At 41.2% G+C, this 67,804-nt stretch overlaps 2 protein-coding genes and 1 long non-coding RNA gene across 4 annotated transcripts; 1 reads left to right on the top strand and 2 right to left on the bottom strand.

Moving 5' to 3' along the window:
• Positions 1-33,838: 33,838 nt before the first annotated feature.
• Positions 33,839-34,386, bottom strand: LOC119903029. The gene is made up of 2 exons (XR_005444395.1): positions 34,349-34,386; positions 33,839-33,987 (listed from the first exon to the last, which is right to left on the bottom strand). It is a non-coding gene; the product is annotated as an uncharacterized LOC119903029 (long non-coding RNA).
• Positions 34,387-42,839: 8,453 nt separating this feature from the next.
• On the top strand, positions 42,840-44,784 carry ptger4c (prostaglandin E receptor 4 (subtype EP4) c). Its single transcript, XM_038719399.1, has 2 exons — positions 42,840-43,913; positions 44,055-44,784. Exons 1-2 carry the CDS (start codon positions 43,053-43,055, stop codon positions 44,649-44,651), a joined length of 1,458 nt encoding a protein of 485 aa, XP_038575327.1. The 5' UTR covers positions 42,840-43,052; the 3' UTR covers positions 44,652-44,784.
• A 1,504-nt stretch (positions 44,785-46,288) lies between these two features.
• Positions 46,289-66,893, bottom strand: LOC119902259. Of its 2 annotated transcripts, none has more exons than XM_038718337.1 (5): positions 66,749-66,893; positions 63,394-63,704; positions 50,548-50,618; positions 48,410-48,623; positions 46,289-48,124 (listed from the first exon to the last, which is right to left on the bottom strand). In XM_038718337.1, the coding sequence occupies exons 2-5, from the start codon at positions 63,506-63,508 to the stop codon at positions 47,628-47,630; spliced, it is 897 nt and encodes a 298-aa protein (XP_038574265.1). In that variant the 5' UTR covers positions 63,509-63,704; positions 66,749-66,893; the 3' UTR covers positions 46,289-47,627. The 2 variants fall into 2 exon arrangements, with proteins under 2 accessions (XP_038574265.1, XP_038574263.1); XM_038718335.1 differs by lacking the exon at positions 66,749-66,893 and adding an exon at positions 64,727-64,883.
• Positions 66,894-67,804: the final 911 nt, after the last annotated feature.

Below are 67,804 nucleotides of genomic sequence, written 5' to 3'. Positions count from 1 at the left end.
TATATTAAAATATGGTAACACATAAAATAAAATTAAACAATGTATACAGTTATTTATCTACATATATACATACACATATACACCCCGAACATCCCACAGTGCATTTTTTGAATTTGCATCTGGGGTGAATGTAAACAGCAACCAGATTTGGGAAACAGAGTACACCTTGACTGCGTTTGAGCACTAAGCCATCATCGATGCAAAAACACTGTCCACTTCCTCTCATCTTGCCGGAGAAAACAGTTAATTTTAGATCCAAATTGATTATTCCCAGAGATACACCACATCCTAAAATATATGTACATATTTTATTTGGAGACATTACTGTCATCTCCTCCCTGTAAAGACACCTCAAGTAACAACTGGCTCAACTCACCCCAGTATCATTATACACTGATAGTGCAGAAAAAATACACCTTATTAAAGATCATGTGTCGGTGCAATATAGGCTAGTGATTAAAATGAATCACTAATATCTGCAATGTTTTGCAAAAACAATCAAACTCTGACATCATCAATAATCTGTGTTTTTTGTGGTGCAGTTGCAGTAAATCCTCAAAAAATGCTGAACATAAGTAAAGTAACTGTCCAGCAGCTCTTTTTTTTTCTTTCCTTTAATTAATTTTCTCACTCCAGCCAAACTTTGGATTAGTACTGATACTAAATACTAGGCCTACTTATTAAATATACATGGTGTGGGACTACAACGTTATTTTTGATGGACTGCATTAATGTACAAACTAAATAGCCTACTGTTTTTAAATTGCACAAGGTCACAACTGGAATCTGTTTTATTTTAAGTCTCAAGTCTTTAGAGACTCGAATCCAAGGTCTACAGCTCTGACCTCCCCATTCAGTTGTGTTCATCAATATTAATGATGGAGGTCATAATGAAAAAATGAGGCACAAACAAACAATCAAATGTTAGCAAGCGGGTTCTTCTTCATTACATTTCTTCATGTCACAATCCTGTTATGACTCACCATCACGCTCTCATTATAACTTAATAACACAAACACGTATCACACACAGCAGCATCCCACTTATTATTTTCACATTGCTGTGCTTTCTGTAGACTGCGTAAAGCTTCACAGAATCTGATGAGAAGACATTGTCCACAGTCGAGCAGCTGTGATTAGACAAGGTTGAATGACCACAATGCATTTTAATGTGACTAACGCCCTGATCTTTCAGCTGAGGGGCAATAAGCTGTGAGAGGCAGGGTGAGGGCGTTTGATCAGTGTGAGTCTGGAGAAATTAAGGGTCTCACCTACACATTAACCATCAGACTGGATCTAGATCATGTCTCTGGAAACCAAAAGGTGACAAGGAAGAAAAAGTGATGAGGTAGGTTGATTCATAAAGAAAAACACGACCACAACCAACCCCCAAACTTTTAAACATTTTAAAATATCATCACTGCCCTGATAATTACAAGAATCTCTGTGGCTGACATGTAGACAAACATCTTGCGCTGAACATTTTGTTTTTACGCACAAATCATCAAGTCAGGCTGCCGCTGATATTCCACAGTTTGGGCTTTTTGAGTCATTTGGTCATTAGACTCCACATCCTGAGCCTGTCACACGAGTAGGTGCATGTGGGGAGAGAAAAGTAGAAAAATGCTGTCATGTTTACAGCTGCAGTTCTTCAAAATAATAATCTATCTATCGTCTGTAATGCTTTGCATATTTTGCTATAAACTTTCAAATGCACCATGAAAATAATATCAAACTTTAAATACAGCAATATGTTTCAAATAACAGAAAAATATCTTTTAAAAACGTATCTATTCTCTTTTTGTATTGTAAAAATTGTTCAATAGCCTGAAATGACTAGAGGGCATAAAAACTACACAACAGGGTGACACACAGCCGCTGTGTACATAAAATACATTTTAAAATTCCTTTTTGGTCAATGTGTTAGCAAACATTTGTGTACATACACTGTTAGGTTTCAGTATAGTGGACCCAGGAGCAGACACAGACTTGTTGGTAGTTGTAAAGTAAAATGGTATTTTTATGAACAACACAAAAGAGGCTGGGGAGGTGAAGGGGGAGCCTGGTTGAAGATGGCAGAGGGCAGGCAGGCAGACTAAAGGGTGTAGTATGGCACAGGTAGGGACTAAAGTGAGGAGAACAAAACAGCAATCAGTTTCTGGGCCAGGAAAGTACATTGCCACAAGTAGGCAAAAACAATCTAGTGATGAGTGCTATGAGACCAGCAGAGTTGATGAGGTGGTTTGGGTCAGGTGAGGAGGAAAGCCAGTTAGAGTAGTCTGCCACACCCACTTGCAGACACACACACACACACACACACACACACACACAAGCACGGCAGGAAAGGGGAACAAATGGGAAACAGGAAAGTTCTAAACTTATGGGCCCAATCCCAATCTCCACCATAAAGCCTAAGACCTGAACCCGCACAGACTTAGAAGACACCTACGGACAAGATGGATTCAGCCATGGTGAACCGTGATGTACACACCTTGACAGAGCAACATTATCATCCCACAGGAGTTTCTTCACCAAGTGATCATTAAATTTGTCTGTCTGTGACCCCCTTTGACATTAGGCTAACTGTAGCCTTGATTCAGTGTTAAAGCTGGGGTCCGCAATTCTAATCCGATATGTCTTTTTGTCAAATTCAGCAAATAGCTCCTCATGGTCTGCTAGCTGATGTCAGGTAATGTGAAATACTTTGCCCCTGGACCTTCAGCTTACTTTCTAGTTTCCGTCTTGTCCTCTTTGCATGTTAGCTTTGCAGCAGCAACTGTAGCGACAGTTTGCTAACCCACAATATAGCTAACGTTAGTTACATTACTTGTTGTGTCATTGTTCGCTCTATATCATGGTCACATACCCCACCTTTAACCAATGAAGGTTAAAATCAAGGGCAACTGGACTTGGTTGAAGATACTGGAAGACATTTCGTCCCTCATCCAAAGGACTTCTTCAGTTCTGACTGACTGGCAGGGAAACTCAGCCAATTAACCTCAGTGGGGTCGTTTGCCAGGGTCACCGATACTGCTGGTTCGTTAGTGTTCCTGGTTGCTGTGACGACAGTCGTTACAGTCATTAGGACTACCTATGGCCAAGACTGAACGACCATCGTTGGTATCTTCACCTGAGGCCAAGAGGTTACGTTTGTTGAGTTTCCTGGGAAGTGATGAAAGGACAGCATTGTAGACGTAGACCCCCTCCCCTGTTCAATGACGGCTTCTCAACCCTGGTGTAGATGGCTTCCTTGACACCTCTTTCAAACCATCCATCTTCTCTGTCTAAAATGTGCACCTGGTGGTCCTCAAACGAGTGTCCTCTGTCCTTCAGATGTAAGTAGACTGCAGAGTCTTGACCTGAGGAGTTGGCCCTTCTGTGTTGAGCCATGCGTTTGTGTAGTGGTTGTTTAGTCTCCCCAATATACAGGTCTGTGCATTCCTCACTGCATTGGACCGCATACACTAGATTGCTTTTCTTGTGTTTGGGTGTGCGGTCTTTAGGGTGTACCAGCATCTGTCTTAGTGTGTTCTTGGGTTTAAAAAACACAGGGATGTTATGTTTGTTGAAAATCCTCCTGAGTTTCTCTGATACTCCAGACACGTATGGAATCACAATGTTGTTGCGTTTGACCTTCTTTTCCTCCTCCCCTGTAGTTTTGTTCTTCTTGGATCTTGTGGCTGTTTTCACAAAGGTCCATTTAGGGTATCCACAGGCTGTAAGTTCAGGTGGTTCTGTTCCTTCTCTCTGGTTTAGGCGCTTGTTGGTATGTTTTCCGCTCTGTGGTGCACTGTTCTCATGACCCCTAGCTTGTGCTCCAGTGGGTGGTGGGAATCGAAGAGTAGGTATTGGTCTGTGTGTTGATTTTAACCTTCGTTGGATAACTATGACTTGGATGACTGAGAATCTTCATAGACACCCCACCTTTAATGGAACAAACATCAAGTAATGCAGCTTCAATTCATCTAATCTGTCTTCCAGTGCTGTAGATTAAAATAATCCTTATAAATCTTACATGAGGTACTCAATATTTTTTGTCTTACCCTTTTTTTTTGCATATAATTCACAACAAAATAAAAATGAATAGACTTGGCTGGAGCAGCTTTATAGATGCAGTCCGTGTACTTCCATTTTAATATAGAAATAGTAATGAAATAGTTGGCTCCAGCTTTAATAGGTTTTTGTCCTTTTGAGTACTGGAGAGGGTCTAAAGATGAGTCTATTCCCAGATGAGATTATGTCCACTGAAATGTAGCTCTGATGACCTTTCTGCAGGCAAAATGTTAATCAGTGGTCTCATAAGGCAGACCTTCAACCTTGGCTGTAAAATTTCCAGTGGATTTAAAATGGGCTCAGCAGAAGGAGAGGGCATTTTTAAAGCATTAAAACGTTTCCATCTTGGAGATTACTCATGAGGATGGAGCATTCGTGTTATGAAAAGCAACACATTCTGCTTCAGACAAACCGAATTGTAATCCGAGGTGGTTTGTTCCCCTGTGGGCTGAGGAGTCCAACATGGGGGTTTTAAGTTGACACACTAGCCTCTGATGTTAACGCAGATACTCCAGCCCACGTGGTAAGTATGAACACATGCACGGCTCTGTCAAAACCATAACAACTTTTAAAACACTGTATTCCAGATAAACAGGAAAAAACTGTGGCAGCATAGATTTTCCAGCATTACATGAAAATGCAAAGGAACAACTAATTTGCATTAGAGGCGGGGATATTTTAAAGCTTAAAGTAAAAAGTGCACAGTGTTCTTGTAAATGCATTTTGAGCTCACAGGGGCACTTTTCTTCTGCAGTAATATGCATTTTCATTAAGGTTGAGTGTGTGTGGTTGTTCTGTTTTTACACATTGAGATGAAACTGGAGGACGTATTTGCAATTTTCACCTGACCTTTAACACTCATCACTAGGTGGACAAATGGTGAATGTTGGTGTTTCTCATCTCCCACATTCCTACAGTGGCCTTTGAGAAATGTGTTGATATTACATTATGGAGCAAAAACAATTACTCACAATATAAATGCATCTTTTTCAATACAAACTTTTGTATGTGTGTACTGTATTGTGGATGCTGTGCTGTTGACACCATTTTGTGGCTGATCAAGAGCTGTTTCCCACACTGTGTAATAAATTTCTCTGCTGGGTCATTTGGCATTTAGCTAATGAAGGTCTCATCCTGGTCCTGAACACAAAAACACAGAGCAAAGGTGTTGAGATGGTGATATATGAGAGAAACATTTACATCATTTCCATATTAATTTTAGTTTTTCTCCCTTTCTTATTTCTTTTCATCCCAATGCCTCTCGCAGTCTCATTGCAATGATGCGTTTCTGTATTGTAATAGCACTACAGACAGAAAGAGAGACCTTACTTGTATCTTGCCAAAGTAAAGGGCACATTCACCCTACCTTTCACCTATCCAACCACCCACACACTTGCTCGCTGACTAGTGTATGTCCGCAGAGTCACTTGAGGATGCAGACACTCTTCTCAGTCCAGCAGCTAATTATGTTTCGCCCTTTAATACACACTAAGGTTGGAAACAGCAGCCATAAACCAAAGAACTGGTTTTAGTTTGAGGCTGTCGCTGTATGTGATTTGTGTGTGGTTGATTAACTTAATTTACTGAATTATTAATGCAGAGGGAAATTATCAGGAACACCTAGGTTTAGGCATTTCTCAGTAAACCCTTTATATTCCAGAAGAGGCTAAAGAGAAGAAAGATTTAAATTAAATCAAACAAGTCAGTCACTCTTCATACGACTCAATCTTTCTTCTCTATGGTCCTCATTCATACTCTTAAGTGGTTGCTTGAATGCAATTTAATCTTCAAGCTCTGATCACGGGAGACATCTGAGCCAAGAGGAAGAGCCCCCACCTCCCTCACTGAAAACCAACAGTGAGGATTCAACATCTCTACCCCCCCAATCCCCACCTTCAGACACACTTTCTCCCCTCTCCCCCCTGTTGGACTTCACTGATCACATGGAAGACCTGGTTAGAGCTGGGACCCTGTCTTGATAGGTAACAGAAAAAGCATGGTGAATGTGTCAGGATTGCTGGGTGCACAAAGCAGGGGAGAGCCCAAACGCATGACACTGTGAGCTGAGATTGAGTTCCAGGGTTTATTAATCCCAAGGATGACAAACAGAACTCCTAGGTACAGGAAACTGGTAACATCCAAGAGCAGCAACTTCATACAACAGGGCACACATGCGACAATGACCGGACAGGGAATGAACAAAAACACCAAACATTTATACACAAGGACTAACGAGCAGGGCAGGAGCAACACAGGTGACTGGGATCAGGGTTAACGAGGCAGAGAGAGAGCAGAGGAAGACAGAGACTTGACATGACAAGCAGATCTGGGGCAGAGTGAATAAGCGACAACACAGAAACGCACACGTTACAAAATATCAGAACACAGTACAGAGCTTAGCAGAGAACACAAGACCAGGAGTAAACACTAAAGACATGGACTAAAGTACAGGACTAAGAACATGACATGGAATCAAAGACCAACTAAATAACAGAAAATGAACTGACCAAACAATAACTCAGAGGAACTCCACAAGAGACTATATAGCAGATACTGGACACTAGACAGGACAGAACCCAAAACTCAACATACTAAGGCAGATACTAAACTCAAAAGTGCAACACAAAGAATGGCCAACCGGCAGAGCGTGACAGAATGTGTTAAGAAACAGGAAGCACTCAACAGATCCTGCAAATTTAGTATTAATTCCTCGTCAGCCGCAGCCTGTCGAAAAAAGTGGGCCAGATAATGTTTTTAACACACTAAAATTAGCTTTGAAAAACATTTTTAATCAATGATTTTATAATAACTCACAATCTTAATTTCATGTTTTTAACTGAACCTTGGTTGGACCAAGATAACAGTGCAGCTGTCCTTATTGAGTCTACCCCTCCTGACTTCAGTTTTATGAGTAAAGCTAGAGTGCATAAGAGAGGAGGTGGAGTTGCCAAATGAATGAATGAATGAATTCCTCTTCTCTAGCTATTTTTCTAAATATCTACAGGCCCCCTAAATACTGTGCCACCTTTTTTGATAACTTTGGTGAACTGCTGTCTATAATCTGTATTGACTTTGACTGTGTTGATATTGTTGGTGATTTTAACATCCATGTTGACAACCCCCAGGACAGAGGGACTAAAGAACTGTTTTGTGTTCTTGATAATTATGGACTGACTCAACATGTGACGAAGCCCACGCACAATAAGGGGCACACTTTGGACTTGGTCATCTCCAATAGTTTGGACATTTCCAAGGTTGTGGTGACTGATGTTGCTCTCTCTGATCATTCCTGTGTTTTCTTTGAGAGTGCTATCTACGTGCACACAAATGTTAAAACAGAGGTGATCACAAAACGGCATATCACTGAAAACACTAGTGAAAAATTTATTGAGGCTTTCTCCTCAACACCCGCCCTCTCACAGGTCTCAGTCAATGAGCTTGTAGATAATTTCAGTTCTAAAATCACAAATTTTATTGATGCCATTGCACCAGCCAAGGTGAAGGTGGTCTCTGGTAAGAGAAGATCTCAATGGAGAAATGCCACGCTGGTTAGAACTCAAAAAAGAGAGTGTCGAAAAGCTGAACGCAGGTGGAATCTATAAAGAAAGACTTCGCATTTATAATTTAGAGCTGAGAAATGCAAGGCGGTCCTTCTTCTCTGACATCATCACCAAAAACACTAATAATGCACGTGCCCTGTTTGCTACTGTCGACAGGCTAACCAACCCTCCTGTGTCTGTAGCCTCTGAACTTCTATCCACCAGGGCCTGCAATGAATTTGCTTCCTTCTTCACAGACAAAATTCAAACAATTAGACAAGCAATCAGTGCCTCCATGCCAGTAACAGGATATGTCTTGTCCCTGTGTCGACTTAAAAACAATTCATATAGCATGAGACAATTTGATTCTATTAACCATAAAAACCTGGAGGACATAATACAACATCTGAAGGCCCTGAAAACTGCAGTCATTAAGCCACTCTTAAAAAAGAGCAATCTAGACAGTTCACTAATGAGCAATTATAGGCCCATATCAAATCTCCCATTTTTAAGTAAAATCATTGAAAAGGCTGTTTTTCAACAGCTTAGTGCTTTCTTGGCACTAAATAACTGTTATGATGTCTTCCAGTCAGGTTTTCGACCACACCACAGCACTGAGACGGCTCTTGTTAAGGTCTTCAATGACATCCATTTAAACACTGACAGTGGCAGAATTTCAGTCTTAGTATTATTGGATCTCAGTGCTGCATTCAACACGGTCGACCATAACATATTACTAGACAGACTTGAAAACTGGGTTGGACTTTCTGGCACAGTACTAAAATGGTTTGAATCCTACTTAAAAGACAGGGACTACTTTGTGTCTATAGGTAATTACACATCTGAGCTGACAAAAATGACGTGGAGTTCCCCAAGGCTCAATTCTGGGACCTCTTTTGTTTAACATTTACATGCTTCCACTGGCTCAGATTATGAAAAACAACAAAATATGTTACCATAATTATGCAGATGACACACAGATTTACATAACCATATCTCCAGGGGACTATGATCCCATACAAGTGCTGAGTAACTGTATTGAGCAGGTCAACTGTTGGATGTGCCAGAATTTTCTTCAATTAAACAAGGATAAAACTGAAGTTATTTTTTTTGGAGCCAGGGAGGAACGATTGAAAGTCAGTGCTCGACTTCAATCTGTAATGTTAAGAACCACAAATTCAGCCTACTATCAACTGAAGAATATATCAAGGATTAAAGGACTTATGTCTCAGCAGGACCTGGAAAAGCTTATCCATGTATTTATCTTCAGCCGACTCGACTACTGTAACAATGTCCTTACAGGGCTCCCTAAGAAATCCATCAGACAGCTGCAGCTGATTCAGAACGCTGCTGCTCGAGTCCTCACTAAGACCAAAAAGGTGGAACACATCACTCCAGTTCTGAGGTCTTTACATTGGCTTCCTGTATGTCAAAGAATTGATTTCAAAATCCTGCTGTTAGTTTATAAAGCACTAAATGGTTTAGGGCCAAAATACATTTCCGATCTTCTGCTTCGTTACGAACCATCCAGACCTCTCAGGTCGTGTTGGGCAGGTCTGCTTTCTGTCCCCAGAGTCAAAACTAAACAAGGAGAAGCAGTGTTCAGTTATTATGCTCCGTATATTTGGAACAAACTCCCAGACTGAAGACTTTTCTTTTTACCATTGCTTTTAATTAAATATTTAAGATTGATAACTTACACTGCACTGTAACTTTTACTGTCCTGTTCTCTTTTTCTTTATTTTTAGCTTTTTATCATTGCTTTTAATTAAATATTTCCAACTCTTTTAACCCTGATTGTAACACTGTAACTTTTATTATATTTTATGTTGCTTTTAAACTTTTTTATATTTCCCTGTTGCTTTTATGTTTTATGTAAAGCACTTTGAATTACCTTGTTGTTAAAATGTGCTATACAAATAAACTTGCCTTGCCTTGCCTTGCCTTTATATAACAAGTAGCTTTCTTTGAGTCCCAAACTTCTATAGTGTTTGTTTGTTTTGAGACAGATGTGAGAGGAAAACACACATAAAACACACACTTTCCATACCTCAGGGAGAGAATAACTCAAAGGGGTCAAAAGTTAATTTCTCTGCTTCAGCAACATTCTATACTTTTGCTTTAGTACAGTTCAGAGGGAAATATTGTACTTTTACCTAACAGCTACAGTTACCAATTACTTTGATTTTACATACAAAACAAATGATGAACTTATTTCTATAATATTATGCATTAATACGCAATAGCGTACAGCATCTTGAACATTTATACCTGTGCGTTGGTGTCTGCGTCGCTCTGCAATTACACTGCCAAAATGGTAGTTGTTGGTGCGGTTTCTCCACTGTGTTGAGTTTCTATGCCGCTGTTTTGAGTTTGGAGCTTGGAGTGGGAGCTGATTGGAGCTTGGAGTTTGGAGTTGGAGCTGATTTAGTAGTAACTAAAATTACTAAAACGCAGAAACGAGAGAAGGTGGAGGAGGAGATGGGATGTACGGCCATTGACCCCATTAAGGCAGAAAAGAAGGACAAGTATGAAATGCGTAGGGGCAAATATGATGCTACCAAGCTGACCAATCACAGTTGTTCTGGTCTGTGTCGCTGTAACATGCAGTTACATGCATACAGTGTACCTATGGTGTAGATTCGACGCAGAAGTATAAATTTGCCTTAAGTATAGATTAGTGTTTGAAAAGGTTTTGGGAGAATTTTATTGTGTATAGACTTGACAGATGACAAAGAAGAGGAATGAATGCTCCTTGGTGTAAACCTTGCAGAACATTTCCTATGAGCTCTGTAGACAGACACAAAAATACTGAAATATAGACATGTTCTGTTATGGATTACCAGTGTTTTGTGTCTGAGAAACAATTTGTTTTATGCGTTTTAAGTATCTAAGCTTTGCTTTGCTCTATTTTTGTGCATCAGACAAAGAATATTAAATATGTTATATATATGTTATATATGTTTTTTATTGTGGGGGTGGACCATAGGTTATAAAATAACAAATATGAAGGCATTTCATTGGGCAGATTGAAAAGGAAGAGTAGAAACATGATCACACTCTTTCATGGCCTGAGCATATATCTATAAGGCATTTGCATAATGGATGTGGAGATTTGTCTACAGTAAGATTAATTCATTCAGCAAAATTGAAAACTCATTTCCCATATGTTCTACACAATCAAATTTAAATAATACAAAAATACATTTTCTTTTTCATTTCCATTTCGGAGCTTTCTATTGTCATTAAAATGTAAACCTATAATTTGCAATGTACTACATAAAACAACTACATATATACTGTACCACATAAAGTCAGCATAATGTAAAATAAAAACTTAAGAAACAAGACTGCAATTTATACATAAAGCAGAATCTGTACCTCTATGCATCCTATCGCTTTGATATAACGACCTGATCTTTAGAAGAATAGCAGCTCATTATAAGTGGAACAATGTGACTCACCTTGCTAAATCTGACTACGCAAATCCATACTGTGTCATGGAGCCCGGTGCAGTAATAACCCACTCCGTTACTTACGTCTTGGATTGTCTCTGGAAACGAGATCCTTTAAGGGAAGGGAAATGCCTTGAAAGGGATGACGGTATGTAGATTGGTATGAGTTTGACATTAGGGGTTAGAGGCCACCAGAGAGCAATTACTTCTTTGTGAGTACAAAAAATACAAGTAGCAGACTCCAAGTGATTTATTAGAAGAAGAACGGAAACCAATAGCATTCATGTGAATTTGAAAAAATAAAACAAATGATCCTTAACTTTACATTTGATATAGCCACTGTCTGTTTGAAGAAAAAGCTGTAATGGTGACCAAACTGTACAAACCTCCTTCAAATCTATATGACATGGAAAACCAACACCACTGGGAAACACTGACATGAAAAACAAAAAATCCAGTACATTTAAATGAAACTAATAAAACTCTGAAAGAGACAGAGGGGAGCAGGTAAGCAGCTGAGTCCCCTGTGCCCACAAAACACCACCGAGCTTTACAGGTATTGATATTTGCTGCTGCTGCCAAGATCTGTGGGAGGAATTTCAGTGACTTGAACAGTAGAGCTTAGTTGTCACTCACAACACTACTGAAGAAAGTTGACTAAAAATCTATGTTTAAGCTGGCAGCTCTGTCATTACAGACAGGGTAGAAATTCCTAGTGACAGCTTACTTACCTGAATACAGGAAATACTTGGCGTTAGGGAATTACATCCACTCACTAGTAGAGAGTTAGTTGAGAAGACGTTTAATATGAAGCTATCACCAGCAACCGGTTAACTTAGTTTAGCACAAAGACGAGTAACAAAATCATGCAGAGTCTGCGCAGGTAGGCCAGCCATTAGGTGCATTCCAGATTCAGCGGATTTTCACCGACTTGATTTACCCTTGACTTTATGAACCCATTTCAAATCCCTTACATTCTTCAAAATTGTTTTAACCTCAACAGTTGTATTTATTTTTCTATTTCAATGAGATACTCTTTCTCTCATGAACACTGCAGAGAAAACCCTCATGCCATTGTCATGGAAACGCTACTGTACATTGGATATGGCCTGCTCATCTGATTTAAGCTTGCAGGGCTTAGTATATATGCAGTGATACAAAATGTATGAAACAAGTGAGAAACCACCAATAGAAGGAAATACATTTTTATAATCTAAATATTGAAACTATGACTTATTTTTCTACAATTAAACAAAACACTACAGTTTGTGAATTTACACAGTTCAGTGGTATACCAGCTCTGTTCTCTCCTTTTGCATAATCAAGATATTCTGTTTGACTGACTCTTAGAGGGGAAAACAAGCCCACATAGAAAGGAAAAGTCAGTCAGTACCCAACTGCAGTGTCATCTGTGTTTTGTGTCTTGGATGTTGTGATGTGTTAAAATATTTCAATTAGTGGAGTCAAACGGCTCTTTGGCAGCATTGGTGGCGAAGATGATGGCACATGGGGATGGTGACAGATAAGCAATTTATTTTTCACTTATTAATTTTTTTTTTTTTACAATTGGTAAGCCACATTTCTCAACCTCTTTACACCCTTCTCTGTGATGCTTTAGACAGCCTGCAACATACAGCGTAAATACTCCAGAGTTAGTTGTAATTTTTTGTACCGACGGTGTACCAGTACATATAGGTTTTTCAAAGAACTGTAGTAGATATTTTTAACTACCGAGTACCTATTCTTTTGTTACAGGGTATATATGACCTACTAGGCAATAATCTGGAAGTTTGGGAGGAATTTAGAGAAAATTTCACCATAGTTACTATTTTACTAGTGAGTATGTATTCCTTTACTATTACAGAGTTACTGTTAATAACCGTTTGTGTAGCAAATACCTTTACTAAACACTGACTGACTAAATTATTGCTAGGGACAATTCCGTAGTATCAGACAAACCCCGAAACCAATACTTTCTCTCTTCTGTCATGCTCACTCTAAATGCTGACTAACTTTCGATCGTTCTGCTGCTTGGACAGAAAACCCAACAATATCATATTTTCAAGGGCTTTAAGTCATAAACTGAATGAGAGATAAAGTCACATCTCAAAAAAAGGGGAACACTTAATCATTTCATTATTACATCAGGTCAATTAAACTTCATGGATATCAATCTATCCAGTTAGAAAGCAAAAAGCGATTGGAAAGCAGTGTCACTGGAGTGGCAACAGTAAGACAACCCCCCCAAAATGAAATTGTTTTGTAAGTGACCACAGATAATTTCTCTTTCCTTATCCTTCCTGATTGTTCTCTAGTTTTGCATTTTGCTAGTGTCCTCATCACTACTGGTAGCAAGAGGCGGTATCTGCAGCCCATTCAGGTTGCGCAGGTCCATGTGTGCTGACTCAAGAAGGTTTGCTGTGTTTCCCGCACAGTCAAGATCACGGAGAGACACCAGGAGAGGGGCCATTACACGAGGAGAGCTGGAAAGAGGGCCGTAGAAGGGCATCAACCCAGCAGCAGGACTGGTGTCTGCGCCATTACACGAGGAGAGCTGGAAAGAGGGCCGTAGAAGGGCATCAACCCAGCAGCAGGACTGGTGTCTGCTCTTTTGTGCGAAGAGGAACAGGAGGAGCACTTCCAGAGCCCTAATAAATGACCTCCAGGGCCAAACAATCATTCATTTGCAACAAATTATATAATGTTGAGTAAAAATTTTTAACCCTTTGAACTATTTCGTTTATCGAGATCTGATGTGTGATTTAAGTGTTTCCTTAATTTTTTTGAGCAGTAGATCCAGGGCTATTTTTTACGTTCTTATTATTATTTTTTTTTAAATCTTTGAGATCCGGGGCTTTTCAAAAAACAATTACTCATGTTGTTGTGACAAATCTGTTTACACAGTCAAATTGTGGTCACTAGCCTTCCTTTTAGGGACAAAACGCATGTCCCAGTAATGCAAGTCATAAAATTTTAGGTGCAGACTTGGTAAAGAGGCTATATGTAGTTTATCAGAGGCCCCTAGCAGCGAGGTTTCGGATTGCAACCAATACCTTCCCAAACATGCGCTCGTTCAATAACTATTTGTGTATCTTTCAATAGAGGCTTAGCTAAATTTATTGTCTGATAACAAAAACGGTTATGGAGCTAGACTGAATTTTACAAATGAGATTGTTGCCACATTTTAGTATATAAGTTAGACTGTAGGAAGTAACATTACCACTGTATTGTACTGTGTTGTTGTCCTGCACAGTAAAATTACATTGTTGAATATTATGTCATGTAAGTTACAATGACTGAGAACTGCAAAGAAGCTGTATACCCGAGTGTGGCTATGCTGGTGGTGACGCTAAAAGAGGAATCACCACCAGAATCTAACTATCCGACAACGCCACCTGGGGACTTCCACCCCAGGAAATGCTCTTTCTACTTTGACTAAACCTTTATATAAAGGCTACACAGGTAAGGCTCCAAAAGAATAACGTATTTATTGATAATCAGTAACTTGAAGTGCCTGAAAAGAGGATGGTGAATAATACAAATAAATAATCAAATTACAATGGAATATAAAAGTTTTACAAATGTGGCAAACAAGTTACTTATTTTATTTTTAACAAAACACTCCCAGTTATTACTGATTATTGGACCAAACAAAAAGGCAGAGTGGGCCAGGACCAGCTGTGGAGAGACAGTCTAACTAAGGGTGTGCTCCAGGGGTGCAACAGCTTACCCACCCCGCATGTGCCCACTGCAATCCGGTTCACTGCAAATCGTGTCACTACCAAATCGTGCCCCAGTGCTGTTAACACTACAATCAGTGAAGGAACCCACACTAGCGTGCCTAGCCGCCACCACAAGCAGACCACTAGCACCACTGAAAAGAACAAAACAACAAGTTAAATAAAACACAATGGACACGTTGGTTATATCTAAAATACAAGCATAGTCCACTAGGAGAGTGCCGGTTGGAGGCACTACAGCCACAGTGTACCAGCAACAATGGTTAAAATCCTAATTTCACAAAGGCAAAACAGCAGCTGACCACCTACAATAAAAAACACATACATATTAACAGATTTATAAAAGTAAATAACAGTTACCTCAGGTAGTTATCATACTCTACTTGTTGCTCCTTAAGCTTCTCGTACCTTAACACAGGGTGCTCTGTGAGGAATACTACAGTACATCACGCCACTCCAGACAGGGAACCTTGGAATCAGCCAAACTACATAACAGGCAGGCAGTAGACTGCTGCAAAACATACAACCTCAGTCACTGGGAAAAGACAATGAAAACATAAGACAAGGTTTTTACCCACTCACCTACCTAGACATCACAGAGGGTTCATGTGGCAACAGACAGGCAGGGAAAAAGCAAAGAGGCAGCCATCTTCTTTTCCGGCAGTCTCGGCACTGTTTCAGTGCATTGCTGCCTCCCACCGGTATATTATTGCCATTAAAGCTTTGTTACCTAAGAGCTATATCTTGCGATATAGACCTGTGGATTTAAGGAAGTTTATTAATTCCCTATAACTCTCCTTTTGATATACCCAGTCACTTAGTGTTCTGATGGAAAATATTTCCATTCCCAGTTTGCCTAATTCTATGAATAATTCCCTCCTTTACTTGGCGTAGCGTGGGCAGTGAATTAGTAAATGTTGTATAGATTCCAAGACTCCGCAGTGTTCACAGTTGTCGTCTATATGCTTCCCCACTAGCATCAGTCCACTTGCTAGCCTGCAGTGTCTCAGTCTTAGTCTTGTTACTTTTACTTCGTCTGTCCGAGGCGTGGCCACTTTATTTCCGAGCTGTACTGCAGGTTGAATGTTGTACAGCTTTCTCCCACTTTTGTTTGCTTCCCATTCTTGTTGCCATAGATGGTTCAGTCTTTCATTGATGATGCTGCCGCATTCCATCCTACCCAGTGGGACCTGCACCTCTACACTATCCCTGCTCAAACTTGCCTTAGCTACCCGGTCTGCCTCCTCATTTCCCTTGACCCCGACATGTCCTGGAACCCAAAGAAAACCCACACTACACCCTTGCCTCTCGAGTTTAAAAATAATCATTAAAATCTCCCCAGCTATGTCTGGCCTAGCTCTACTGCCTTCGTCGCCACCCAATGCCATCAAAGCAGATAAGAAATCTGTACATAGTATAGCCTTGTCCAAGCCCACCTCCTCCACCCACCACAGTGCCCACAATAGTGCATCTAATTCTGCAGTGAATACTGAAATCCCATCTGTCATTCTTCTACACTGGGACATTTGAACATACAAGCTGAATCCCACTCTTTTACTTTCAGGGTCTCTTGACCCATCAGTATATATGCTTCTATAGTCCTTCCATGTATTTCTTAGGTGTTCCTCTACATAAACTGCAGGATTTCCCATTTCACTGGTCTGTATGGCCTCTTTAATAGACAAATCAATGTCAGCTTCTGGCCATAGCCATCGAGGGACAGCTGGCCAGCATACCGACGGCCCTACCTCTATCCAACTCAAGCCCATGTTTTCTAAATGAAAGTTTACCATTTGTATATAACTGTCCCTTTTGATCCTATCCCCCCCCCCCCTTTTCAAACTCCCAGCACTGCTCTAGCAGGGAAAATGATGGAAGAGCTTTTACAAACCCTTTTAATTTTGTCCAATAATTTAATGCTTATTTTGTCCGTCGCAGTCTCAGTAGAGCCTCACCTGTCTCAACTAGCAACGCTGGAATCGGTGTTGTCCGGAATGCCCCAGTACATATCCTCAGAGCCCTGGCCTGAACAACATCCAGCTTAGCCAGTACAGACTTAGCTGCAGAACCAAATTCCTGTTCTTTCCCTTACTTGTTTCCCACCCACATCAATGTCCTGCATTGCAGGAGCAGTGTCTAATTTATTGCACTGACTGATGTTACGCAGTTAGTTTGGTAATACCGCATGTCAAACAATTCAATCCCATAAGCCAACGGGCTCTTCTCAGCATGCAAACTCTCTCCACCATCCCTTGCCAACAGTCACACAAGAGGCAGCCATCTTCTTCTTCTTCTTCTTCTTTAGGGTTTAATGGCGGTTGGCAAACCAGTTTAACGGTGCATTACCGCCACAAGCTGGACTGGAGTGTGGAACGAGAGATTAGGCAGGAAATAAATGAAATAAACAAAACCAAAAACAAAGAAAAAAAATAAATAAAAAAAAAAATAAACATAAATTAAATTCTTTTTCCTAACTCAGTTTCTTTAAGAAACTTAATTATATGACAATATATCTGGCCTGCTGTTTTCCCCAAGAGACCCGCCAATGAGATATCATGATGTTTTGCCTTCCGTAATGACTGAAAGAGGCGTTCCCTATTGATAGTGTATCTCCTACACTGAAGGAGAACATGTTCAACCGTTTCTAGTTGGTTACAATATATACATTTCCCAGTTGGGTGCTTACCTATTTTATATAATGAAAGGTTGAGACCTGTATGTCCTATTCTCAGACGAGTGATTATATTTTCTTCCCTACGTTTCCAGCCCACCATCCTTCCGGCACCAACCTGTCTCTGTACATTATATAGGTGCCTTCCAGTTTCACTGTTGTCCCAGTGCTCCTGCCAAACTGACTGTGCATAGGTCCTGATAAATGTCTTAGCTTCATCTTTAGTTAAAGGGGTTTTTAGGTCTACATGTTTGATTTTGAGTGTTCCTTTGGCCAGAATATCCACCTGCTCATTTCCCTCCACACCAACATGAGCAGGAACCCAAAGGAAGCATGTGGATAAACCTTTTAGCTCCATCCTGTACAATATAAGGAATATGTCATTGAGGATTTTGGATCTAAATGATGATTTGCCAGATTTAATACTCATTAGAGCAGACAAGCTATCAGATGCAATGACAGTATTATTTGTTTCCCTCTCTTCTATCCACTGCAGGGCCAGTACTATTGCAGTCAACTCTGTGGTATACACTGAGACATGATCTGATATTCTTTTCTTGATATATGACTCACTTGCTGGGAAAAAGACTGCTGCACCTGCACGCCCTGTATCAGGATCTTTGGAGCCATCTGTGAATATAAACATGGAGTCTGAAAAATGTAAATCAAAGTAATTCTGTACTATACTGCATGCTGGAAGTTTCTTTGACATATCCTTCAACTCCTGCTGTATGTTTAGATCTACAATTGGTGTTGGGAATAACCAGGGAGGAATGGAAGACTGTGACACTGTAGGGCTGTAGTCTAATTGTCGTAATCCTATGACTTCTGCCTTTGCATCACCAATCCACCCAAAACTTGTGAAATTTGTCTCATTGTGTTCCCAGCAATCTATTAAGAGACTCTTGGCAGGATGAGAGTCACTTTGCCCCTGGAGATTAACCCAGTATGCCAACATTAACTTTACTCGCCTGATTCTTAACGGCATTTCTCCCATTTCCACCTGCATTGCTGACACCGGAGATGTTCTGACTGATCCACTGCAAATTCTCAAGGCCTGAGCTTGTAATACATCCAACTTCTTAAGGTTTGATTCTGCTGCTGACATGTACGCTACACATCCATAGTCAAAAACGGATCTCATGAGTGCCCAGTATATATTTTGTAGAGCTGCTCTGCTTGCTCCCCACTCTTGTCCTGACAGACAACGAAGTATATTGATGACCTTTTTACACTTGTTCTTAACTTTATCTAAATGAGTATTCCAGGTGAGCTTCTCATCAAACCAAACCCCAAGAAATTTAATTGTTTTGACTTGCTTAAGTGGTTGTTCATATAACTTCATGGAAATAGGCGTGACTTTATGCCGCCTTGAGAAACAGATCACCTGTGTTTTTGCAACAGATAACTTGAATCCCCATTTATTTGCCCATTTTTCCACAGCAGCTATTGCAGCTTGCATTTTCTTACTGACGTGCAACACATTGCGGCCTCTTACCCACAGAGCCCCGTCGTCTGCGTACAAAGATTTCCCTACGCGTTGTTCAACCTGAGAGAAGATGTCATTTATCATTATGTTGAATAGCAATGGGCTGCACACACTACCTTGCGGAGTTCCATTTTCCACCTTATATACACTGGAGTATTCTGTGCCAACTCTTACTTGTATTTCCCTGTCAAATAGAAAGTTCATAACCCAATTATATGTTCTACCACCAATACCCAATGACTTCAACTTAATAAGTAACCCTTCTTTCCAGAGCATATCATATGCTTTTTCAACGTAAAAAATACAGCTATCAGTATTTCTTTGTTGGTCTGTGCTTTCCTGATGTCTGATTCTAAGCACAGTACTGAATCCATTGTATTCCGACCTCTACGGAACCCACTCTGGTACGGGTACAGAAGAGCTTTACTCTCTAGGAAGTATGTTAAACGCTCTGTGACCATTCGTTCCATAATTTTGCACAAGTGTGAGGTTAATGCAATAGGTCTATAACTGGAAGGGTCTGACTGATCTTTTCCTGGTTTTGGAATGGGCACTATTATTGCTTGTTTCCAAGCTAAAGGAAGTTGGCCAACATCCCAAACTTTATTAAACAAACCCAACACCGTGTCTAGTGCACTATCTGTCATGTGTGCCAACATTCCATAACATACAGCGTCCTTCCCTGGAGTGGTCTGACGAGCACTCGTAATTGCTCTTCTTAGCTCAAACATATTAAACGGTAGATCTAACGGATCTCCTGACACCTCCCTTTTCTCTGTTATTTTGGGATTCTTCATTAAGATTTCCTCTCTACACTGCCTAGCCTCATCTGTGAGATTACACGAACTATGAACCCTTTCAAATGTTTGTGCAAAAAGTTCCGCCTTTTCTAAGTTGACAGCCATTTTGTTCCCAGTGTTCAACACTGGTATCTCATAATTTCTTCTAATCCCCCCCATTCTTCTAATCATGCCCCATACATCTGACAGCTGTACTTCCCTTCCAATAGTGCTACAGTACTGCCTCCAAAATGTTCGTTTTTGTGTTCTAATTGTCCTCCTTACTATTGCTTGGGCCCTTTTATACTGGATCAATGCATCCTGAGAATGATGTTTCTTGAGCTCTCTAAATGCTTTATTCCTGGCCTTTATGGCTTTACTACAGTTGTCATTCCACCAGGGTACACTCTTGGTCCGTTTAGTTCCTGTACTCTTAGGGATTGTTTCCTCAGCAGATTGAATAATCTCATTAACTATTGTACTATTGATTATGTTTACATCTGTCTGGTTCTCCTCTTTGAGTTTCTTGAATCTGTTTGTACTGATCTTTTGAAAAACATCCCAGTTAGCATTTCCCAATTTCCATCTGGGAGTTTTCTTTCCCTCATCATAAAAACCTTCAATGCCAACTTTAGTTACCACAGGGTAGTGATCACTTCCTATTGTGGTATGTTTGATCACGCTCCATGTGCTTAAACCTGCTATTTCACTAGACACCAGTGTTAAATCAAGCGCTGCCTCTGTGTTTTGCACACTATTGTATCGTGTTCCTTCCCCATTATTAATACATACCAAACAGTGATTATCTATAAATTCTTCAACTGCTAAACCATTTAAATCTGTTTTATTGCTACCCCATAGTGAGTTATGTGAATTGAAATCCCCACACCATATCACATTATCTTGCAATAGTCCTCCTACATTCTCTAGTATATCTAGACTTATTTTCCCACAAGGATTATAGTAATTAATTATGCCAATATTACCTCTATTAGTCCATACCTTAACCGCAATTGATTCATGATCTGTGCTTATACGTATAACCTTATAACTCATTCCATTTTGTATGAATGTCACAACGCCTCCACCGTTGCCAGGATTTCTGTCTCTCCTAACAGCAGTATATCCCTTTATAATAAAGTCCAACTGTGGCTTTAACCATGTCTCCTGTATACAAATTATATCAGGTTTCTCTTCCAATTTATCAATATACTTTTTGAACTCTTGGCCATTTGAAATTAAGCTTCTTGCATTCCACTGGAGTATAATTAGCACCATTAAGAGGATCCAACACATGTCTGAGATGACTGATTATCTTCATTAAGAATGTCTTTAACTGTTTCCCAGTGCAGCCCCCTCACATCAAGGTACTTCTCAGCTGATTTGACAATTATTTTGATCCTTTCATTTCGGCTTTTTGTCTGTGCTGAACAGTTGACAATATCTGCCATAAAGAATACAAAGTCATTCTTGTTCACAATCAGAGTTTCCTCCTTCACTTTATCGCACCCTACACATTTCCCTGCATCTTTATTTCTAGTGTCATTTTGCCTTGTCACCTGCGCGTCTCCTGAAACCTTCTTTGCTGCCTCTGCGTAGCTTATTCCCTGAGTAGCCTTGACTCGCTGCACCTCTGCCGCTCTCTTACTAACTTCGCATCCGCGGTAAGCTGAGCTATGTTCTCCTCCACAATTACAACACTTCAGCTTTGTCCCCTCTGCACATTTGCCATACTCGTGGTTTCCACCGCATCTACCACACGTTTGCTTTCCCTTGCACACGGATGCTACGTGTCCGAACCTCTGACATTTAAAACATCTGAGAGGTGGGGGAACATACGGCCTCACATCATAACACATATATCCAATAAAGATCTTTTCCGGGAGTCTTTCCTCATCAAATGTGATCAGTACAGAGAGACTGTCACTTTTAATCCCATTTCTGCTTGCTTTAAGACGTCTGACTTCACTCACTTTGGCATTTGTTACATTTCCTTTAACATCATCTGCTGTTACATTTACTGGAATCCCTGTAATAACTCCCCTGACCAATTTTCTGTCAGTCATCAGAGAACATTGTACTTTCTTGCCATTTATTTTATTCATTCTGACTGCTTTTCCTTGTTGTTCTCCATCCTTACATATAATTAGTAATGATCCATTTCGCAATATTTTAGCACTCCTTACCTCCCCGATTTCTTTACTTATGGATTTAGTTAGCTGTATTGGATTCCAATCGCAGAATGAAGCCCCATCTTGCACAAGTTTTACTATTGCCTTGAAATCCTCTCTCCTCCTTTCAGTTACAGTTGCTCTCCCGTCACTATCACTCCCATCCGATCTTAGGCTCTTTTTACGCTTATTTTTCCTACCTGCTATATTCCACTTTTCATAACTCCCGCCACCTTCGACCATCTCTCCTAACTCACTTCCTGAACCGTCACTTCCTTCTGCCATCTCTCGTCCACCAACCACCAGAGGCAGCCATGATACTACAGCTGCTTTAAATAAGCTCAGCTAATGAGGGGGTTTGATCTGGGTGGAGCTAATTTGATGCTCCCGAGGTGCATTCAAGAGCAAGGCTAAAAACCTATAAGCCTGCATAGAAAACACATACCACTACACCGAGTATTGGTAAAACTACAATAATTCTAAATTGAATGTCATGAAGAAAACAATGGTGGATTCATGTTAATTTAGCTCGCTGCTCCTGCCTTGCATCACTATAGGCTAGTATAACCAAATTATACCATTTTATAATGTCTTGCATGCTAAAGTCAACACTTTGACATAATAAATATGGCATATTGCTATCCTGTGATACACAGGACTGCTCGTCGTTAGCTGGCAAGCTAACGTTATCTAACTTGAGCCAACTAAAGCACAAACTCATGATATAATGCACATGCTTTGCAGTACTGTTAGTTTACCTGTCCAATGGATGAAAGCAAACTCTGGCTCAACAACGTTGATCTGAATCTTACGGGCTTTAGCACATAAAACTTTACTCTTGTTTTTTTTTTGAGTTTGTGTTGTAGTGTCTGTGTTTTGTGCTGTGAACCGATCATTTTGTGGTGTTTGCTGTGTGTACAGTTCAGAATCAGTAGGCAGAAGGCTCCAGAGCTCGCATGCAGATAATCCGACCTGATTCCTCCACATAAGAAGCAGAATAGTGGCTGTTCCAAGGGACCGTGAAAGCGACTGTGTGTGTGGTTCATTTTTATTTCAGGTTACAACCCATTGAGAGTAAAAAAGTTATTTCATTTAAACTACATATAGCCCCTTTAGGGTTAGGTAAGCAGTGGATGCTTACGGTTACGGTAAGTCTCCAGGAAATGAATGTTAAATCAATGTAGTGTCCTCTAAAATGATGGGAATACAACTGTTTGTGTGTGTTATGTGTTTTGTCTTTGGATTGTAGAGATATTTCAGCAATTATTTCCATAGTGCCGACATGCCCTCATAATATTGTTTTTCACACAATGGAAGATGTGACTGTTTCCATTAGCTATAGAGGTATGAAATCAAACACTCATCCCTCATGAGGCAGGTTTTAAAATCAGTTTCATTAAACCTTCCAGTTTCATTGAACTTCTCAATATTCTGTGGATAATGTGATTTCTTTCTCTCAGTATTCAACCAATTGTGATTGTGTGAAATCGATACTTTAAGACACCATAATGGGGTTAACATTAAACTTGTGAGCATTACAGGCTAGACTGTGGAGGTGGTATTTAATGGTAGGGTATGCAGTTCTGTTGCAATCCAATACCATGACAAATATTATGATATAGAGCAAACAATGACACAGAAAGTGTTGTTAGCTAAGTTGTGAGTTAGCAAACTGTTGTTACAGTTGCTGCTGTGAAGCTAACATGCACTGAGAACAAGAGCCAGCACACCAGCTCCAGGCAGTGATACTCACAACTCTCCTACTACTATAGCTAACATCACAACAACAACATGTCTTGGCAAACCAGAAAGTAAGCTGAGTGTCTGTGGGCAAGTGATTTGTTACCTGACATCCAAATCATGGCTGGAACGGTTGGAATAGTGTTGTGTGGTTCAGTCACTCCACTTGTTTTGTTTCCCATTTACAGAGTCAGGGCTGTGTACAAACACCAGATTTTTCTCAGCGCACACACAGAAAGCAATTAATATAGGAATTATTTGCTGAATTTGTATTGGATTAGAATTGTATACCCCACCTTTAAAAGTGTCAAAACACTTTATGTAAAACAGGAGTAGAAGATTCCTTGAAAATGTTCATGACAGTTAAAACAAAACCATATCTAACACATCTTACAGCCTGCAATTTAGGGCATAAATAATCCGGAGATAGGATCTTTTGTACTAACGATGTACCAATACGGTATGAACTAATACATATACGTAGGTGCATCTGTGTACATACCCACATATTTATATGCGTTAGATAAGTATTTCCACAGCTTACAATTTTGTTGCACTTCCAAACCAGAAATTATTACCCTAATTAGATTTGCAACTACATAGTAACATATTAAACATTTATTATTCAAAAACTTGGAACAGTTCTGTCAGTAGTGAGTGGGTGTATAGTTTTGTGTTGCCAGTATTTTCATCTGCGTGGTTGTATTTGTAGTGGCCCCCATGATGAAAATGTTTAATATCCTGCAGCCTCGTGATACATGAAGTGAAAACACAGTATGCAGGACCATTAACGCTGATGGCTACACTCTGTCAGAGCAGGCCAAACCAGTTATCATCTCTGCAGAAAGAAGAAGCGAAGAGTAGCTGCACCAAGGAAGAGCTCCTGAGTACATCTTAAACCTAAATAAGTGCATCATTTTGCAAAATAACCATCAAATACTCTTCAGAAAGGACTCTAAAGAAGAGTTAACCACAGTAAAGGGAGAGTAAGTGATTCTGCAGACTACAAATACACCCCTCCCTACAGTGCTCCCTCAGAAGCTTTGCCACCATTTTCTTTTTCTCTGAGGTTTCTCCAGCATTGAAAGTCCTTCGCCTTTGCCTGGTCAAATAATTTTCTTCCCTGTTTATACTCTGCAGACAACACATTCTTACTCCTAACTTGTCACATATGGACGCTTAGTCAAGACCCTTTGGCTGGTTAACACTCTGCGTATCCCTTTTGTGTCATTTTTGGAGGTGTAGGGCTCTGCTGTTAGTTAGCAACAATAAATATTCAACGTCCAGTCAAGTTAGTAATAATAATTAAATGTCTGGAATTTCAACTTTGTGAAACACCATGTGGTTAATGTTATGAAAGGTTGCAGTTTGGTTAGGTTTATGCACCAAAACTACTTGTTTAGGGTTAGGAAAACATCACAGTTTGGGTTAAAAATAACTATGTTACTTACATGACTTAACTTACGTAGGTTAGGTATTGCTATTTACGTAACTTATGTAACTTGATTAACCTACGTAACTTTACTAAAAACAATCAAGGTTGACATTTTGTTTCACATAGGAAACGAATATTGGTCTCCTGGGCAAAAGTTCACGTGTCCACCCTGACCACGTCCTTAACTCACACTTTTCTGTTTTCATAAACCTGCTTTTAGAGTTCATAAATGATGCTACAGGGCTTTCCTCAATGCGTTGAACTATGACACTAAGGGGCATCCCAGAGTATAACAAACTGACGCCATGGGGTCCTGACCATGCATCTGTATGTGACAGCTTGGGAGTGAGAATGAGTTGCTTCAGACTTGTTCCACTTTGTCTGTTTTTGGCCGTCTCACTGTTGAAGCTACATTAGTTTGCTTTCAGTAGTGGTAATTTGTTAATTAAATTGATTATTATTATGATTTTGTTTATATTAGAAATACGTATATATGTATACATATTTTGATAATGTTTTTTTGTTTTTTGTTTGTTTAGTTAATTGTTTTTTATATATATGTTTAGTCTTTATTTTTGGTTAGTTTAATAATTGCAATGTTTGATTTAGACACCTGAGGGCAGTAGTGGGCACAGGTGAGGGTAAATATAGGTAGGAAGTAGGAAGTGAGCGGCAGCACCTGGGTGATGGGCACATGGTTTTTTACCAGCGTGAGAGATGCTGTATTGCTTGCTCAGTTGGAACAAATAAACCAGCCACAAACCCTGAATTGGAAAACGGTTTATGAAGAGGTACGTGATCTTGAACTGCTTTAATTGGCTGTGTGTTTGTTGAATCATCAACCCTGCGGGTGGCCTATACATTAAGTGTAAAGCCAGTGCTGTGTGCACTTGTGTGGATGAAGAGGATTGTTCTATAAAACAAAGTTGTTACGATAAAGATCGCTATCCTTGCTAACCTTGTTGCCCAATTGTGAACCTTTATGGACATTATCAACAATTAAGCTACAAGTTTGCAACAAAATGACTGATGTGGAGAGGCCGGAATCAAAGCGGTCAATCAAATTGACTTTTAAAGGAATGTGCTTTTACATAAAAACGTACTGCAAAAATCAACCAGGCTAAAAAGCTTATGGATAAAATCCGTGCCCTAATGGAATTAAATGAAAATGCAGACGTGGTGAACACTCAGCTCGCTTTGTTCATTAAGTGTTATGAAGAAGCACTCGATATACATGAAACATTCATGGAATTGCCTCTACCAGAAGATGAAATACTCACCACTAAAACCAAAACCTTTGAGGAGAAGATGAAATCATGTCATGCATTTATTGAAGATGTGAAGGAGTGGCTTTTTAAAGCTGGTTGTCCATACTCACAGCCAAAAGAACTTATCGACGCAGGATGTGTTGATGATGGAATACAACCTGAAGACAGTATTTCTAATGTCACAAGTGTAAAAGCAAGTTCTGTAAAATCACGTACCACTGGCATATCAAAGACTTCTGCAACATCTGCAGCGCGCATTAATGCGGAGGCCGAGAGAGCAGCTCTTCTTAAACGCTCTGAAGCTTTAAAAAGGAAACATCATATAGAAGCGCAGGAAGAAAGGCTTCATAGAGAAAAGGAGAAATTGGCACTTGAAACGGATTTGGCAGCTACAACTGCAAGGCTTCAGGTTTTAGAAATGAACTCATCACAGTGCGGTTCAAGACGATCTGATGGAATGAACTCTTATTTGGAGAGGAGCAAAGCTCAAAGGTCCATTGGTTTAGATCCTCTTGTCAAAGCTTTTGTCCCACATGAAAATGATTTTCCTGCTGTACCTGATCCTACCACAGTTGTTAGGCCAAGACAAGGATTTGCTGACCAAATGTATGGAAGGCCGATTGTGCCAGAAGCTCCATATCAAGAAGTACAGACTACAAATGGACGTCAAATGGGACGTATATTAAACACTCAAACTCAAAGTGGTAACAACCAAAATGACATGGTGAGCATTATGCAAAAACAAAACGAAATCACTGCACTGTTGGTTCAACAAAATGTTTCCTCTGTTCTTCCTCCAAGAAATCTGCAAATTTTTGATGGAGACCCTCTTCAATATAAATCCTTCATTAGAGCCTTTGAAAATGTAGTGGAGAAGAAAACGAATAATCCCAGCGACTGTTTGAGCTTCCTTGAGCAATACACTAGGGGGCAGCCAAAGGATCTTGTGCATAGTTGTCAGCATATACCTCCAGATCACGGCTATCACAGAGCCAAGAGTCTTCTTGCTCAGCACTTTGGAGATGAACATAAAATTGCATCTGCCTATATGGAGAAAATATTCAACTGGACACCCATCAAAGGTGAAGATGTAAAAGGATTACAATCATTCTCTCTGTTTCTTCGAGGATGTTCAAACTTAACAGAACAAGTAATGTATATGAGGGAACTTACCAGCTAACATGCGGAGTATCATTTTAAAACTTCCTTACAAACTAAGAGAAAAATGGAGGAATATTGCATGTGATCTGCAAGAAAGAAGTGGACAGAGGGCTACATTCATTGATCTTGTAAATTTTATTGAGAGACAAGTGAAAATTGTTACAGATCCAGTGTTTGGAAACATTCAAGATCCTCAACATCCTTCAAGGCCTGTCAATGTCAAGGCCTCCTGTAGCAGTCAGCTACGACAAAGAAGGAAGGAGAGCAGCTACATTACGAATGTCACTTCTGTGGGAAGAAGCTATGGCACGGCCTGCAGAACATAGCACAACCTCCACTTATTGCTGTCTTTTCTGCCTGCAGAGAAACACACACTGGGTCAGTGCTCACAGTTTAAAGCCAAGGCACACCGGGAGAAGATCAACTTCATTAAGGACAAGGGTATATGTTTTGGTTGCCTGAAGGTAGGCCATACAAGCAAGGACTGTAGGAGTCGATTGGATTGCCATGTCTTCAGAAACACCCTGGGGTCCTTCATATAGAAAGACAGGATAAAGGTACATCTGTAGGACAAGCCAAACCACCTGTGAGCCTTTCAAGTGATTCAACCATAACTTTTCAGACATGTGGCCATATTGGGGCCGGTGTGGAAGATGATTCTACCTTCTCTATTGTTGCAGTAAAAGTCAGAAGCAAACTGACTAATAAGATCATGCAGACATATGCCTTTCTGGATCCTGGCAGTTCCGGCACATTCTGTACAGAAACCATGGCGAAAAGGTTAAATTTGCGAGGTAAGAAGACAAGCATTTTGTTGAGAACAATGGGCCAAAGAAAGGTGAATGCTCATGTTTTGTCAGGTCTGGAAGTATCTGGCATGGGTGCTGAAGATTTCATAGAGCTTCCTGATGTTTTGACTCAAAGAACTATACCTGTGTCAACACTTAATATTCCACGACAAGCAGATATTGATCCATGGCCATATTTGAAGGATGTAATACTCTATGACATTCATGCAAGTGTAGATCTGCTTATTGGAACTGACGCCCCTAAGGTTTTGGAGCCGTGGGAAGTTATAAATAGCCAGATGAGGGCCCATACGCTGTCAGAACCAAGGTTGGCTGGGTCATTAATGGTCCTCTTCATGGTGGAAGCTGTAGAGGTAAGAGTGGCTATTCTGCCGTAACAGCAAATCGCATTCTGTTGAACACCTGCAAGAAATGCTTGTCAAGCAGTATCACCATGACTTTAATGAGATATCATCAGAAGAGCAGATTGAAATGTCCAGAGAAGATATTAAGTTCATGGATATTGTCAGTAGCACAGCAAAGCTAATTGGAGGTCATTACTGCATTGATTTGCCATTCAGACAGGAAAATTTAACCCTGGGATAATCGTCATATAGCAGAACAGCGCTTATGTAGCCTGAAAGAAAGTTTGACAGGAATAGTGTTTTTAAGGAGGAATATACCACGTTTCTAAATGAAATAATAACACTGGGACATGCTGAGCCAGTTCCTCTTGACCAGCTGACAAAGAACATGGGAAAGTGTGGTATATCCCTCACCACGGGGTGTACCATCCTCAGAAGGGCAAGCTAAGAGTTGTTTTTGACTGTGCAGCCTCATTCAAAGGAACATCGCTCAATAGTCAGCTTTTGCAAGGCCCCGATCTCACCAACAGCCTCATTGGAGTTTTAGTCCGATTTAGGCAGGAGCCTATTGCAATAGTGGCTGATATCCAATCTATGTTTCACCAGGTTCATGTCTCAAATAAGCAAGTTGACTTTCTCCGCTTCCTCTGGTGGCCAGGTGGTGACACTGCACAGGCTCCGCAGGAATACCGCATGAAGGTACATCTATTTGGAGCTGCATCATCGCCAAGCTGTGCCAATTATGCCTTAAGGAGAACTGCAGATGACAACGCAGAACACTTCTCTCCAGAAGTTGTGAGTACAGTCAAAAACAATTTTTATGTTGATGATTGCCTCCGTTCAATGGCCTCAGAAGAGGAAGCTAGGAAAATGATCCAGGATTTAACTGCACTCTGTCAGAAGGGAGGATTCACTCTGTCAAAATGGGTCAGCAATAGTCGTGCAGTGTTGCGCTCTGTCAGTGAAGTCCACAGAGCAAAAGACATGATGGAGCTGGATTTGGATACAGATCAACTTCCTGTTGAACGTACATTAGGACTACAGTGGTACGTTGAGACTGATCAATTTGGATTTAAGGCCTCAGTACAAGAGCAACCACGGACGAGAAGAGGAATTCTTTCGGTGGTCAGCTCCCTTTATGACCCATTGGGCTTCCTTGCTCCATTCAGCATGATGGCAAAGTTGTTACTGCAGGAACTCTGTAAAAGAAACCTAGGATGGACGAAGTTATTCCCCATGTTCTCACTAAGCAATGGGCTGGCTGGTTGGAAGATCTCCACAAGGTGGCAAGGTTCAAGATTGATCGTTGCATTAAGCCTAATGACTTTGGCAACCCTCTCACTATACAGCTTCATCACTTCTCTGATGCCAGCGAGGTTGGTATGGAGCTGTCTCTTACTTAAGACTGGAAAGGGACAATAAAGTGCATGTTGCATTTATGATGGGGAAGGCCAGAGTTGCTCCACTGAAGCAGACAACAATTCCTCGCCTAGAGCTAACAGCTGCAGTCCTTGCTGTCAGAGTAGACCGCATGCTACGGAAGGAGTTGCAACTTAGGCTGGAGAAGTCAGTTTTCTGGACGGACAGCACAACAGTCCTTAAATATATATCAAATGAAAACCGGCGATTCTATACCTTTGTGGCCAACCGAATTGCAGTCATCAGGGAGGCAAATATTGATCAGTGGAGATATGTGGGGACAAAGGAAAACCCAGCAGATGAAGCGTCAAGAGGAATGAGGGCAGAAGATCTCCTGAATGGAAGGAGATGGATAATGGGACCTGATTTCCTTTACAAGTCCAAGGAAGGGTGGCCTAAATTAGATGAAGACCTTCAGGTGATTTCTGGCACTGACCCTGAGGTCAAAAGGGTCTTGACAGTGAATGCTGCTGTTAAAGACACAGACAATGCTATGGACCACCTGATTCATTACTTTTCATCTTGGAAGAGATTGCAGGTAGCTGTAGCTTGGCTTCTTAAGATCAAGGAAACTCTTGTGTTATTGGGACATAGGAGAAAGGAGCTTTATGCCTCTGCTGACCTCAGTATGGACATTACAGGCTGTCATAGACAGGTGGAAAGTCAAATGCAGAGCTTTAAGGCTACGCTCAAGGACAGAGTCTGAAACCTCAAGATGTGACCAGGGCAGAACTGTCAATCATCCGGTATGTACAACATCAGCGGTTCAAGGATGAAATTACCTCACTGCAGAGTGGTGTGAAATCCATATCCAAGGACAGTCCACTGTATAGATTGGACCCAGTGATGGATGGTGAGATTCTCAGAGTGGGCGGTCGGTTAAGCAAAGCCTTACTCCCAGTGGAATCCAAGCGACCTGCTATTCTGTCAAAAGACCTGCATATATCAACACTAATTCTGCGCCATATTCATCAGCAGATAGGTCATTCTGGAAGAAATTATATGTTGTCCAGATTAATGCGGAAGTACTGGATTATAAATGCAAACTCTGCTGCAAGAAAGGTTATATCAGATTGTGTTGTTTGCAGACGCCACAGAGGAAGAGTCCTTGAACAAAAAATGGCGGACTTACCTGCTGAAAGAGTGTTGCCTGATGAAGCCCCTTTCACTCATGTTGGCATTGATTATTTTGGGCCTATTGAAGTTAAAAGAAGCAGAAGTCTTCTCAAAAGATACGGAGTGCTCTTCACCTGTATGACCAGCCGTGCTGTACACTTGGAAGTAGCATACACCTTGGATACAGACTCCTGTATAAATTCTGTGAGAAGGTTCATCTGCAGACGAGGCCCAGTTTCAACTTTCAGGTCTGACAACGGAACCAACTTTGTTGGAGCCAGCCGTGAGCTCAAGGAGAGTCTGACTGCTCTGAACCATGGTAAAATTCAAAGAGCCTTTCTTCAGGACGGCATAGAATGGAGATTTAACACCCCATCAGCTTCCCATCAAGGTGGCGTTTGGGAGCGCTTGATTCGCTCAGTGAAGAGTGTTCTTGCCTCAGTCCTTAAACAACAGACCCTGGACGATGAAGCGCTCCAAACTGTTTTTTGCGAAGTTGGCAATATTGAATGATAGGCCTATTACAAGAGCCTCAGATGATTCAAATGACCTGGAAGCTTTGACGCCGAACCACATTCTGTTGTTGAAAGGTAAACCAATTATGCCACCAGGATTGTTTGACAGAAATGATCTGTATGTCAGAAAAAGATGGAAGCAGATACAGTACATGGCAGAACTCTTCTGGAAAAGATGGATTCTGAATACCTGCCATTGATGCAACAGAGACAAAAATGGACTGCACTAAGAAGAAACCTTATACCTGGAGATGTTGTTATTGTGGCAGATGCTACAGCTTCAAGAGGATCTGGATGATGGGGAAAGTTTTGGATGTCAGATCAGATGTGAAAGGGGTTGTGCGCTGTCTGTCCGCTCCAAACGAAGACCAGCATCTTAGAGAGGCCTGTGACGAAGCTGTGCCTGCTGCTGGAGGCGGTGGTGTGATCACACGAACTCTCTCTCTTTCTCTTTGTCTGCCTCTATTCTCTTTCTTTCTCTTTTCTTTGCAGGTGCGGCAAGACATCTGTGCCTGATATGTTTAGAATACATAATGTAGCTCCGTTTTGAGAGTTCAGTAATTGTGATAATGCACAATTAGGGCCGGAGTGTTGAAGCTACATTAGTTTGCTTTCAGTAGTGGTAATTTGTTAATTAAATGATTATTATTATGATTTTGTTTATATTAGAAATACGTATATGTATACATATTTTGATAATGTTTTTTTTGTTTAGTTAATTGTTTTATAATATGTTTAGTCTTTATTTTGGTTAGTTTAATAATATAATGTTTGATTTAGACACTGAGGGCAGTAGTGGGCACAGGTGAGGGTAAATATAGGTAGGAAGTAGGAAGTGAGCGGCAGCACCTGGGTGATGGGCACATGGTTTTTACCAGCGTGAGAGATGCTGTATTGCTTGCTCAGTTGGAACAAATAAACCAGCCACAAACCCTGAATCCAGTTTGAATTTGATTTTATTTCTTGCCTGCGTACATTACCTGCCCAGGGTGCTAGAAGTTGTCGTTTGAAGGTTTGATTTAAGTTTAACTTTAATTTGTTTGTTGACAAACGGCCACTACACACCTTCTTCACAGTGCCTGGAGTCCAGTATGTTTGAATGTGCCAGTGTATAGAACTCTCTCTCCCACTGCCCCCAATGAAATCTCCCAATGAAAGACTCAAACAGTGAAGGAGAAATACAAGTAGCGTGGAATCACAGAGGTGCTCTTTACTGGCAGTGAATAAGATGGCAGATATAAAACAAAAATGGAAACTTGTTAGAAGGCAAATAACTACAAATGGTTTGATCAAGACTGCAAGACAATAAGAAAACAGCTGAGAATAATAGGTGATGGAAAAACATCACCAACCAAATGACCCAGCCATAACACATTTTAAACAAATATACACTTACAATTAGGATCTATATACATCTGTACAAAGACATGTCAATAAATCAAATCAATTCAGAGCAATGTGTTATAGAAGAAAACTCCAAACATACAACCATAGACAACCAAAACCCCTTTGATTGCCCATTTACTTGGCAAGAATTTACAACACAGAAAAAAATCTTCAGTAAAGGAAAACTTGTGGTCCGGACAACATTAAAAACTAGATGCTCAAATGACCCCGGAGATGCAGGGTGCAGTGTTGTTGTTCAATGTGAGGATGTTTTCCTGACATCTGCTACAATGGGTTAATTTCCCCCATTCATAAGAGTGGGGACAAATCAGACTTTATGGCATCTGTGTCAGCAGCTGTCTGGTTAAATTATTCTGTAGTATTTCCTTGACAAACATCCATCTTGAGTAAAAAATTATTTCCTCCCAAAACACCTCACCACTGAGATATTCACTTTTAAAAAAAATTATTTCAAGGACGCTTTTGACTCTAGGTTTGACGCTGAAATATGAGTGGGGGGTCTGGGGGTTCCCCCCCAGAAGATTTTGAGCATCAAACTCTTAATTTACTGCATTCTGGAGACATTTTCTGCACCAATGTATGGTCTAAATGTCTTTATTTATATGACAGGAAACATAAAAATCAGGTGGCAGGTGACAATTCAAAATATAATGCAGTAATCAGTAGCTTTTTTGGTTGCTTAATGTTATGTGCAAGGTGGTTCTGGACTCAAGAGCAGACAGAGACTGTAGGTTGAAACTCACAAAGATTTTACTGATAACACTGAGGGTTTAGTGGGGGAGAGTAGTCGGGAGCTGATTGATGGGGTCGAAGAGTGCGTGGCTGAACAAAGATCCAGCTATTGGCGGCTTGGTGTGGCAAACGAGAATCCCAGGCACTGAAGCAAACAAAGGAGAAAACATGTTGCTAGAAGTTTGTTCACAAACCAAAGAAGTTCACTAGAAGTCTCTAGGAGTTTGGCTGCACATAGTTACGACTAAAGTGAGTACAACAATCTGGCGTTGACAGTCAGGAGCCCAGGGTATTTAGGTCGATTCACAATTTGTCGTGTGTGCTGGCAGGAACAGGTTTTAGGACCCAAACGCAGGACACAGAGGCAGAGCAGGTACAGTTTCTGGGTATTTATTTAAGCCCACAGAACTAACAGCAGAGTCCAAACAAAGGTTGTCTGCAGAGCAGCAAAAACAGTCATAAACAGATGATCCAGGGGAAGACAGAACAAAGGATAATCCAACAACCTTGGTGGCAGGCAGGCAGGCAGGCAGGCAGGCAGGCAAGCAGGCAGGCAGGCAGGCAGGCAGGCAGGCAAGCAAGCAGGCAAGCAAGCAGGCAAGCAAGCAAGCAAGCAAGCAAGCAAGCAAGCCACACAGCAGTGGATGAACACACAACAAACCAGTACAGCTGAACAGAAGTCACACACATTTAAAACACTGACTAACGAGGAGGGCGGGAGCACAAACAGGTGATACTAATAATGACAGCAGACAGACACAGACAGGCAGGGTGGTGAACTGACGGGAACACAGACAGATACCAAACAGGCCCAAACTAACAGAACTACCAACAAGCCCACAGACAAATACCAACAGAAATATGAATACATAAAAACAGACATAAAGGGTACAAAAGACCAAGGACATGAGACAAGAATCCAACAGGAACTCAAAACACAGAACAACAAGCAGGCAGAGGAATACTGGAGGGAACAGACGGAACACTTGACAGGCAGATATGGGGCAAAATAGCCAACACAGAAAGAACACATGTAAACAGACAAACACCGACCAACTATAACACAGGGATCACAACAGACAAAACCCAAACGGGAACACAGAACCAGAACACAGAGTACACTAGACACAAGACATGAAACCAAAATCAACTAAATAAACAATACAATAACTCATAGAAACTCAAAAACACAACAGACTATATAACTGATACTAGACACAGGACAGAACCCAAAAGACTATAACAGATACTAAACAGACTGAAACTAAATGAACAAAGCAGAACAGACACGCCCACAGTATGACAGGTCGGTGCTTGATTGGCAGATTGTCAGCAGCTATGCCGGAGAGCCAGGTGCCTGCAGACCACACCCACACCATACACCAGAGAGACAGGCAAAAACAATCACAAAACCCCAACCAATAAACTGGTCATGGACAGATCGTGACACTAAAGTTACTTTCTTGGACAATGCACGTGTTTATTCTAGATTTAAATTGCATTGCATATTTTCTTGTTGTGCAAAAAAAAATTCTCAAAGCAATTTCATTTGTTCTTTAACATTTCTTGTTGCAAGCTATTATTTATAGAACATTTTTAACAAATGCTTTCAAAAAGCGATGGGGATGAAATCAGCCAATTCAAAAATAGTGGGGACATGTCCCCAGCGTCCCCAGTGTAAATGACACCTAAGTTTCTAGGGGACAAAATGTAGGATCTGTTTAAATCAATGTATTTGGAGAATATGTGTGCTGTTAAAATGGAGACAAACTGAATTTTACAACCAGAGAATAGGCTTGAAGTCCAGCTTTTTTAATGTATATATAAATCATCTCGCTGTTCAGTTGGATCAGTGTGCTGCTCCTGGCCTTTCCCTCCTACATAGAGTTGGTGAAGTTTTTTTTTTTGCTGATTACCTTTTTTTGTCTCCTACTGAACAAGGATTACAGTGACAACTGGACATAGCGGTTAAGTCCTGTCAAAAGTGGGCCCTGGCACTAAACGTCCCAGATGTCAGGAGAACAAATACCAGTTTAGCATAAATAATCATATTATTGAACATAGTATGAGTATACCTACCTTGATATAATCATGATAGCGTCGGGGAGTTTTTAACATGGCAGTAAAACAACTGAAAGTGTCAACCAGCCCATTGTGCTGTATTGTGGTGAAGTATGGGCTCCAGTCAGTCATCATAGCTGACAGGACAAACACATTTTACATATACACAGAAAAACACCAACAAATGTTTGTAGAGCAGAATAAGGCAGATACCCACTTATAATTAACTTTCAAAAGGGAGCATTACAGTTCATTTATTGTTTTAGCAGATGCTTTTATCCAAAGCGACTTACAATTGCTATACATGTCAGAGGTCGCACGCCTCTGGAGCAACTAGGGGTTAAGTGTCTTGCTCAGGGACACAATGGGGGATTGAACCCGGGTCTCTCACGCCAAAAGCATAGTCTTACCCATTGCACCATCACCACTCACATTAAGTGCCGCTCCCTAGACTTCCTCAATTGAAAAGTCCTCCAATCCCAAGAGCTGAGCCCAGAAAAGAGTCCTCTTTCAGACAGACTCACTGACCAGTCTCAACACAACACTGCTTTCCAAAGACCAATCGGAGAAAACCAAAAAAAAATCCTACAATGTGAAGCCTTCGATGAAATAGGGAACATTTAAATTAACAAGTTTAACTCTGTAATTTCAGATTTGAAAGAGCTAAATGAGCTAAATACTTCTAGTAGGAGGAGACAGGGCACATCTTGCTGCCTATTATTTGTCAACATGCCACAACCTGAGGGACAGTGAGTTCATACACACACTCACACTCGGCCACACAGTTTTTGAGTTTAACCTTGTTGTGTTTTTGCCATTCCGAATAACATATAATGCCAGAATAATAATTCACTTAGACACAAACAGCTTTTGACATGGCAAGCTGAAGTATGGAAATGTGTTGGATGCACATACACACATGCACTTGCATGCACACAAACGCGCGGTTGACCTTACATGTGTGGGATGTCAGCCTTCAAAATACATGACAAAGCAACCGTAACTCCAAGTAACTGTATTGTGGTGCACATGTGTGTTTGTGTATGTGGGAGGAACAGATGTGCACTGCGCCTGGGGTTTATCACAGCCATCTAATGTACAATGGACCCCATTGTAGGCTTACACAGATGATTGTCAAATCAACAGGCATCTTCCCATAACATACCTGCTGGGAAAAATAAACAACTATATTAAAACGAATACCATTCCACAAAGGTGGAAGTATTAATAGAAAACGGAGGGGGATAAAAGAGTAAAAATGGAAGTCAAGACTTAATTGGGGGAAAGGGACAAAACTGAGTGATCCAGAGAGGAGAAAAAGCAATAAGACAGAGCACAATAGAGAGAGTAAATGAGCCTGAGCTCCCCAGTGTAATGAGCTTGGCAGGCTGCAGCAGTGTGATTGGACGTCTGTGTGTGGGGAGGCAGCAGTGGTGGAAGAAGAAAAATCTAATAAGCTGGATGATGGCATCGGTGCAATGCCATAAAAACAGTAAAGCATCACGATCAAATAACAGCAGCGGTGAAGACGTCACCCACACGCAGCCATTACCACATGTCATTCTTTCACTTTGCCCAGAGAAAGGAAACTTGTTGTCACTATGAAGCCCTCGGGAGCAAGAGCGTAAGACTAAATGATGGGAGAGTAAGAAAACAAAGACAGCCTCTTTCTACCTCATTAAATTTATCTCTCTCTCTCTTTCTTTTCTTTTTTTTTTGGGGGGGGGGGGGGGGGGGGGGGGGGCTGTTGCAGAAACTGAAGTACAACCCCTACATTAATTCTCGTTTGTGAACTTGACGCAAATATTTCCACTCAGCGGAAATAAATGGGCTTCCTTATGAAATGGTAATCCCCAAGGGCTCACATATGTCAGACAAAAAGCAACACATTTCTGCAAAATCTCCTCTAGGGTTGCATAATGCGCTTTTAAGCCTTTAATGCTGAAGTCCTGTGCATTATTTGTCTAATTCTGTGTTCAGAGAAAGAAAATCATAAAAAAGTTCATAGGTCAAATATTCACTTGTATTTGATTGAAGCTACAGCCAGTAACCTGTTAGCTTAGCATAGCATAAAGACTGGAGTCTTCAGGCAGTGAATTTTGAACAACACTGTTGTTTTTACACAAATTTTAACATTAACATATGAAATATACTTTGGACAGAGTCAGGCTAGCTGTTTACAGTACAGACATGAGAGTGGTATTGATCTTCTCATCTCACTCACAATGCCTGACCTCAAGGGAGGTCAGACATCTGAGAGGCAGTGACAGTGTATAGAGCCAGAATATTTTCTCATCTAACTCTGTGAATTAAGGGTTTGTTTCGACTATACCAGAGGTGGTGATTGCTAAAACAGTGGAAAGACTAACCAAGACAGTTTTGGTGAGTTTTATTTTGCTTCTGTCAACTTTGGATGAAGTGTATTTTACGATGAGTTAAAGATTCAGTGTGTAATGTTTAGGAGGATTGATTGACAGAAATGTAATATCATATACATAACTATGTTTTCAGTGGTATGAAGACCCTACATAATGAACTTTTATGTTTTTATTACCTTAGAATGAGCCATTTCTATCTACATACCCAGCAGGTCCCCTTACATGGAAGTCACCATGTTGCGCGCCATCTTTCTACTGTAGCCCAAATGGACGTAAGTATGTTGAAAAAGTATGAAAAACCAGCAGAAGTAGTAGTAGTAGTCGTTAGGTTTGTTAGAAGTAAAAAGATAAGTGAAATTAGGACAAATGGAGGATCACAAATAATATTTAGCACAAGAGCCAACAGAGCATGTCCGCCACTGTAGCTTCTCCTACGCACTTGCAAACGGAGAGTGGTGACTGATGGCGCATTCATGTTGTGTCGGAATAATCAGATTTTTTTAACCCTCCTTAAATCTTTATTGCAAAAGAGGTATAAAGTGTAAATGGGACATAAAGACATACAGAACAGTACACAAATATATAAGAAGACACAAACAGGGGTAGTCTATATTATATAAAGATATTAAAAGAGGACCATATTGACAGTTTTCACGGCCTTTCTGTTTTTGAATTTAGAAATGAAATTGAGATAATGTAAAACCTTGTGGAGAAAATGTACAAAGTAATTTTTTTTACTGCTGAATCTACAATTGCCATTAGAATTAAAACATTTATTGTAAAGTACTTATTTCATTTGAGGGGCAAGTGAGTGCACAGTGACCCATTTGTTGCAATTCGCAACCCTCACCACTAGATGCCACTAAAACTTACACACTGAAACTTTAACAAGGCAATTAGTTCGGTGGAAGGGAGAAACTTGAATTCACGGTTAATTGAGCTGTTTAATAAGGGATCTAAGCTATACTATCGCCTATTGATGTACAAAGTGGTATACTGAGACGGTATGGGCTGAGGCTACCTCTTTAGCATGTTAGGGTATGTAATGTTAGCTCATTTTTGAATGTTTCAAACTCTTAAATCCCTTAAATTCTTACACATTGCACATTTAAACTGAAAAGAAAGTTGTTAGGGAAGTCACACAAACAACCTGTTTATTTGTGTTTTTATTTTAGCTGAAAAGGTCACAGCCTTGCTCATTTGCATTCTAAAACAAACAACAGATCACGTGATGTCAAATTAACCTGAAACAAAGCCATTGTTTTAATTGCACGTCAGCAGTCAGCCCAGTATAAAGACACTCTGATTGTAAACACGTCACATGCTGATCAATACCTAACTTGCTTACTGATTCCCCTTGAGACAGAAAATTGATCTTATTGTTTTGCTCGTAATAAGCAGTGAGAATCTGATGAGTGTTATTGCACAGTGAGACCTGATTAACACCTTTAAACCATCCAGTGTGATTTACACATATCAGTCTCCTCCCTTTACATCCAGCCTTACAAACGTGTGTGTATCGTTGTCTCAGCATCCTTCCAGACTACACATTACCTCCAAGGACACTTCTTGATTAGGGGCTCTGAAAAGAGATGAAAGTCCTGTAATTTGAGTGGGGAATCCCCAAGGATAATATGTGAGAGGGTGACAACAACGATAACAACACACACACTTTTATATAACCACACACACACACACTAAAGTAATCCTCATTAAACCCACACTATGTCTGCTCAGTGTGTGTGGGTGGCCACAAGGCCCTCAGGTTGTGTGTGTGTGTGTGTGTGTGTGTGTGTGGAGAGAGAGAGAGAGAAAAAAAAGAGTGTATTTTTATGGTTGGGCATCAGAGCCACTGACGTCTGAAAGCTTTGCGTTATTACAGCACTTAGGGCAGAGTAAAACCCACAAACACACACATACCCAGGAGGCACCAGCCCATGAGAGAAGAGGAATCCACTTACACAGAGAGAGACAGAGAGCTCCAGCGTCCACCACAGTCTACCATTAGACGGACCTTTCCTCCATTGTATATGATGAATTCTTTCATTTCCACTGATTAGATTATCCTCCTGCTGCTGCTGCTGCTGCTGCTGTGTGTGTTATAAACTGTTGTAAATAGTTAGTTTGCCTATATATATTGGTAGGATTATGAAGACACTATACCACTATTATTATTTGAATATTTACTCTATATGTCATGAGCTGTTATAGATTAAACTACCAACTATGTATAAAATAGTTCAATATCAGCTTCAGCTCCAACACCTAAACTGCTGCTGCTTACAGTATTACAGTATTTTTGATGATATGAGATATGATAGAATAAAAGTCAATTGTCTGCGCTGAATAATTTTACTTTGATACTTTAAGAACATTTAGCTAATACTTACATACTTACACTTAGGAAAGACTTTTGAGTGGAGGAGTTCTTGTAAATGAGTATTTTACAGCGTGGTATATAATGTACTTAAGTAAGGGACCTGAAAACGTTTTCCACCACTGTAAAAACGTGCTATAGGCTACCCTCCAAACCAAAAGCCCCTGCATAACTACAACCTGCCAATGTGCGGCTCAGTTCGGTGACACACGTCTTCTGAATATAAGGGAGGACAAAGCGTTGCTATCAAAACACCTGCGGCCAGATTTTCACTGCACACGCCTGATTAACAGCGAATTCAGCGCCGGGGTTGCCCTGCAGGCGGCTTTGCTCAGGAGCCGCAGTTGGTGGGATTTGTCAGAGATGATCACTTTTAAATGCGCCATAGGGACCGCATTGTGCAGTGAAATTCCATCTGAGAATTATTGAATTATTAAATATGATTACTCATGAAATTATAATAGCCTATCAGCCCTATGGATATTTATCATGTAGGATTTATTTAACGAAATCCAAAGGAAATGAAAAACAGAAGGGATGGCATCACGTGAACCACGAAAGTATAGAGCTTATGAAAAATCTATAGGCCAGAGAAACTGTTCAGTGCTGATGGGGACGATAAGAAACTAATTCACGCAGCTCCTTGGGTATTTTGTCCTGCGCTTATTTTTCCCCTCATGAGATTTATGTAGGATACGTTAAGATTAAGCACAACCTTTCTTTTTAATACTTTAGACTCATTCCCACTTACATAAGATGACTGTTGCGCCCGTTTGAAAATTATGCACGTCTCCAGGTAGCAGCAATAAACCTGCTGGATCATGGTTCCAATGGGGAAAAACTTTCAAAATTCAAACAGTGTAAAGAAAGCGTGGCCCCGCTTGACTGACACCTTTGCTGTTCTTTGTATTAGACCTGTCCTCATTAGAAGTCGCGGTCTATTTGTGCTGTCAGCAGTGTTTTGTTCATTAGAGAAGGAACGTACCCAGGAGCCTTTAAAAGAGAATTTCAAAAGGAGCCTTATATTCAAGGGCACGATGTGATCTACTTTGCTGCTGAGATTGACTCATTTGAAATAGTCTGACAAACAAACAAATAAAAACAAAGCAACTAACAATCAGTCTTGACAGTGCATTCTTCTTCATAAACAGTGTGTTTCAGGTGTGTTGAGCTGTGGACTCACTGAAACTGTCTAAAAAACCACGCATTCAAGTAACAATACCCGGAGGTCAAACCCAGCCTACAGATAAAGACAGGGACTGTAGAGCCGTAAATATATTTAATCAGTAACATTGACAGTTTGTCCCCATGAACCCTCTTCTGCAAAAGAGGCACGTGGAGCTCAGTGGCCTATGTGACTGATGACGTTTGTCTAGTGGAAACCTTTTCACTGCAGTGTCTTATTCTCATCAAGCTGTGTTCTGCTTTGACATCAGATTATACAAACAGGATTAGCAATAAACCAGAAACCAGATGAAAAAAACATTTGTTGGTGCATCGGAAACATTTTGAAGATAGGAACTGATAATTTTACGGGTTTCCAAACAATGGTATGGGTTGTGACATCGACTACATCTTAATAAGGCGTACAATATCAATAATGGGTCAAATGCTGAGTGTGTGGTTTCAAACGGCAGCGTTGTTTCTGTTCGTGGTGCTGATTGTGTTAAAGGCGCTGGCCTTGGTGCTGAAGTTGGAGATTTATGACATGACCTCCACAATTTCCCCCTCTATCCTTTTATTTCGGGATCATATACAGTCACCCAAACTAGTTTTGTCTTTCGAATGAACCTGTTCAGCTTATGGAGCCACAGGTAGTTATCCTGCGCATTCTCACAATCATGTGCATATTGCATTAGTTTTTGTTATGCACGTTAAATGGTGAGAAAAGATCAAGCTCATTTGGGAAGAAAATACAGTCGCATCTTTAACTTTGAATTTTGTCTTTTGTGCGAAGTGACACCAGATGTTGGCTCTTGGCTCCTGGATTTAGTGAGGCGACTCTACTGCCATTTTACCTCTGATTAGCAAGTGTTGAATAATGGTTCTTGGCTGCAGAAATGCGATCCTGGGAAACCTGTGTCGCTGCGCTCATAGCCTGCACGTCACTCCCCTGACATCAGTGCACCGCTTAAATACGCGCAGAACGGAACAGGGAAAAAACAACCAGGCACACTTTCACATGTGCGTATCGGGAGCCGAACACGCTACTGGAAACTGAACATGATCACTTATGAAACTCACTTTGCTCTATCGGCAAAACGATATTTCATGATGTAATTTGCAGTTAAGATTTTTTTTTTTTTGATTAGCGCTCTATATTTCCTGGGCAAGTTTTCTAAACACCATAGAAAGGTCTTACACTTTAACCATTGTGCATTGTTCGTTTTAATAATGATCAACGACACCCTTGCATTTGGAGAACTGGACACGAATGTTTCTGAGCCGCTGCCGCCTCTCTCTATCAGCCAAAACCACAGTGCGTTCCCTGCGCTCCGGCTGGAGTCCAAGTCTCTGGTCATTTCAGCCACGATGTTCGCCGTGGGAGTTCTAGGGAACCTCATCGCCATAGTTGTGCTGTGTATCTCCAAAAAGGAGCAGAAGGAAACCACTTTCTACACTCTGGTCTGCGGGATGGCCATCACGGATCTGTTGGGAACGTGCTTCACCAGCCCGGTGGTGATCGCTACATATGTGGCCAGCCGCTGGCCAGGAGGAGCGCTGCTCTGCCACTTCTTCTCCTTCTCCATGCTCTTCTTCGGCTCAGCCGGGATGTCCATCCTGTGCGCCATGGCTGTGGAACGATACTTGGCCATAAACCATGCCTATTTCTACTCTCAGCACATAGACCGGACAATGCCGCGCTTTGCGCTCTTGGTCATCTACCTTGCCAACATTGTACTGTGCATTATGCCCAGTTTGGGCTTCGGGCAGCACGTTAGGCACTTTCCCGGGACTTGGTGCTTTCTAGACTGGAGAGCGATGGATCCACTCGGGGCTTGCTACTCCTTCCTGTATGGCGGCGTGATGCTGGTGCTGATCGCAGTGACAGTTTTGTGTAATGTGGCGGTGTGTAGGTCGCTGGTGGGGATGAACCAGAGGACAGGAATAGTCAGGACGGAGTTGTGTGAGCAGGGAGGATCACGTCGCCGCTTCCCCCGGCTGCCGTCAGTCACCTCAGCGGCGGAGATCCAAATGTTCTGGCTTCTGATCTTCATGACCATCGTTTTCCTGGTCTGCTCCATCCCTTTAGTGGTAAGGATAACAGACTATTTATATTATATGATAATATTTGCGCACGGTGCGTGCCAAACACATTTGATTATTGGTATCAATTTTGTTTGTTTTGAAAAAACGCATCCTAAGACATGCTCTGTCTGTGTTTCTTTGTGACAGGTGCGAATCTTCGTTAACCAGCTATACGACCCTGCCTATATTTCTGCTGGGGGAAAGCCTGACTACAGGAGCGACATGTTGGCGATCCGCTTCGCCTCATTCAACCCCATATTAGACCCCTGGGTGTACATTTTGTGCCGGAAGAACCTGCTGCTAAAGGGCTGCGAGAATCTGAAGAAGACAGTGACCCGGGTTAAAGATGGTCGTGGTGACAACATTGGCTGGGCAGGAGGCCAACACTCCCCTGCGTCGTTGAACAGCAATGACACCAGTTACGCGTCATTGCGCACAGCCAGCTACAGGAACGCTGTGGACCCCCGGGTGTCCATCAAGAATAAATCCTTTACAGACTTCGCAATGAGGCAAGCGTGGGAGTACGACACCGCACGGGTGAACTTTCACCCGTTCAGCGTCGAGTCGACCGCGATCCTTGGGTGTGAAGAGGAAGAAAGAGCTGACTCCAAACAGGAGGTGGCGGCCAATTCATCTCCAGGATGCAGCGCAACGCCGCTACTCCATGCGCACGTTAGAAGAGTGGACATTGTCACCTGCACGTTCAGCTCACCGAGTTCATGTCAGTCAGCGAAATACCTTTGATGGCCATGTGTTTTCATTTGTTTCGGCAGCTGCTTCATCCGCACCGGAAACTGGTACTTTTGTTGTTTTGAAAAAACAGTGATGAACGTCACACTATAAGTTTCTTCATCGCTTTTGAGGGTTTTGAACCACCAACGAGCCAAATCAGCTTTGAATGAAGCTCTTGAAACAGCACTTAGCAACCAATTGTGACTGAAATCACCTCAGCATTGGCTCATATATCTCTCTGATATGTCTGATGTCTAAATTTAATCTAGGCTTTATTTTAAGGTGTTCTACACGACGATCCAACAAGTACAACAGCTGACTTTAAAGCATGAAACATCTAGTTTTACATTTCCAACATCTTCTTCATCCATCCATCCATCCATCCATCGTCAACCGCTTATCCTGCATACAGGGTCGCGGGGGCTGGAGCAAATCCCAGCTGACTTTGGGCGAAAGGCGGGGTACACCCTGGACAGGTCGCCAGTCATCTTCTTCATATCAACCAAAATATATCTCTATTCAGGTCCAGGCAAATTCAAGGGCCCAACATACTAGAGCTTTATGTTTGTGTGTGCTTTGGATTCAGTGGATGATGAAGGGGCCAGGTGTCACTAGTGGTGACAGTTATCAGGTCACTACAATCTATAGGTGCTAGTACAAAAAATATAAAACAATTGTTTTGCTCCAGTGACCACTAGCAACTTTCATTTGACCAATAGCTACAATTGTAGAGGAATATGATTTGCTCTATAATAAAACGTATACAGAATGGACATTAGATAAAATCTGTGGTGACAATTTCCAAACATGGGAATTTAAATAGAATATAATCATACCCCATGGGTACAAATAGCCTAAAAGCTGCAGAGTTTGATACACTGTATGAATCCATATGTGCCAATCGCAATACATGTTTATTCGTGTGTGTGTTGCTGTGACATTTTATTTCATACTTTAAATCTACATGCAGCTAATTCACTCAGTGCCACATAACAGTGTTGGATGATGCAGGGAGAACTGAATGTAGACTTTTTGAGCCTTGTTAAGTGTTGTTTTATATTGCACATTTGCATATAATGTTTTGATAACTGCAGTTGTAAACAGCCAATGTGAACACATCACCTTTTTAAAAAGGAAAATTGTTACAGTCAACTGTGTGAGCTGTAGGTCTGTGCAGAGAAATAAAATGACACCAAAGACATCACACTGCTGTGTTCTACCCAGGGGACAGGGTGGTGGGGGTGGTGGGGGTGGTGGAGGGGAGTATACAGAAGATCCTAGAAAGAATAGCTGTGAATGCGGGGAGGGGCACATTGAGAATGCCTGTGAGATTCCCATGCAGAATTTTGTACTACATCGCTGGCTCTACCTGTTCTGGTGGTTAAAGAACAATAAAAGATTTTAAAGCAAACATTCTCAGTTGAACAGACATGTGGCAGGGAAACCTGCTTTGTTTAGTTCCAACAGAGGACAGAAGGTACCCATTTTTTTTTTGTTTGTTTTAGACCAGCAGGTGGCTCTACAACACAAAAAGTCCTATTTAAATTGAACTGGAAAAAGCTTGTGGCCTTGATCCTGTTCACAGCGAAGAATTATGGAAGTCACTTTTAAGAAAACTTTTTAAGGTGTGAAATCAGTGAAGTAAACAGTTATGTATATTAAAAACTTTATTCCCTTGGAGGATAATGCCATACAAAAATAAAGATAACTTTATAAAATAATAATATTAATAATGTGACATAGTGGAAGTGTGTAACTGAATGGAAATACTCAACCACATGAGAAATGTTGAGGTCTTGTAGTATAAACGTTTGACTTGCTGTTTCTGTACCCACAATCTGGACACTGAGACTGACTTTCCCCAGAATTAAACACAAAACTAGAGATCAGCTGTCAGACTCAATTATGCCAGGATCTCTTGAGAAAGAACATATATTAAGTTTACCACATCATTTCAATGTAGGTCAATTCATTTCTGATATCTATATTAGGATTTTTTGGGATGAAATGTAACACATAATCTGAGCTGTTGTGTTAGTGTTTTTGTTTTATAAAAGCACTAATTTCAGAAATGTTTATTGCATTCAAACAAATTCTGCCCAGAATCAAAGCCCAGGTTTACTAGGCCTTGCATAAATGTGAAAATCAGCACCTTGAAAATAAAAAATAAAAAATCCACGTACTTGTATGTGAGCAGAAGTAACTGTCAAAATGATCTTGGCAATAAATAGATATTTATCTACAATATAGAGTTAATAAAAACAGCTCTCATATCAAGCTATAATAAATAAATAATTTATCAGAAATAAATATTTTACTCTTATATAGTAATACATGAAGATGCATGGCATCCATTTGGTTGAGTTCACCTGAACATAGAAGTGGTAAAATGTTGTTTTAATGTGAAAAAAATGATGATGCTTTTGGGAAGAGCCGTCTTCACTGTGAGTAGTGATCATCATATTAGTCTTTGTTTCAGTCTGAATCTGAATATAAACGCGGTGCCAAGTCCTTTATTTATGGCTTTTCTTTATATCTGTTGAGCTTGAGCCTTCAGGTCTCATCCATATAAAACAGTCATGTCCACATACAGTCTCTTTTATGTGTAATAACTGCATCGGTTACCAGTTATTCAGGTGAAAACAATTCACTCTTGGAAGATGTAACAATAAATCCACACAGTGAATCCCTGAAGACTTCCCCCTCAGTCTTTGATTTTGACCTTTGACCTCCGTCATCCAGCTGTGCCCAGACCTCTTCCTCCTCAACAGGAAATACATCACAGGAAGCCAACAAGTGGCCTCCATCCTTTCTTATGCAGCTTGTGTGTATGTGTGTGTGTGTGTGTGTGTGTGTGTTACAGCGCCCCCCTGTGGCGCCTCCCTGTACCCAGGCCTTCTTCACACAGCATCCACCCTGGGCCCCTTGACTTCTCTCTGTGACTCTGGGTGACACCCCTCCTCGTCACCTTCTTCCTCGTTCATTTCTTCAGCCCATACACATGCAGCTGGCAGCTGATAACGACTGGATGGTCCTCCATGTGGTCTGGGCGTCCATGAAGGAAACTGGCTCGTAACGGTCGGGCCTGCAGCAGGGCTGTCTGCTGACATTGCGCTGGGGCACCGAGCCCTTCTCCAGCAGCGCCTTCAGTGCCAGGTCGTAGTTTGTTCTTGAAGACTGGCAGGAGCCCACGCAAAACTTGAAGAGGACAATCTCATCCGAGTCAAACCCCAGGCCCAGGTCACGAACCCTCATCTCTCTCTTGTCCACACGGCAGTCTGTGCTGCTCTGCTTCAGCTGCCTGTTTCTACCTTTACGCTTTCTATCTCCTTTTCCAGTTGCTTCCTCCTTTTCTTTCTTCTTCCTCTTCTTCTTTTTCTTTGGTGATCCGCTGGGTTGAGGTTCCGAAGGGTCAGAGGACCGTGGAGAGCGCCCCGCCCAGCGACTATTGTCATGGTCATCCACTTCATCTATTACAAAGGGGTCTAAAATGGAGATCAAAGAGGAGTGGCAGAGAGAGTTACAATGAATGTGACCACGTATTGAGGAAATTCTGAGTAATAACATGCACATTCTCCTGCAAAATCTCAAATTTCACTTCTACCTTTTAACTTAACTTAAAATGACTAGTCGCCCTTTAAATCATATGTAAATATATTTTGATGGCTGAGACACAAAGCAGATCCCCAGGCTCACACCCACTTCCCACTCTAATACTGTCTGGTGAAGCAGATGTGCTGCAAATTACACTTTCATAAGACCTTAAGTACCATATAGAGCATGCCAAGTAGAGTAAGGGTCACTGTCGCCTTCCTGCTCCTCGTCCTCCACCACCTCTGGCAGCGTCACAGGAAGCTCTCGCTCCTCTTGACCTCCCAGCACGCCCACAGCATGCCCCGAGTCTGATCCCACACCAGCAGTACGAGCTTTCATATGTGCTCCTTCCACTAGAGGCAGCAGAGAGAAGAGCACCCACAGCAGCACCTACGGGAGGCAGAAGTCACATGTTAGCTGGTGAATAAAGGATTGTCATCCAAAAAGACAGTTGCCACTGTCACACTGCCTGTCTGATCGGCCTGGTTTAGTTTAGGTCTCTGTGAGTTTTGTTTATTGGTCTGTTCAGTATCTGTTATTTAGTATGTGAGTTCCAGTTAGATTCTTGCCTTATGTTTTGAAACTTGTTAGTATCTGTCTGTTTTCCCCTGCTGTCTCTCTGCCTGCCTGTCTGCTGTCTTTATTAGTATCACCTGTTTGTGCTCCCGCCCTCCTCGTTAGCCAGTGCTTAAATGTGTGTGACTTCTGTTCAGCTGTTGTTGGTTCGTTGTGTGTTCATCCACTGCAGTGTGTCTTGCTTGCCTGCCTCTGCTACCTCGTTTGTTGGATTATCCTTTTGTTCTGTCTTCCCCTGGATCATTTGTTTATGGACTGTGTTTTTGCTGCTCTGCGGACAACCTTGGTTTGGACTCTGCTGTAAGTTTAGTTCCTCTCTGAGTTTAATAAATCCTAAGAGACTGTATTTGTCCCGCCTGCTTGTCCTGCGTTTGGGTCCTAATACCTGTTCCTGCCTGCACACATGACAAACTGTGACAGCCACAGGGACATGGAAAGTAACTAAGTACTCTCACTTCTGAGTAGCTTTTTCATTAAGTGGTACTCTTTTTAGTACTTTATACAATTAATAAATCTTTCACCTGCATTAATTGATTTTTTTTGCCACTCAAGGGCAGGACAACAAGTTGTAAATATGTTGACATATTATCACCTTATAAAGTTGACATGGTGAAACAATTGACTATTTACATGCCAGTAGCATTTTATTTTGTCTAACATGTTTCATGTTTCTGTTCACTTGTAAAATGTAAATCCTACATTCAACCTCTTTTGGTCTCTACCAGCTCCTCAGGGAAACCTGTTTAGCTGCTAAATGCTCCACTATGTTCACCAGCTAGCTGCTAACTTTGTCAATCTCCAGTCTGTACACTATATGAAGCTAGAGTGCCATATTTAGCAAGTATAATGTGTTAATTAGTGAGCTATGGAGGTGACCTTTGGACAAAGTCAGGATAGCTGTCAGCCCCTGTCTGTCTTTATGCTAAACTAAGCACCTGCTGACTCTAGCTTAATTTTTAGCCTAGCGACAAGAGATTAATATATCTCATCTAACTCAGCAAGAAAGTGAATAAGCGTATTTACCAACATGTAAAAATATTCCTTTAGATACTAGATTTTTTTTGGATGATGCACTGTTCTCAGCTGTTTCTAGAAAGAAGTTCTGGCTTTGAGTCCCCTTGACAAGACGGTCACCAGAGAAAGTGGCTGCTCTCATGGTGACCATACACTTAATAAAAAAAACTAAGTTGACAAACTACTTTACTGATATAAAAACAGAAGAAAATTTGATATTACTTCTAAAAGCGCATAAGACACACAGCTCTTCAAAAGCTCTTCAAATGAGCTACAGCAGCACTCTGTCTTAAGGCTGTTTCATCAAAAGTGATCTCACTTACTCTTCAGTAATACTTAAGTTAAATAACTCTGCTTTCTTTCCGCTCTGGATCAAGCTTTGTACACTGGCTTAGAATTTAGCAGTGAAAGCTTCAGCGCTGACATGGTTTAACGGAAAGCTCAGTTCTGAGCCTTGTCAGGATGGATTTCATTAACAATTTATACCTCCACATAACTCATCCTCTGGTTTATAGTGGTCTGTACTGTGGAAATGAAAAATGATAACCTAAGGTTATTTGCAGAGATGGTGATTTCATAAGTGAATAGCAAAAACGAAGAGTAAAAAAAAAGGCAGCGATGGAGGAACAGATGGAGAGTAGAAGAAGTGACAGAAGATAAGAGGAAGTAAAAGTAGAAGATTTTCAGGGTGCTCTTTTGGCAACGAGGTCCGTTTCTGACAAACCTTGGCCTTTGCTGACATTACATAAGTAATCTCCTGTCTATCCTTCCTCCGAACCCTCCATCTGGTCCCACCTGGAGAAAGAGAAAGAAAGGGAGAGAAGAATGTAAGAACAAGAACAAGGCTTCACTCTGTCAACTTTCCTCCTCCCAGAACTCCCCTTGAAAAGGGTAACATAAACTAAAGGCACAACATGCGGGCAATATGATGTCTATACACACACAATTGTCCAGATACAGTAAAACAAAAACAGCCCTGTGGGCCCCTGAGCAAGCCGACATGTCACATAAATCACGTCCTCAATGCATGAGGACGGCGTGTTTGTTGCTGCTTCAGTAAAAGACCAGTGTTTGCTGCCAGCTAGCGTGGCTAGTGTTGGCTTGCCGGTTCATACATCCATGCAAACAGCCCAGTCCGGCAACAAAAGGCAGCATCTGCGATACACTTGTCAAAGGCATTCTTCAGGGTTACTCCTGTGGCAGAGGTACAAGCAGGGGGAACCAGGCATGGCGAGATCATTTCGCGGAGGTCTCAGACAAAAACCACAGAGATACAGGACAGGTGATATGAAGTTTCATGGACGTGAATGTTTATATACAGTACGTGCAGTGTGGCGGATTGTGCTGGCTGCGGAGCGCCACACGTCTCGAACATGAGGTCATCAGGTTCTTTTGTAGCGCCCCCAAAGGGAAAATCACCGGAAGTCCGAGCATCACGTACTTCAAAAACCTTGAATGTCTGTACAAAATTTCAAGCAATCCATCCAATAGTGGACCAGTTCAACCAATGAGTGTTTGATGTATTTTAATAGTTTTTAGGTCTGTAGAGACAAGTGATTTTATAAGAAAAAAAGCAAAGGTTAGAGAAAAGTCTGAATAGATACATAATTTTGTGAAGCAGATAAACATTTATTTTTTCCTCTCTCTTCTCTGCAACCCCATGTGGGAATCCTTCCCCACAGGTTAAGTCTATAAAATGTCAGAAAACAATGAAAAGTGACTATGACAATTTTCCAGAGCCCAATAACTACACCCTAGACAGGTTGCAAGTCCATCGCAGGGCCACCAATAACTATTAGTGCAAAACCCAAATATTTAAGGTGTGTTTCAACTTCAGGGAAAGTTGAGATACTGGGGGCTTCCCCTTCCCTTTTAGGGTTAGATGGACAGAGGTAGGACCTACATGCTACTTGCACTGAGGTGTTTAAGAGTTCCTACAATGATGTAATGTATGTTTACTATACATATTTTTTGATCTGTTTTTGAAAGATTTTCTAGATATAATGGAATTTACTGGTCACATGACCTACACAGTGTCTATTTAGCACACCTGTGAGTGTTTCTGTAATTTCACTATGTAAGCCTGAAGAAGCAATGGGCAAAATGCGTTGCTTTGGAGCAGCCTTAGAGAAACCAAATCGGCACAGGCTTTTAAAAACATTCTAAATCCCACTTTACTTTTCACAACAATTACACTATGTCATATGTTGTTGTTTGTTTTTATTCAGTTTCACTTTTATTTCTCCTGTAAAGTCATTTGTAATTTGTTTTGAAAAATTCTATATAACTAAAGTTAGCCTATGTGCTTGCTAATGAACTCATCAATTCAGCACTGCTTAAATCTTACATGAACAACTTTTTGAAACAAATTTCTGCCCACAGATACTTCTAGGATCTTTGAAACCACTTCTGTCATCTCTAAGATGCTTTGTATAACCTTTGCACTGAGCTACAACAACACTGTACACCCACAGTAACAGATTCAAACGTGTACTATTCATGTATTTGTAGATCTCACCGATATGTAGAGTACCATGTTTATTTAACAGTGAAAAATAATCCCTCAGTTCTGTCTTGCGCAGTGAGATGGAAGACTGACAAAAGGTTACAGATCACAGGTCACGATAAGACCTGTTGATGCATTTATGCAATCTTGCCTGTTCCAGCTGCAACGATCTAGTTGAGGGAAAGCAAAGTTACAGACACTGAAGGGGGGACAAGAGGATGAGGAGAGACAAACTGAGCATAATTCAGCCATATGGAGCACATGCAGCCGCTGAAACCTAAAACCTAACTGTGCTGTCTCGTCAGCCCTCGAGCTGATTTAAAACCTAACAGTAGTGTGAGGTGGGACAGAGGGCTGCAGATCCTCAGGAGAGGTGCCATTCTGAGTCCCTAATGCCACAGCTGGGAGTGTTTAGCCTCTTTTAGATCAGCGAGCTGGGAGTCGACGCGGGCCTGTCTGCTGGTTCATTTCACCCCGACGCTCTGGAGCTGTTTACAAACCAACGCCTCCGGCCTTTTCGGGGATGAGGTGCGTGGGGGAGTAGAGGGCTGGAGAGGAGGAGAAGAAGAGAAGGAGCAGGACACTGTTCCTTGAGGAGCTCCAGACTGACACAAGCCTACTGATGGTGTGTGTGTGTCTGTGTGTACAGTTACAGATCCAACAGTGTGTGCATGTGTGTGTTTCTATGTGTGCTCAGAAAGCCGAGCATGTGTTTCTTCCTTGTTCGGCTGATTAAAGCCTTTGGTTTGTCCATCAGGCTGGATGTCTGCAGCAGGGAGAGCGGAGTTCTTGTCACCTTCTATTTGCATTGTGGTTCCTCCGCGCTCTAGTTGCTGTTCTCAGTTAGTTCATTGGGTAAGCCCTCCTGAAGCAAGTACAACTCATATAGCAAGAGCCAGCTACTACTTCCAGAGCACTTTCTGCTGTTCTGAATTGCTATTAGAAATAAAGGAGAGGGTGGATGTGGATTTTGTTTTGGGGATATTTATGAGGCAAAAGAACCAGGTGTCAGCTTTAAAACAGATGTTGCCAACACTAAAGTAACATCAGTTCAATGAGCAACAGTAAGCACTAAAGCATACAAACATAAAGGAATGTATTTAATCTCCTGAATGGATTCTTTCCATAATGTTGTCAGACACTTGTAATAACAATCTGAGCCTGTCAGTGGCAAAAACCCTGTTTCGCTGCCGCCAATAATGTTCGCTGAAGACTGGACCCAGTTAGTCACATAGACACAAAAACATCGGAAAACCTAGATTGAAAAATACCCAAGTTACCCTTTAACACAGATATTTTCAACAGAGACACGTCTTTGTTAAGAAAAGAAGCAGGACAACATAATAAATGTGTTTCTGATTAGTGATCTTGGTGCCTACTGTATACTATTACAGTGTCAGACCTAAGCTTTGCCCACAGAGCCTCCATAAATATCTCACCTTGTAGGAAAAAAAGAAAGCCCAGAACTCTCCGGTGTTTCGCCTCCCTCTAAAAGCCAAACTTCTCTAATAATGACCTCCTATTAGAGACGCGCGTGCATGTACGTGAAATGTTCTGACCTCCAGCTTTAACCTGTCACTACCGCGGTGCCTCATTGCAGGAGTGAAGAGAAAAACAAGAGTACAGTAAATCACCGCTGGCTCAATAAAAGACACCTGCAGTGTAAGAGGAGATGCTGGAGGGAGAGGCAGAGCACCAGGAGAGCCGTCTGATCACTACCAGACACTGAGAAATCTGCGGAGGTCCCACAAGAAGTAGCATGATGATATCGGCTGCACTTACATGTGCCCCACAGATCTGCATATATGCATCAAGACCAGGGTGAAAACTTGCTTTAATCTTGCCTGTTGCGTTCTGTTGGCTTTTTAATATCTTTTCAGAAATATGTTGAACAAGAAGTTTCAGGGTGTGACACCAAGTCCTCACATTCTGGCTTGATGATGATCTGAGTGATGCATCTTTAAAAAAATAAGTCCTGAATAATTTTGTGATTTGGGTATATAAATAAACTTAATGAAACTTTTCTAGACATTAATATGATGTCAAGGAGTCCTGTTTTCCTGCACTCTCTCTTTACTCTCATCTCCTCCTCCTCCTGTTTCTCATTTCCATCATGCTTCATTTCCAGCTTCATACACATTAAACATCTTTTTCTTTTGTTGAAAGTGCTCTCTCCCTCTTTCCGACTAAAACAATTTCACTCTTCAGCCGTTAATGACAACATGTCTTAACTATGCGAGGCAGCCACAAAGTCAAAGGAGAAAAAGCCAGAGCTGGAGCAATAGAGAGAATGAGATAATAAAAAAATTCATATGATAAGAGTGAGGAGAATTAAAAATAGAGAATGGGTAATTGTCCTAGGGAAAAGAAAAATGAAAAAAACGATAATTGAACCACTGAATGGGAGAAGTCTAAAATTGGAGATAAGGTGAACACAGGGAAGCGAGGGAATGACAAAATGAGAGTGCAGAAAGAGAGCACAGACTGAAGCCTGGCCAGTCTGTAATCCCATAATCCCTGGCAGGCAGGCAGGATGTAATTGCTCGTTAGTGCCAGTTTCCACTCTGAGGTCTGTCACTGCTGCAAAACCACAGAGCGCTGGCAAAATGAGAAACAGATAGCAGGTCCCATTCTTCGGTTCAGATAGGCAGGGAGACCCCCCCACCCAAACACCCCTGAACGCACACACACACACACACCAGGACACACACATGCCTTTTCTGACTATTTCTGGGTTTTTTTCTTCTTCCATTTTCTCATAATCCTTTCTCTGCCACAATAACACACAAGACACATCTTTGTAAATTTCTCACACAGTATCACACACACAGGGGGCCAGGGCAATCAGAGGTGTGGACACTGCACAGCCTGCGGGAGGATGGTGAAGAGAGGAGTGGATCTGTATGACCTCACCCCTCTCTGAATTTCTCCCACCAGGAGGTTTTATTAACCAAGTGACAACATCTGAGCCTGTAGGTGCCTGAGATTCTTTCAGGCAACTAAGGGACATTAAAGCACGAGAGAGAAACATGCAGGGAGGGAAACTGTTTTTGTCTGAGAGGAATAAGGGGCAGGGTGATTGTGAATAACATGGGACGAAGGGGAGCTGGGTTTGATTCCAACTATGAAAATTGACCTGGCTAATGCAGTTTCTATAGTCTACACCAACTTTAAGTCATGCTGCGGCATGCTCTAGGAATGGCAATGTCGGTTGGTCCACCACCGTGGTCCAGACAGAAATATCTCTGCGCTACTGCGCTACTGGAGGGATTGCCTTGACATTTTGTACAGACATTCAAGAATCCTATACTGAAGTTGGTGAACTTTTTCTCTATTAGCACCATCAGGTCAACATTTCAAGGTGTCCCATACTTTTGGTTTATAATCACACACCTGCAATACTAAAAACATTCCAACAAGCCTCAGATTTTAGCATGCTAACATCTGCTAATTAGGACATTTTAACATGCTAACATGCTAAACTAAGATGGTGACAATGGCCAGTTAGCTCATAGCACTGCTGTGCCTACGTACAGCCTCACAGAGCCACTAGCATGGCTGTAGACTCTGAGTCTTGTTTAGTATCAATCAATATCAATATCAATTTTATTTATATAGCACACTTAAAACAACCAAGGTTGACCAAGGTGCTTCACAGGTTAAAAAATACAACAACAAACAGTAATTACACAGTAAAAGTACAGCAATAAAACATTATAATATACAGTATTTGATATATAGTTTTGTTGAGACTAACTGACTGGTCATTTAATGGAAAATTGCTAATACTTTTAACATTCAACCAATCATTTTACAGCTTATTGCCCCTAGATAGCAAAAAGAAAAAAATGAATGTAGCTTTAAGATACATCTTCAATATTATGGTAATTATCTTGCTGATTGTCATTTTATGCGGGGTTAACTAGCCTCAGATTATGGAAAACAGTACCTCTTTCAAGCTTTGCCTGTAGGGTTAAACAATACAACCTGGACCTCATTAGAGGTAAACTTATTGGTTGCCTAATGATAAATCTGAGTGATTAGTGATTTACCTCATTGACCCTGCAGCCTTCTCTCCACACCAAAGAGAGGAGCTCCAGAGAAACGTGTCTAATAGTTCTCCAGTGGGATAAATGAAGCACTTTTAGTGTGGAACAATGTGTTTGAAGTGTAACAGTTCTGGATTAACGCCCTCACACGTGCAGGTTCAAGTTGCCAAAGGAGATGTGGAGAGTTACTGCTGGTCATCAAAGCACCAGGATCAGCAGGTCACAACAAGCTCGATCTCATGCGTGTATCCACGGGACGTAAAAGTGTCACCTGTGACCAGCGTGTTAACCTGACACTTCAACCCTGATGGCAATATTACGACAGACAGAGAGACAGAGAGAGATAGAGCTGTTATCATCTCAGCCATCAAAGCCACCTGGCTCTACTAAAGGAAACATATTCTCACTGTGAAGCATCATTGTTGTTAGAGACAAACCCCAGAGAGCTGAGGCTGTAATAGAACTCACAGCAGAGGAAACTGGCCAATATATACCTGGGATATCCAGGTATATGGCATCCAAATGGAGTTGTGAGCATATTAAGCAATATATTTTGTTGGGTTTCTGTAAATAATATCACAGATTACAGTCTAGAACTGCTCTTTTATGAAAAGCGATGTGATGCAATAACTGTTGTTGTGATTTGGCGCTATATAAATAAAACTGAATTGAATTGAATATTTTATCACCTCAATCCTGAAATTAGAGTATGTTGATTTAACTGCTCAGATATCTCAGACACACCCTTGATGTTTCCAGTGAGCTTCTTTTCAGACATATAAATCAAAATTTTCCTTGTGTGTGTTACACATTTCTGTTCTTACGTGCCTGACTAATTACTACTTGTGTGGTAAATTTCCCGCATAATAGCTGTTACTGTAGCTGGTAGGCACACAGCCAATTCCTGTCAGGACTTCTGGCTTCCCTCTTATCATTTAACTGCTTCAATCAATCTGTCAATTAACATTTCATTTAGAGCAAAGGAAAACTGAACTACAATTGTTCATCCAGCAGTGCATCGGTAAGTTAAAATGGCTTAAAGTCATGTAGTAACCTGAAATAATTGGTGTGCTACTTAGCTCATGTAATTAGCTGTTTTTGTGACACCATCTCCACAGTGGGGAGGAAATCTTAAATAAAGACTAATGTGTAATACATTGAATTAATAAACCAAGTGGAAACCAAGCAGTCAGATATTAAGACAGATTTTAGCAAACCAACAATTTAACCAGATTGTTTTAGCTAGCTTTTGGATTTTGTTTAAAACTGCACTGATCAATATTTATTTATTTATTTTAATGACGATGTGTAATGTGAAAAGGATTGATTGTAGTGAGAGAGTCTGACTCATAGTCACCCGACTCTGCAGTTCCTTTTAGTTCCACAGAGCATTTTAGCATATTTTATTAATCTTTTGGCTTTAGTTTTAGGGCCCACAACTTTACTGTTCTGATTCATTCTCAGCGCTCTCATCAGCCTCGTTTTCAGACGTAGCCAGCAGCTGTTTTCAGTGAAAAGGCTCTGATAAACCAACTTTACTCTACCTGCTCAGCACCAAATGACAGACACAGTTAGCAACTATCTGGTGAGAACAGTGGAGCATTTAGCTGCTAAAGAGCCAGATAACTAGCAATTACATCGGTAAATACAGTGTTATTATTAGAATGATAGCAAATACTACAAAAACACCACAAAGTTGTAATAAACCAACAATTTTCCTTTGATACACAACCAAAAAAACAGCATCAGCTTTTGAAGCTGAAAAGCAAAATGAACCTGCCGTAGGATTTTCCACAACAGCTGTAACTTCCAGGATGTTCAACAGCCTCTACAAGATTAAGCATGCAGGGTCACTGGAAAGTTTGGGAAATGTGCAGTTAGCACTAATTAGCCACATAGAAACACAGTGCAACAGACTTATACGCGTCTTGTGACCCAATCATGTAAATTAGACGGGACACCATCATCCGCCTCACTGGGCCCGTTTCCCATGAGTGCTAAGATAAAAACAGCCTCCTGATGCGACACATCTGTGTCCTCACCGTCTCACTCTTCTTCATGTTTCTCACTAGGTTTCCCAGTGTCCCTGACCCTAATAACCCAAATTCCTGCCTGATTAAGTTGGTTTTAAAAGGAAGCCACACACAAAGCGGTTGGGTGAGCCTCACCTTAAATGGGAACACATTTTAGCAGTGTTGGAGCGATGATCAGAGGGTAGGATTTCACTTTCCGGTGTTTGTGAGGACGGCGGCACTTAAAAGGCCACAAAGAGGAGAGAGGGAAAGAAATAAGGAGAGGGATGCAGAGGAATAGATATAAAAACACACACATTCAACACAAAACAACTCTCGGTCTCTGTCTTTCTTTCTCATCCTGCCTATTTTCTCTCAAATCCACTTTGTAAAACTGATATTCCCACCCCAAAGAAGCTTTGCACACACATATTTGCACACAGAACCCCTCACCTTTCATACAAAACCATAAACACACTGAAATTCCCTCTCCCACCATCCACCCACCCTCACGACCTTTCCTTGCTCCCATCTCATGTTGTTATTTCTCCAAATTAAGCCCACACTGAGCCCGAGAGTAGCAGTCAGAAAAGTGGCCATCTGTGACACACACACACACGCATGCACGCACACACACACACACACACAGAGGTCATTATTAGTGTGTCTTGTGGGTGAACCAGCGCTCTCCAAAGTGTTTCCGTGTCGCCCGCTTGTGCCCCAGACAGACTGGGTTTAATGACCTGGCCTGATAGTTCAAAGCAGGCCCTCAAACGCTATGATTAATGAATCTGACCTGCTAATTTCAGATGAATACAGCTTATTGTATCAAAAAGCGCTCTCACAGACACAAATGCAGCACTGGGCTAGTTAACATTCTTCTGTATTTTGAGAAAAAGTTGTTTTAAGGAGGGAGATTTTCCGATAAGGACAGGAGTTTGCTTTATGTTTCATCAGCGGCTCCAAAAGTATTAACTGCTGCTTTGTTCTAAATAATTTAAGCTGTTTGAACTTGAAGAAGTCAAAGTGCTCAACAACAACAAAACAATTCAAGATCAGAGACAGAAATTATTCCCCCAGCGTACTTACACGAGATTGTCCACGGCTACAAAAGCATGGACCCAGAAAACAGAAGGAACATGGGAAGCATTTGTCTGAAGGAATACATCTAACAAATTGAAATTCCTTTTTGTCAGATCATGCCTCCTTCAATTTGCCCTCAAGGAATCACTGTGGTTCGCTGCATACTCTAAGCACTTCCAGATTGAAGTTGCCCTGTGGCACTTCAGGTTGCATAATCAATCTCTCTCGCTGCACTCTCTCCATTAGTCCTGGGACAAAACAACCTGAGTAACATTACACACCGTGGCTGAGACAGAGCTGAAGACAAGACTCCCTGCACAGCCCAAACATCCATCTTTTCATGACAGTTTTCCACTAATTGGGAAAGACTGTGCTCTACTTTAATATTTCACTGTGTTGCTATGGAAGGAGCAAAATGCTGGAATGGGTTGCTTGTAAAACTGAAGCCTGTCACTGTGTTTGATTATGCTTTTTATGTGCCATATAATTTTGTGCCTATTAATAAGCAATCTGTACATTTCACCTTTTGTAAGGTGACCAGATTTCTAAAATGAAAACCGGGGACATTTTTGGTTTGGTGGTCAGTATGTCATTAAAAATATAATGTTATTACATATGAAAAAAAAAGGGGGACAATTTCAGTATTATTATAATCTGTCAAATATAATGCTTCTGAATTAAACGAAGTCATTTTGAGGCAGAATCTATACTCAGTAAGTAGAAGCTGCAATCACTTTCTGGCAAGTGAAACACTGCATGTTATGGGTTGTATTGGCCATTTAAAGGAATTTTAACAGGTAAAAAGGACTGGATTGGTTGGCACACAGCAAGTTAAATAATATAGAGTCATAGGAAATCTGATTTCAGGTCTCTTAGCACCTTATACAGTCTATGATTAACACACAGTTAAAAATGGGGACGTCTGGTCACCCTAACCTTTTGCATTTCCAACTTTCTATTTGTGTCAAGACTTCCATTCAGCCCTCAGTTTATTGTTCTTTAGTGGGTACTTTTTTACAGAACAGTTAAAGTTATATTACAAGATGTAGGGCTTTATCTGATTGTTAATATGTCTCATAACAATCTATAACGGGTTAATAGAATGACTGGAATACTCACAACACAGTGCAATATCAGGACAATAAATTATAGTTTTGGTTAAAATAATCCATGTTCAGAATAAACTCTAAATGCTCCTAAAATTTAATAATATATGTAATAGTCCAGATTCAATTTGAGCCAACAGTTTACCCACACTGTGGACATCTACATTCTTAGCTTAGCCTACATTTCTAAAGAGTCATATAGAACAAAGAGGAGAATCAATTACAACAAGTAAGGTGCTTTTGGTCTTGGCTAGTAGATAATATTACTTAGACATAGCATTATAAGACTGGGCATTTTCAATAAAGCAGCAGTTATTTTTAAAACATAGATAAAGTTGCAAATGTTCTGATGGTTAGCTAGCTCTGAGTCATAAGGGTATTGAGTGCTGTTTAGGTAGGCTAACCTAAAAACAAAACTGTAAGTTACAATAATTTAAACTATAGCAGCTAAAGTTAATCCAGACATGCGGTATTGTAGGTGCTGAAAATGTGTTTTGGGTGAATATTGAATATTTCTCTTTAGTTGGTTAGTAGCGGCATAATATTTGATATAAACATTGGATAAGTTGGGAGTGAACAATAAGGAGGACTTATATGCTTTAGTATTTTTTGGGGGTTTTCTGAATAAAGATAAACATGCTTTTTTATTTGGTTATAAAGTGTCTATAAACAGAAAGGCTTTTTATGGGTGAAATTGCTGTGTTCTTAGCTAGGCCTATACTAAAGCTTGGGCATTGAGGCAAACTTTGTGCTATTTTAATTTTATTACTTAACACCAAGTCTTGCCCAGCAAAACAAAACTGACAAATGACTGAAGCTTGCAACATGATGCCTTCTCAAATTAAGAGTAACAAAAGCAGCATTATAGTTAAGGACAGCAGAAAAAACACTACACTATTTGGTTCTGAATTTTGTTCTTTATTGTTTTTGGAATATTTACGAGGTCCAAAAGTAACTGATTTTTTTGTCCTTTCAATTCATTCCCCTAGGTTGTAGGATGCGGTACATGTGTTTTTCTTGGCAAATGTGATGAGAAAGATGCTATCTTGCAGAGTTACATTTTCTAAAATCAGGGGATTTATCCTCAATATGTCTCAGAGTCTTTAATGTAATGCATAAAAGTAATATACTGTATGAAGTATCAGGCTCTGCAGCTGAAAGCTTAGTGAGTAATGAAGACCACTGGGTGAAGGAGACAAACAGTGACAGAGCCCGTTTACAGCCACAGTGGCTCTAAATATATTTATGAGGATGCCTTTATAGAAATGAGTGGTAATAATGATAACTTATTTTGTGAGTGTTTTACTGACTCTCTACGAGTATGACTTGCAACATAGCAGCATGAGAACAAGAAAGAGTTAAACCCATAACACCAACAAATGGCAAGCTAGCTCTCGTAAAGCCACATGCCAGTTAAAACAAACCAGACCACACATCAGGAGGCTGCTGGTAAAGAGAACGTGCCAGCCCACTGTACCTAACCTGCGGTAGGGCCGATGACCCCGTGACCTTTGGCTGGAGGAAGTGAAAGCTGTGGCAGCGTAACGGGGGAGTGTGACATGCCTAAAGCAGAGGTGATAGTCTCATGTTCAGCCTTAGAACAAGTTGCAGATTTTAAACGGCACCAGTAAAGAAAAACAAGGTTGTTTCACAACATGTTTTCACACATTTTACAGGTATTTAGTGGGGGAATGCCTGCTGGGGATGTGTGACATGTTTCAGGTGATGTAAAATGTCTGTTGCACGCGCACACACACACACACACACACACACACACACACACACACAGATTCATCAAGTACAACAGCTTTGAGATGCAAAGATGAAATGAGAAAAAATATGAAACACCAAATCAAGATCCGAACATCAGAGGTCTGCCGTCCTCTGACTGAGCCTTGTCTGCCTGCATGAGTGACATTGTATGTACATGACTGAGTGAGTCAGTGGACCACTGAGTAAGAGAGCAAGTATGAAAGTTCTGTGACGCATCGTGTAGTTTCTTTTACATCTTTGAGTGGACGAATCCACAAACTGAAAAAGTGAGTGTGCTAAAGAAAAAAAATCCAGAGTTCATAGTCTGTGGAAACCAAGCAGAAGCAATCAACACAGTTTCATCTGAAACTGCAAAGAAATGTGCTCGACTTTCAGCACGTCAAAACACCTGAAGCTTAAAAGACTTGATCCGCTCCTGATCCCCTCAGAGGTACTGGAGCGGAGGGAAATGTATGTAGCTGTGTGTGTGTGTATGAGACCAGCACTTTCATATTTAGATTTGAAGCCCACCACAGGAGAGGTTCACACTGGAAGTATTCCTGACTGCAACGGCTTTCACCTCATTCATACGAACACACACGCGCGCGCGCGCACACTCACGCAATCAAAGTCACTTTGATTTATATTGTTCCATAATTCAGAGTCGCCTTCTACCACCTTGTAAAGACTTCAGACCATAAATTGTTAAACCTCACTTTATAAAACACAGATCACATCCCCACCATCCTCCTCCCAGACTGCATGTCACTCCCAATAAACACTAAATTAAGTCCAACAGTGAATCCGGGTCACAGTGACCAGATGAGCCTAAACAGCTGGCAGGTGCGTGCAGGGAAGTTTGGAGCCCAGCGAAAAGCCACCGATGTTAAAAGAAATCAAACATCAGTCATTTCAGTGTTGTCACAGCAAACATGAAGACATAAAGACTGCTTTCACAGCAACGTTACGCATAAAGACATCCAACAATATCACTTCAAATGAATATGGCGTTGTCTAAAATCCCTATATAGACAACTTTACAGAATTAGAATAGCGCCTTACCAGCTGCCATGTGCGCATTCTGCTCCAAGTGCGCACCGGAGATGACAGAGGAGCCGCTTCTTCCACGCTGGCTGCAGTTCATGTTTTTGGCAATCCATACGCTGCGGTGTGTCATCTTTTACGCCTTACTGTCACGGCTTGCAAGTGTTCAGAGCAGGCTGTCTCCACTGGGGCTGAAGCAAACATGAAGTATCCATCTAAAGCGGCTCTGCTTCAACGCGAGAGGCGCCTCCTCCTCGTTTTTTACGCGGCCAAAATCCCCTTTTCTCTGGCCGGTCTCCTGTCACGGCTTCTTGCAGAGTCTCGACACCCTGGACAAGAACAGAGAGAGTGGATTAGTGAATAAAAACAGACTGTTAACGTACGAGCTAAAGTCATATTATCCAAAAATGTCTCAGGTTTCATAATGGGTCTTAAAGTTTGAGTGAAATATCACCACTGGATGAGATCTCATGGAGGAGTTTCCCACTTTTGAATCACATATTTCCTGAATTAACCGATGCCTCTGTGTGAAATAAAGCCTGGCTCATTTTCTTCACCTGTCACCTCTTTATTGTTTCAAGAAAGATCCTGAAACACTGGTAGAAATCAGTGAAGTTATCTTAAGCGCAGGCCTTTCAGTTTCTACAGAAATGTGCATTTTAAGAAAGATTAGGAGACCGAATGACTTGTTATGCTGGACATTTTGCAGACGGGAAGCTGTAGGCTGTCCAGGTCAGGGAAAATAAACTTTACAACTGACTGGTGCATGCAGGGTAAGGCCTATATTAAATCTAATTAGGTAGATGTTTGTTTGCATTGACACAAACACTCCAACACGGCGAACAAGAGAGGACAGACAACCAACTCGAAATGTAAAAAATATTTGTCATCAATTAGCTACCCTTGCTGTCTCCTCGCTGACTCACGTCCAATCATCGTTTAATGAAAGAAGCCAGTTTTTCAGGCATGGCTCCCCTCTCCTTACCTCCTTAACCTGTTCAGTCTTGCCTCCAAACAGCTTGTATGGTTAATGAGTAAACACCGCGGGAAATGTCTCACTGTTCTACGTCTATTTAAAGCAAAGTCAAGGTCGGTACAGTATCAAAACGTCCAAGGAGGGGCTCTCTAATTTAGGAGGAAAGCAGAGGGAAGTCTTGTTGTCTTCTTGTTTTACGTGTCAGTGGGTTGTACTCGAATTTGAATGTGAAGTTCAAAATGAAAAACCGCTGCTCTGTGGGTCAAAATATCTTTCTTAAATTTAAAAACTCCATGCGTCACGTCTTTACGCAGCTACAGTCCGCGTCTCCAAGCAAGCGCTTCTCTTAACAAACAAACATAAAAACTCTCTTACTTTGGACACAGGTATCCAGTTATCGGGGAGTGAGACGCTCTGGTGTTCTCTCAGGAGTCTACTACACAGCTACTAAGCAATGTCTTCAATGCCTCGCAGGACTGGAGGCTATGCGTAAAAACAGAGCGCCGCTCCGCCTGTCAGAGACTTTGTGAAACCGGAGCGCGCTGGCCGCTTTGCAAAGTGCTGTGATTTTTCTTCCACATAGCTCAGATGTCTTTTTGTTCCTGCGCTGAGAGGAGGGAGGGAGGGAGATAGGGGAGTGATTGTCATACAGGACGGTCATGGAGCATTTCTGGTAAAGTGTTCCAGTGGAGGAATCAGGCGAGTGGCATCTGTCCTTCAGTATTTACTCTTAAATGTAGAGTTATTCACTATAGTCCGCTTGTAGGTGCATACACAAGACAGCACAAACATGAATGGACACATATACATGTACTGGTTATAAGAAGACAAGACAGCAAGACTGAACCAGACACAAAGGGACACAAAACGACTACAAAAGATGTAGCCGTGTATCTTTGTAGTCAATTTGCATCCCTATGTAGTGTTTTGAAGTGGTTTTGCATCTTTTTATAGTTGTTTGATTGACTTTCCAATAAAACAGTCACTTCAAACATTGGCCCCCTGACCCCCTGGCCTCGTGCCCAGTAGGCCTTTAAGAAATCCTTCTTGGTGCACATGCATGATTTATTGTGAGTACCTGCAGGCTTCATATGTTTGCCCAGTCAGTCCTGCCCTGGCCTCTTTACCAAACTGTGTCACCTGCTGTCAAGCCTGAAGGATGTGCAGGGAGAGTACTGTAAGTGAAAGAGTTGGGACTCCTGGGACAGACCCCTGCTCACTGCACCTCAAACCACGCACTTTCCCCCAGCGGAGCTCCAGCCACCTCACTCCACCTACCCACCCTCCGATGCACGGAAAGGCCCTTCAGCAGAGGCACTCCCTGCATGGCAAACACTGAGGCCCGCCAAGCACAAAGGCTGGGTAAACAGTTCCTTAGCTTGCCTCTCTGGGCCCACTCTCCACACAGAGACAAATGCAGGGAGGATCCCTGATCTCTGCCATGGTGCTATTAATAGTACCGACCAACAAGGCAACAATGCACACAGCTGAGGTGCATGACATGCAGGAATGTACCGTCAGATAATAAGGACGAGTTCAATAACAACAGGAGGGAAGAGAGACCTGCTTGGGTCACAAAAATCTGATATATAGACTTTTTGAGATCCAAGATGAATGAAAGATGGCTAAATAAGTTATACAACGTTCTTTCCCTAATATTACCCCTCTCCAAAAGCTTGTTTTACTCCTTAAGCACACAATACCACACACATTAAAGGGATTTGGTGGGCGAAATAATGCCAGGCCTCTCTTAAAAAGATCAGATAACCTCCTCAGTAAAATGAATTCCAGTGTAAAGTCATCAGGCAGGTGGCAGAGTTTCAGCATAGGGCACCGCACTGCAACCAGAGCCACACATTTAAGAAATGTGTCTACATCATCCATCACTGAGAGCAATGGTGATGGACTTGTTTGGCATTGTGAGAGGGATTTGCAGCATGACAGTGTTTGTACACCCAGTTAAACCCCATGCAAGCCCAACACACATATATCTTGCGCACGCGCAGGTTTAGTCTCTGGCAAGCAGTAGGAACACGATCAATATTGTGGAGTTTTTCTTTTCCTTGTAACAATAAAAAAAATGAATTTTTGAGAATTTCCTTTAACAAAAAGATATGACATTTTTGGATTTTTAGTATACGTCCTGGTGCTCTTAGGGATGTCCACAGCTGTTTCCATAGACACAGGGTGCTCAGATCAGCATGGGACGGGGGGTAGTTTGGATTTTGGGTGGTGATGCTGAAGGGAGAAGGGAGAGAAGGGAGAGAAAGAAAGAAAGAAAGAAAGAAAGAAAGGAAAACGTGGAGTGGTTGTTCCAGATGTGAAGGACAGTTAAAGGATATTTTAAATTCCACCCAAGGTTTCTTTTTTTCCCTTCTGGAGGCACAGGTCACTGACCTCACTGCTTGTCCTTCCTCTCCATCTCTTCATGTGCTCTCTCCATCCAAAGGTGCCTTTCCTTTCTTGGGCCTGTTCCAGCTTTAAAAGTTTGTTTTCCCTTTCAAGTGGGAACACCCCTCATCAAGCACACAGTCCAAAGGTCTCTGGCCAAATCTGAAAAAATGTCCAAATCTGACAAAGTCATAGCCTACTGTAGCTGGAAGAGCAAAACAGTGAAATCCATAACAATGTGTTTCCACATTAGATCAAACAAGTGAATGAAGCGCAGATAAATCTGCAGTAATTTACATTTCATCTGAGCGTTACAAAGCTGCATTCCTGCAGGCGTCCTCCAGATTTGTTGTATCACTGTTCATATAAACAAATCATAGAGCAAAGTATCAGCACATGGCGTGATTAGAGGCGTTATTATGTGGAAGGGCGAGCAAAGTAGGCCTACACAACATGGGGCATTTATGTCTAAATAACCGCGGGCACCCCCTGCTGTGGAGGTCGCTGTATTTTGTCATCATGTTTCTACCGTAGCCCACAAGGAACAAACAGCACTACCCAGAAACAGTTTTGCACCTCTTTTGGTATTGCTCACACACCAGAACATTTTGGCAAAACCCCAGCAGATTTATCATTGACCATATCTATAAAGACTTTGCCTTATTGTGGAAGAATGTTGTATTTTGCTTTTATAGAAAATATAGAAAAGTTGTACTTCATTATAAATTATTATAAATTATTAATTCTGTTGGCAAAATTCCACATTCATAAATGTAAATTCAGCGCTAAAAAAAACTAATTTTGTACTTTTTCTCCATGAAGTTGTCCTTTATATTAATTTGATTTCTGGCTCCAGCAACAAAAAGGCAGTTAGCCTAGTTAATAGATTATAAGCTTCCCCTGGCAAAGCTTTATACAATTTTATCTGTGTTTTATATATGTATTTGAATACTGTTTTGTATATCTTTATAAGTCACATCTGAATTGTAACCCCCTTTTTGCAATAAACATGACTTAAAAAAAAGAAAAGAACAAACAGCGCTACAGAGCGCGTTTCGTCAT

This window comes from Micropterus salmoides, unplaced genomic scaffold, assembly GCF_014851395.1.
Source record: "Micropterus salmoides isolate LMB-PRFRI ecotype aquatic unplaced genomic scaffold, ASM1485139v1 Ms_hic_scaffold_14, whole genome shotgun sequence".
Lineage (NCBI taxonomy): Eukaryota > Metazoa > Chordata > Actinopteri > Centrarchiformes > Centrarchidae > Micropterus > Micropterus salmoides.
The sequence above is the reverse complement of the archived record's forward strand: the minus strand, read 5'-3'. Positions and strand labels throughout refer to the sequence as shown.

Bases quoted from the DNA above. Each gene is read 5' to 3' on its own strand.
- ptger4c (XM_038719399.1), top strand. From the start codon at position 43,053: ATGATCAACGACACCCTTGCATTTGGAGAACTGGACACGAATGTTTCT. The intron at 43,914-44,054 runs GTAAGGATAACA...TCTTTGTGACAG, and splicing joins TCTGCTCCATCCCTTTAGTG to GTGCGAATCTTCGTTAACCA.
- LOC119902259 (XM_038718337.1), bottom strand. From the start codon at position 63,508: ATGACACACCGCAGCGTATGGATTGCCAAAAACATGAACTGCAGCCAG. The intron at 48,624-50,547 runs GTTTGTCAGAAA...TGCCTCCCGTAG, and splicing joins TAATGTCAGCAAAGGCCAAG to GTGCTGCTGTGGGTGCTCTT. The intron at 48,125-48,409 runs GTACTTAAGGTC...TCTCCATTTTAG, and splicing joins TACTTGGCATGCTCTATATG to ACCCCTTTGTAATAGATGAA.